At 38.6% G+C, this 70,443-nt stretch overlaps 5 protein-coding genes and 1 long non-coding RNA gene across 12 annotated transcripts; 3 read left to right on the top strand and 3 right to left on the bottom strand.

Annotated features, from left to right (window-relative positions):
- The first annotated feature begins 23,969 nt into the window (after window positions 1–23,969).
- On the top strand, window positions 23,970–26,419 carry LOC124203192. Of its 5 annotated transcripts, none has more exons than XM_046599865.1 (8): window positions 23,970–24,231; window positions 24,413–24,513; window positions 24,571–24,695; window positions 24,756–24,867; window positions 24,928–25,157; window positions 25,232–25,621; window positions 25,696–25,886; window positions 25,950–26,419. In XM_046599865.1, exons 2-8 carry the CDS (start codon window positions 24,426–24,428, stop codon window positions 26,257–26,259), a joined length of 1,446 nt encoding a protein of 481 aa, XP_046455821.1. In that variant the 5' UTR covers window positions 23,970–24,231; window positions 24,413–24,425; the 3' UTR covers window positions 26,260–26,419. The 5 variants fall into 5 exon arrangements, with proteins under 5 accessions (XP_046455821.1, XP_046455824.1, XP_046455820.1 ...); XM_046599868.1 differs by having other exon boundaries at window positions 23,990–24,231; window positions 24,756–24,852; XM_046599867.1 differs by having other exon boundaries at window positions 23,992–24,208.
- LOC124203195 lies at window positions 26,181–27,362 on the bottom strand. The gene is made up of 2 exons (XR_006878459.1): window positions 27,079–27,362; window positions 26,181–26,995 (listed from the first exon to the last, which is right to left on the bottom strand). It is a non-coding gene; the product is annotated as an uncharacterized LOC124203195 (long non-coding RNA).
- A 1,333-nt stretch (window positions 27,363–28,695) lies between these two features.
- LOC124203194 (28S ribosomal protein S18c, mitochondrial-like) lies at window positions 28,696–29,474 on the bottom strand. The gene is made up of 4 exons (XM_046599869.1): window positions 29,322–29,474; window positions 29,174–29,259; window positions 28,955–29,105; window positions 28,696–28,899 (listed from the first exon to the last, which is right to left on the bottom strand). The coding sequence occupies exons 1-4, from the start codon at window positions 29,431–29,433 to the stop codon at window positions 28,748–28,750; spliced, it is 501 nt and encodes a 166-aa protein (XP_046455825.1). The 5' UTR covers window positions 29,434–29,474; the 3' UTR covers window positions 28,696–28,747.
- A 191-nt stretch (window positions 29,475–29,665) lies between these two features.
- LOC124203190 lies at window positions 29,666–34,806 on the top strand. 2 transcript variants are annotated; one of them, XM_046599861.1, is made up of 10 exons: window positions 29,666–29,858; window positions 29,979–30,049; window positions 30,114–30,237; window positions 30,311–30,419; window positions 30,484–32,205; window positions 32,273–32,654; window positions 32,716–32,893; window positions 32,964–33,266; window positions 33,332–33,458; window positions 33,563–34,806. In XM_046599861.1, exons 1-10 carry the CDS (start codon window positions 29,824–29,826, stop codon window positions 33,752–33,754), a joined length of 3,243 nt encoding a protein of 1,080 aa, XP_046455817.1. In that variant the 5' UTR covers window positions 29,666–29,823; the 3' UTR covers window positions 33,755–34,806. The 2 variants fall into 2 exon arrangements, with proteins under 2 accessions (XP_046455817.1, XP_046455816.1); XM_046599860.1 differs by having other exon boundaries at window positions 30,293–30,419.
- LOC124203191 (multiple C2 and transmembrane domain-containing protein-like) lies at window positions 33,912–43,303 on the bottom strand. Of its 2 annotated transcripts, XM_046599863.1 has the most exons (19): window positions 42,989–43,303; window positions 39,575–40,005; window positions 39,253–39,416; window positions 38,920–39,160; window positions 37,238–37,385; window positions 37,011–37,153; window positions 36,852–36,931; window positions 36,675–36,786; window positions 36,455–36,597; window positions 36,202–36,378; window positions 35,929–36,124; window positions 35,646–35,842; window positions 35,352–35,565; window positions 35,131–35,276; window positions 34,872–35,001; window positions 34,710–34,805; window positions 34,530–34,636; window positions 34,245–34,452; window positions 33,912–34,180 (listed from the first exon to the last, which is right to left on the bottom strand). In XM_046599863.1, exons 1-19 carry the CDS (start codon window positions 42,993–42,995, stop codon window positions 34,100–34,102), a joined length of 3,021 nt encoding a protein of 1,006 aa, XP_046455819.1. In that variant the 5' UTR covers window positions 42,996–43,303; the 3' UTR covers window positions 33,912–34,099. The 2 variants fall into 2 exon arrangements, with proteins under 2 accessions (XP_046455819.1, XP_046455818.1); XM_046599862.1 differs by having other exon boundaries at window positions 34,872–35,276; window positions 42,989–43,298.
- A 4,337-nt stretch (window positions 43,304–47,640) lies between these two features.
- On the top strand, window positions 47,641–49,074 carry LOC124202344. The gene is made up of 3 exons (XM_046598680.1): window positions 47,641–47,952; window positions 48,018–48,104; window positions 48,178–49,074. Exons 1-3 carry the CDS (start codon window positions 47,790–47,792, stop codon window positions 48,279–48,281), a joined length of 354 nt encoding a protein of 117 aa, XP_046454636.1. The 5' UTR covers window positions 47,641–47,789; the 3' UTR covers window positions 48,282–49,074.
- Window positions 49,075–70,443: the final 21,369 nt, after the last annotated feature.

The raw sequence follows: 70,443 nt of genomic DNA, 5'->3' as shown, positions 1-70,443 counted from the left end.
GATGGGTACTAAAAATTAAATACGGCATAATATTGTAATATTTTAAATAAGCATGCAAAGAGTGCTGAAAATTTAAGACTGTACACTATAGTTATTAAAGTACTCAATTGTCACTGAAAAATAAATATGGATAATGAAAAAAAATTGTTAACTAAGCATGCAATGCGTACAGGAAATGAAATAGGGAATTTTAGTTTAAAGTTCAAAATTTTTAATTACCGACAAAATGTTAAGTATGCATAGCATGCTGAAAAACTTTTGAAAAGTACTTTTATTTTAAGCATGCAAAATACGATAAGCACCCAGTTTTTTAAGCACCCATTTTTATTTTAAGCACCTTGTAAAACACTAAAACCTTGTAAAATTTTAAGCATTCTTCGCCGTATGAATTTTAAGCCACTTTACGCCGCTGTGAGGACACACAGCTTGAAATGGACTCTTAGTTTAATAGGCAACCAGCGTAGGTGTCTGATGATCGGCTTAGCATGGTCATTTTTGCGGGTACCGACGACCAGTTTAGCGGCAGCATTCTGTAGTCGTTGGAGTCGAGTGATTAGGTTCTTCGGTAGGTTAACGAACAGGGAGTTGGCATAGTCGACATGCGATAAAACCTAGGCGTTAACAAGGCTTTTCGCAGCTGAGGTGGTCAAGAACTTCCAAATTTTGCCAATCGTCCGTAGTTGGAAGAAGCCATTCTTGCACACCTGGCTAATTTGGGCCACCATGGAGAGGGAGCTATCAAGAAAAACACCCAGGTTTTTTAATTGAGTCGGACGGCGGGATGACGGTGTCACTGAGGGTGATAGGAATAGGCGCTATCTTGGTCGCAGCGTGAGAAGAAGATGTGTAGAAAAGAAGGTTCTTACTTGAATTAGGCTTCAATCTATTCCTTGTGAACCAGTCAGTTTGGTTTGGAAATTTCTTATTATTAAGTTCTTGTCATCTAGAGAAACAGTAAATTGGACACGATGGAGCCCGCTCCAGGCTAAAAAACGCGCTTGCTTGTCACATCCATTTATTTCTTCGCTAAATCGGCCTTTGTTCACGGGCTAGTCTAGTGAGAGAGTCGACTTTTTTTCCTGCGATGGTGAGTGGACGGACCTGTATTTTAGGCGGGGTCTCGACTACTGACTTGTCCCGGCCCAGGACGGACGGCTTTCAGCCCTCCGTCCTCATTCCTTATTTTCTTCGCCAATTCGGCCTTTGTTCATGGGCTAATCTATTGAGAAAGGCATTTTTTTTCATCTGGCGATGGAGAGGGGACGAAGCTGTATTTCCGGTAGAGACTCGACCACTGACTCGTCCCGGTCTGGGACGGATGGCTTCCCGCCATCCGTCCACATTCATTTATTTCTTCGCTAAATCGACCTTTGTTCACGGGCTCGTCTAGTAAGAGAGTCGACTTTTTTTCATCCGGTGATGGAGGGTGAACGGAGCTGTATTTCAGGCTGTGTCTCGTCGACTGACTAGTCCCGGCCCAGGACGGACGGCTCCCAGCCCTCCGTCCTCATTCCTTATTTTCTTCGCCAATTCGGCCTTTCTTCACGGGCTAATCTATTGAGAGAGTCGATTTTTTTTCATCCAGCGATGGAGAGTGGACGGAGCTGTATTTCAGACGAAGTCTCAACTACTGACTTGTCCCGGCCCAGGACGGACGGCTTCCAGCCCTCCGTCCACATTCATTTTTTTCTTCGCCAATTCGGCTATTGCACACGATTTGGTATAGTAAAAAAGGCGACTTTTTTTTCGTCGATCGATGGAGAGTGGACGGAGACCAAATTCAGGCGGGGTCTCGTCGACTGACTCGTCCCGGTCTAGGGCGGACGGCTTCCAGCCCTCCGTCCTCATTCATTTTTTTCTTCGCAAATTCGGCTATTGTACACGGGTTGGTATAGTGAAAAAGGCGACTTTTTTTTCGTTGGTCGATGGAGAGTTGACGGAGACCAAATTCAGGTAGAGACTCGACGACTGACTCGTCCCGGTCTAGGGTGGACGGCTTTCAGCCCTCCGTCCTCGTTCCTCATTTTCTTCGCCACATCGGCTATTGTTCACGGGCTAATCTAGTTAGAAAGGCGTTTTTTTCATCCGGCGATGGAGAGTGGACGGAGCTGTATTTCAGGCGGGGTCTCGACTACTGACTCGTCCCGGTCCTCGTTCCACTTTTTCTTTGCCACATCGGCTATTGTTCACGGGCTAATCTAGTGAGAAAGGCGACTTCTTTTCCGTCCGGCGACAGAGAGTGGATTGACCTGTATTTCAGGTAGAGTCTCGCCGCCTAAATTGTCCTGGCCCATGGCGGATGGCTCCCAGTTCTCCGTTTTCATTCCGTTATGTCCTAGCTAAATCGAATTTTGTTCACGAGCAAGTCTAGTGCTTTCGGCGGATTACGGTTCGTGCTAGAGATTTCATCGCTACAACGTTTAATTTTGATACCGTTATCTGTAATGTTTTTTGTTTCGGAAATATGAAAAAAAAAATTAAAACAAAAATTGTGTAACAGCGACAGTTAAAGAATTGCGTGCGTATGACTTTCACCAAACATTTCATATCACCGTTCGCTTCATTAAAACCCTATTTAAATTTGTATTGCAGGAATTGTAGCACTGAACGAGTGTACCACAATCTACAGGATGTAGCGTCTAAAAAATAAAGACGTTCAGAAAGAGAACCTTAGAGCTGCAGAAAGAGGCCGCAGAAACAGAGGTGGCGGAAAATCTCGAAGATGATGAAGAAATGCCGCAGTCTCCCGACCCAGCTTTATTTCAATATGAGTGTAGTTGGGGCTCGATTGTGAGGAAGTACAACGCTCTGACAACTAATCACTATGTTAATTGGCCGAAACCACAAAATTTGGCGGCGGCCATACCTAACATGGCGCGTCAGGTGAAATCAAATTTTTTTTTCTTTTCGGTATTTGGGAAGTTTTTCTTGGATTTGGGAATTTCTTGGATTAAAAAGCATAATTACTTTTTGGTTATGTCGAACGGTAGAGCACATGGCGGACGTCACGCCGAAGCTGGCTGCAGCCGGAAAGCGTGACCCAACAATCCCCAGAGATAGAATTCCAAAGGAGTTCGTTAAATGTTAAGGAAAATAGGCGTTCAAGTGCAAAAAGGGCTGCCATTCGGAAAAGAAATGCAGTCACAGCTCCACCTACCACAAAGAACTGAGAGCCAGAGTGACGGAACATGGTTACGATAAGGAAAGAAGCAAACCGTCACTAAAGAAATTGGTTCACAAACTCAATTGGTAGGTTTTCGTTGGGGAGAATTGAAAAATTTCTGGTTTGAGCCTGTTGATGGTGGATGAAAGGAGTCGGTGGAAGTTAAACGTTAACTTGTGTAAATTTGAATTGTCTGGAATACTTGTGAAAATTAATTTAGTTTTTGGGTGGTTGTTGACCCCGCAGGCAAGCATTGGTCGGCCAGGGGATTGCCGAAGCGGTCCAGGCCAGCTCCTTTCGACCACTTACTGAGTATGAGGAAAACGACGGACCCGTCTGCTCACTCTGTGAGCTCCGTGTCTACAAATTGGTCAAATCTAACCCTGCGACCTGTAGGCAGTGCAAGAATCGCACCGCCATGACATACGGGGAGGTCACCGGAAGCAATTTGGACAGCTACCAGCTTCAGAATCACGCGCCGGCTAGAAGCGCGAAAACGCTTGTCTTCCTGTGCACGTGAAAGTCGGGTCTGTCGAACAAGTTGGCTGACAATCACTTCGAAAAGTTGCATACAGCTGTACAACTTAGCGAAACGTAAGTGATTCTTTTGGTGTTGCTAAAAATATTTTTTATGGGTTTTGGGGAAGATGTATAGGGAAGGGGAGATGGGTCGTTGAAAAGCGTGGAAGCATCTGGGTTGGAAGCATGTCCCGGTCAAGTAGTGGGGTGTGGATGTGTGTTTGTGTTTGTGAGAGTTGAAATGTGTGTATGTGTGTGAGTGTGAGTGTGAGTGTCTGTTTTTGTTTGTGTTTGTGTCTGTCTGGTTTTCTGTGTGCGCGTACAACGTTTTTTTGCCTCTGTCTTTAGTAAAGAACTTTATTTCGGCGACGGGAATTGGCCTGGCTATCCAAAGCCTCTTTTGTTGGTGGGTAAATTCGCGAGCGCAGGTTGTGCCCGTTCGCCCTTGTCAGCGATGAGTCAACCAAACAGCCAGCAACCGCCTGATGTCATGACTCTGAACACGTTGCCAACTTTCATCATCAACGCCTACCGGACGGGCGGAACTGTTCTAATTGCCATGAACCAGCCGGTCGTCAGCCTATGCATTGGTCATCAGGATTTGGTGAGTTTAGTGATTATGTGCACGATGATTTGTTGTTTTGTGTGGTTTTGCCAGTCCGTAGTTGTGGACGAACAGCAAAGCGTGACGTTTTATGCCGAGTTGATAGTTGGGCTAGTTGTGTCTATTCGTTTGCTACTAAAGGGTAAGCCTGCCTTCGCATCCAATTTGGCAAAGAGCCACTGTAAACATTACGTCGGTGACGTTTGCTCAGGTCCTTGTTGCTTCACGGTAATGTGAACGCGGCTCACGTTCGATGTTACTCATGTCGTGTGGTCACTCTTGAGTCCACGCTAATTAATGCTGTTGTTCTCGTTGTTGTTGGATGTACTCGTATGTTGTGGCTGCAGAAGGCGTTCATCACGGAGATGTTTGAGCGAGGCATTCCTCGAGATTCGTTGTTTTTCTTTTGTCGCGGCCTGCAGACTGAGCACAACAAGACGGTAAACTACGCGACCAATGTTTTTGCCACCAACGTTTTGAACGGCATAGTCAATAAAATTCCGCGGTACGGTATTCGACCGCCAGTTTCGGGATACCTATACGCTACCGAAGTAGGTAAATGGACATTTTAAGTTAAAAAAAATTGTAAGGGGGAGGGTGAATAGTATTGTGTTTTGTTGGCTAATGTTAAAAAAAAAACTGTCGGTGTGCACACAGTAGCATGAGTGCGACATTTGCTAATTTTTTAATTTTGCAAAATTAGGCGTTGTGCAGCGAGTCAACAGGCCGCTAGGAACACGCGAGGGGACGACGGATGATGCCGGCAACACGCCCTCCAAATTGGTCTTGAAGGTGGGTGTTTCATTTTTTCCCTCATCCAGGGCAAGATTTCGAATTATTACTGGGCCTAGTTGGTCGAGGGTGTGAAGGGTTGGTGGAAAACTCTGCGATTGCTTTCCCCACGAGTAGGATCAAAGGTTTTTTTTCTCAAACGTTTGCCTCGCGATACCTAGGATGTCCGTGCCGATGAGAACGAGGCTCTATTGTGCAATCATCCGCTTTGCCGAGAAGATGAAATTGGCTCATATTTTGTCGTGCAGTGCGGAGTGTGCACTCGTTGGTTTCACGGAGACTGCGTTGGGCTCTCCCCCTCTTCGGCCGAAAACATCAACGCAAACGACATGGAGTGGATTTGTGTGGATTGAGAGTCACCAGCCGCCCTGGGCAAGCAGTATCTCAGAGAAAAAACGTTTGGATCTGGCTGTAAAGTACTGCGAGAAGTTTGACGACTGCTCAATCTACGCCGACGTCTGCGACAAAGGTATGCGCAAAATTAATGCATAGGTCTATAGTTGTGAACGTCTAGACATGCGTAAGCGGGCATCTAAGTTTATGTCTTATCATGTATACGTCTGCAGTTGGATAGTTTGAATGTTGTCAGCGACTACTTCATTTCTTGCAGTTTCGTTAATTACAATTTTTTTATGGGTTTTGATTCATTGCAGCGCAAGAGCTTCGTGCCTGGGCGACGCTCGCCGACTTTCTCGCACACTTTGCGGGCAGGATCAGTGAGTTGGACATGTGCGGTCTCTACGCTTTGGCACGAGTTGTAAATGTAGAAGAATTTTAGCGGGTGCAATCTGTGGCGAATCTGCAGCGCTCGCAGAAATAAGACGTGGCGATGGCAATTGAGTGGGAAAAGTTTTGCATCCCAGAATTGTCGACGTTCGTCGCCCTTCTGACCGACACAACTGCCCACACTTGTGTCACTCCGACACTGTTGTCGCCACGCCGCGTAGGCGCAATTTCGGGGAGCGATACGGAAGAAGAGAAGGAAAACTTGGAGAAGACACACGAGGAGAAAGACGAGGGAAATGATGAGGAAAATGATGAGGAAAATGATGAAGAAAATGAGGAAGAGGTGATGGCTAAGCAGATCTCACATTTGAGTGCCATGTCCATGTCTGACAGTGGTGAGGATGACGCAAAGCGTAAGGAAGACGTGGTTAGAAGAGGAGTCTCTTCCGCCAGCGGAACAACTGCCCGCTAAAAGGAGGCATCTTTTGTCGTCAGGGGAAGAAGAAAGGGATTCTCACATTTTTAGGTTCAGGGATATTGTCGTTGGCTCGCAACGCGCAACGCTCATTGCGCTCATTTCAAGAAATTTACGACCTTTTTTATTATATTATTAAGAGAGAGAGAGAGAGTCAGAGAGACAGAGAGATTTATGTTCCAACATTTTTTAAAATATAATTTCAGTCACGTGTCCATCGTCATTGTTTTACTTATTATACCGACCAGTCGTTAAAATACAGAATTTTTCTTACTCGATTGCAAGTTTTTATTTTTGTTATTTACTTTTGGTTGGTGTGTGTATGTTTGTCAATTTTGTATGCGGACACGTTTTGTATATCGGCATGGTTCGGTTTAGTAGTCTTTTTCTTTGGCAGAAAAAACTGACATTTTTATTAGGTGGCTCGAGTGAGTTTGGCAAGCTAGCTGATTGTGAAAAAAAAAAGAATGTGTCCGTGTCGGGAGCTCCACATCATACGCAGTTATGTGTCCATCACACTACCGTGTTAGTCTGATGGAAGGAAAAGGTTGCAATGGCAGAACGGGAAGGCCAAGTGTGATGTGATTGAAAAAATATAAATGAAATGCCAATACTCTTAAGGACTGCTCGTACCAAGTTTCGACGTGGGCGGTATTGAGACAAATCTAGCGTACGCCGATGGTTAATGATTGCGAGTGAGCGTTTGTATGTGGTACTACGCCTAGTTAGCTTCTATGTTTGTCATTGTGGAGGAGTGAATGGCTTTGAGTGGATTCCTAGCGGACAGTCTTGCCACAAAATCATTTCTCTTCCGATAATTTCCGCTAGGGGATCATCGGTATAGAAATGATTGAAAATCAAATTTTTGAAGAAAAGATTTGATTTTCGGTTAATTTTAAATCATTTTGTTTTCGATCATTTAGTGACATCTATCAATAGAAGGGAAAAGTTTGTTGGGGTTTTTAGAGATATAGAGGGGTGAAATGTGCGAAATAGCAAAGAGATAAGAAAGACGGGAAAAGGTACAAAAACTCCCACATTTGAAGGGAAAGGGGTCACAAAATGATCGAAAACAAAAATTTCTCAGATATGATTTTTTGGCCTTCTGAACGCGATTAAGATCATTTTAAAAAGATTTCATTTTTGATTAAATTTTCGATCGAAATTTTATCACGATTATTTTTCAATTGCAATTGTGGCAACACTGCTAGCGGAGTGGCAACCTCGTGAAGGATTGGCCAGTTTTCTCTTTGTAGTTTGAAAATAAGGAGAGGAAATCCACAAATAGTGCCGACGTCTCTCTTATTCGAATTTGATTTTATTTGTTTTATTGTTTTGGAGATGAATTCTTTAGCAATCTATTTTTTTTTACTTACGACGAAACAGTGAGGCATTAGTTACGTTTTCCTTGTCGATGCATTGGAAATGTGCCGCGCATTGCGAGGAGTAATGGAAACTACGTCGTAGCGGTGGTGGATGATGCGCTGATTAGAGTCCTTTTTCCGCCGAGCGTTTAGCAAAGTTGAAAAATTTCGCCGCAAGATTGGAAGCAGCCAGCTCATTGGCGACAGGGTATTAGCGTTGATTGGTATGTGAAATCTGTTGAACATGTCATCGGGACCCATTCCAGTAGATGTGGTTTGCCTCAGGGTGGCACTTGCCTACTCCCAACAAGGCGCGCCGGAATACATCGTTTGTCTGCCTTGAAGTTGTCATCTCTCAAGCTCTTGCAAATGTAAACATTGTTTTAATGGCATGTGTTGTGGGTGCTGCTGATCGTGCCAAAAGTGTCTTATTTTAGTAAAAAAAAACTGCTAGTCGTGAACTCTATTTCCGTTACCTTTGCCTGCGCTCCAGCTGCAGAGAATTGCTACGCGTGTATAGTGTTGCCTGCTTTAGTGAAATAAAAAAAAAGAGATGGATCAACGAGCCAACTGTCTTTCTTTCCATCGCCGAATAGTTTAGCGATTTCTATGTGTGTGGGCAAACATCAGCGTTTAGATTTCGGCTCATCATGTTTAAAGATCGCATCCTCGTCCTCAATAACCTAAACTCGGTTCGCACTACAATGATTTGGGAATGAGTTTACCTTTCACGTGTTTACAAAAAGAAATCTAATGAGCTAGTAGTAGCGCCTAACACCGTTGCAGACGAAATGAAGTTCTCGTGTGGCTTCTGTCAACCTTTCTAATTGTCTACGCCGGGTTGCAATAGTTGCAAAACAGAAGCTAGTGTAGCAGTTATAAAAAAAAGTTAAACTAAAGACTCCGCAAAGATTTAAAGCAGGTTAAAATCGTTTGTCTGATTCCATTTGTATTGGTAATTTCAATTGCAGACAACAATCATTTAGACCACGTGTTGCATGGTAAAAATTTTTCTCCTTCAGTGGTCTTCAATATCAATTTCGTAGTCGCCGTTCTCGTCGTCGCTGAGGTACTCTTTTAAGAGTCGGGTTCAAGACGCGTCAGCCTGGTGTTTTGCCAAGGCCCTTTGCCAGCACGGCGTCGACAATCTCGCCTCCCCGACTCCTGCCTGGCAAAGAACAGTACGTACAAAGCAGTTAGCGGCAAATCAAAGGGAGTTTTGACCTTGTCGGGACAACGTTCATTAGATCATAGACATGTTGTAGAGCAATTAACGAGGCGAAGGAAATGGTGTGGGTATTTTTGGGGGGAAGCGGGGGGAAAAATACGTTGATGATATTTAGGTGAGCAAAATGTAATTGCCGTTCGAAACGCAATGCAAAGTGAGACGCAGCACCGGCTGCCGAAAATACGTCATCAACCGCTGTACCTTCCAACTCGCATCTACAGATTGGAAGTTGTAGTCCAATATAGTTTGGCCCCGATGATCCAACTCATAGTCTTCAGAGCGAATCTTGTAATAAGTTCCAAAAGGCGTGTACTTGACCAGCTTCAACCGTCTATATAGTAGAGCGCGTATAGATCTCTTCGGTTGAGCCGCTGGCGGCTCGGTCGGCATATCCTACCGCGAAAACGTACCATGATTAAATAACAACCACATTTAAAAAAAAGGAACATCTTGTCTTGTACGTTGGTGTTCGAAGTTGCACTTACCGAAGGCATGGCGGTCATGATGATTGGCCCGGAAGAAGTCTAGGCATGCGACGCAGTGACAAGTAAAACGTTGCAATGAGTTGAAATTTTCAGACTTCCAAACTCCCGCACAGTAAGTGAGCGACAGAGAGGGAGCAGGAGTGAGGGAAAGTGAGAGTGAGACAGAGAAAAAGAGAAAAAGAGAGAGAGAGGGGACCGCCTCCTGAGGAGGCAGCAGGACGCTAGTGAATTTTTTCTCGGACTCTTTAATTATTTTTCCGATGCTCTGCCGAACGTGGTTGAACCCATTTTGCACCAACACTTTGAGGGCGCCGTTCGCCAAACACTGGTTTGCAAATTGTAAGTTTTTTTATGGTTTTTCTGAGTGACAGCCAGGTTGTTGTGGCGCTGTTTTTTTCCAATTGCAGTTTTCTGATTGCATGGATTTTTTTCTGGATTGAATTTTTTACGTTAATTACTAGTTACGGCCTCGTTAAAAGACTGTGATGTTGTTGTTGTTTCCATTCATGATGTGAGCTGCGGATGCGGGTGCCTCTGACTCGAAGTAGCTTCACCATCGGTGACTGCATGTCAGAGTTCTTCACGGATGAAGAGATTAAGGATCGGGAATGTCTGTGCTGTTCCCATAGAGAAGCCGTGATGAAGAAGACTGTTGTGGTTTGGCCCCGGTAATAGTGTTTTGTTTTTTTGTTTTTTTTGGCTGGCCGCGTCAGCGTCTGCATACGGGAATGTAATTGGTAATTTTTTTTCTGTTGTATTTTAGTGTGCTGATTGTTTGCCTCCAACGATTTTCTAACCACGAGAAATATGAGGCTCCCATTTGCTTTCCAGAAATGTGGCAACCCGTCGAGAGGGAAAAGGATTCTGATCAAGACTACGTTCTGTGAGCCGTCGTGACTCATCTTGGCGAAACGATGGAATCTGGTACATAGTTCCTTGTAATTGTTTTTAATTTTTTGGGGATTTTTTTTAAAGGGGGACATCTGTTGGGTCAAAGGGTGAAGTGAAACTGATGATTAATAAGGTTTTTTCTAGGTTTGTTTTTAAGGTTTGTTTGATTGCCTTGGGTTTTAATTTTTTTTTTATTTTTGTTGGTTGATTAGATCACTATGTCTGTCAATGCAGATGCAGCGATGGAGTTATTAGACTATTCAACGACCAAAGTGTTTGGAGCCTTCTGTGGGACGAGTACTCTGCGGGCGCATATCTCCTTTTTTTACGGAACAGTGATGATGAGAAGCGGGCGAGAGCCATGTAGACAGGGCACGGTGGAACTATTGAACAATTTTTTTTCTTTATTTTTAAGTTTCGGTGCATTTGTGATTCGTCAACGTGCTCCGGTTTTTATTTTTTTGGAGTTTGTCAACTGTTTGCTATGTGAACAAGTGATTTTATTTTCTTGTGTTTTCTGTGATGACAGCACTCGCCACGCTGGAGGGGTTGCATATTTTGTTTCAGTCATCTCACGAAAACAATGGTCGTTTTACTTTTATTTCTCTAATTTTTTTTATCAAATAAGTTTTTCACTGGCGGTTGCGGTAATTGGTTTTTTTTTGCCTGCGAGGCCGTACGTTCACGTGTTTATTTTTTTATGTTTTTTTTCCTTCGTTTGAGTTGCTAGCAAACACGTGGTTTTGTGTGTCTGTTTGCGTGTGAAACAATTTTTTTTTCTTTCTTATTAAATGGATATATATGTTTTGCATATTAAAATTTTTTTCGTGAATTAGTTGTGTTTTTTTTTTATCATTTTGGGTGAATCTATGTAAATGGGTAAGAGGGCCAATGTTTGCTCCATCTAACTAATTCGATTGCAAATTAATAGTTGTAAGACACGTAAAAGTGTGTTTTTTTGGAATTTTTTTTTTTATGTTTCTTGTTTGCAGTCTTTTATGTTTCGCCCTTCGTGGCGTTGTTGCTGTTGTTGATGGTTTTGAAAGCCGTGGATTGCTACAACGTAATGCGGTTTTTTGTTTTACATGTGTTTAAATTATTTTTTGTTTCAATTATTTTTTGAACACTTGTCTGCAGTTGCCAGAAGCCTTCCGTGAGTCTGCAATCCATGATGGTATGGTATTTGTCTCTGGTGCCGTGCAGACTCACCATTGTTGGTTGCATGACGCATTTTTTGGAAGATGAAGTTTGTGGTGATTGGACATGTCAGTATTGTGATTGAAATGTTAGAGTTTTGAAGAAATTGGTGGAGAAATGAACTATGTATGAAAAACATTTTTTTTCTTTTTTTTTCTTTTGTTATAGTGGTAATATTGGCGTAAAGTTGAGAACAAAAAAATTATTCCCGAAAAGTTTTTTTGCGGGGGACGTTATTTACGGATGAAAAAATAGTCGCCTTTATCACTATACCAACCGTGTGCAATAGCCGAATTGGCGAAGAAAACAATGAATGAGGATGGAGGGCTGGAAGCCGTCCGCCCAGGGTCGGGACAAGCCAGTAGTCGACACCCCGCCTGAATTTGGTCTCCGTTCACTCTCCATCGACCGACGAAAAAAAGTCGCTATTTTCACTATACCAACTTGTGTGCAATAACCGATTTGGCGAAGAAAAAAATGAATGAGGACGGAGGGCTAAAAGCCGTCCGCCCTAGACCGGGACGAGTCAGTAGTCGAGTCTCTACCTGAAATACAGCTCCGTCCACTCTCCATCGCCGGATGAAAAAACACGTCTTTCTCAATAGATTAGCCCATGAACAAAGGCCGAATTGGCGAAGAAAATAAATGAATGTTGACGGAGGGCTGGAAGCCGTCCGTCCTGGGCCGGGACAAGTCAGTAGTCGAGACCCCGCCTGAAATACAGCTCCGTCCACTTAAGTAAAAAAGGAAGCAGAGCGCCAGTGGTGTATAGAAACGACACTAATTTTCTGGCCTACGCCAGCTGATAGAGGTTGTAAACCGTAAATGAAGTCTTCTGCAGTGTCTTATTTCAGAAACTCGGGAAACGAATAAATCTGGGAAAATTCGAAAATAATTCATATCATCATGAAAAACTGACAGTAAATTTATAAAAGGGTATAGTATACACGGTTTGAAAATAAAAATTCCTTCTAGAAAATTAATTATATAAAAAGCAATATGAAAAGCCCATTTGCGCCATAAGACAACACGGCCGGCGTCGGAGTGATCCGATACTTTGTGCGCCACTTTTCTAGGCATAAAAAATAGGGGAAAAAATCTGAAAAAAATTCAGACAATAGAAAAAACGTAAAATGACATAAATCCCAAGTTTGGTGAATTTATGTCATTTTTTCGATTTTTGCCACCCGAAAAACCCATATGAAAAATACACGCCGCCTTATGGAACGGCGCGGGGTGATCCCATACTTATGGAGGGGACTGTACGTGAAAGTGGAAAAGTGCAACATTCCTTTTTATGAATATACACCCCAAATAAATAGTTCCTTTGTGGTTGATGATATTTGAATCCTTTATGACCCCTATTTCGACAATTTTTTTTCAAAGTTTTTTGACAAAGTATTCCAATGCTAAGAGTTCCCGTGCTAAGGAGCAAACACGAGAACAAAAACGAGTGGCAGTCAAACGATTAACAAAATATCATACCAACAACAAAATCTGATCACGTCAAGTATAAAAACGATGCTGATGTCCTTTTGTTCATCTTTGAAACGAGCCAACATCTTTCGTTATTACCTAAATCAAGAAAAATGAATTAACTTATGCTTTTTAAGTGATACACTCCTTGAACACATACATATTATTGACCAGGTTGTTAAGGTTATCCAGAAGTTGAAAATTTATCTTTCGTAATATTCCATACGTATTTTGGAGCTGTATGAGCTTTTCATATTGCTAGTATTGGTTAGTAGAATCAACACGTAAAATGTTTATGTTACTGTACGAATCCAATTGTCTAGTGGTTTCCTCAAACAGTAAAATTCAAAGTGGTGGCTAATTTAGCATTATTTGGTTTGATATGACCTAATCGTGTTCCGCATTAACTAACTTCAGCATTCGGCAAAAAAAAATTCGGTTTTTCATCATCACGGATAAAAGCAGAAACTTCCATCGGAATGAATAACGCAAAGCATGTGACCAATGTAAAATCCCTCATCTAAACAAACTTAAGCAAAATTTTCTGGCTAAATATCCTTAAAGGTTTCGAAATTTTTAAGAAAATAGATCTGACTACTCGTTTTTTAAGGTTTTATCAATTCAATACTTTATTATAATCTTATCAACCCAGTACTTAACCAACATCATTACTTATTCATCATCGAAAGGGGCTTACACTGAGTTACAGAAAGGCTGACAGCGTGCGCTTTTTTTCAAATCCTATAGTAAATGGACAAATGATATAAAAATAATTAGTTTATCGAATAGCAACAAATTGAATATAAGATTAGAATAATATTGCTAGCGGTATAATGGAGCCAACTAAATAATTAATGTTGGATTTTTATACGTCAAATTAGGAACGGTTAGCAACACAATTTGTTAGGCAACGACGTGCTTTAAACAGACATTGCAGTTTTAAATGAAATTTACATTTGTTCGTGTCAAGAGCTAGTGAACGAGTGTCGGATGTCAGCTTATTCTCAGCATGGAGTTGAAATGTGAAAATAAAGAAAAGCGATAACTCCAACAACAACCGTGGGCACTCCATTTTTATCACAGACGTGACTACAACTGGCGCAGAGTGCTGTTCGCTTGTTGCTTGTAGCTTGTAGCTTGGTATCGTCATGTTGATATCTAGGGCGAAATGGAGTTTTATTCCACCCGATGTTTTTTCAGCGCACTGGACTTTTTTTCTTGGAAAATAGCCTTTGCTTTTTCTAATGTTGAGTTTACGTCTAATGCTTCAATCTATGAAACAATTGAGGAAAATATTTATTATAAATGCTAGTCAAATCCAATGTTACTCTTTCCAAAAATTCTTTTGACATAATATCAGGATTGGTATTATATATTTTAACAAACCGGAGTCAATCTGAATGGCAATGGATAAGCCCAGCAGAGTTTCCACATAAGCATCCTCTAAACTAAAATGAACGTATTTGCCGTCTTTAATTGATACAGGAGCTTTCGATTTCCTTAATGTTAGACTATTATGTAAAGTGGACCAATCACATCCATCAATTTGAATTATTTATTTCCCTGTGCTGGGTAACAATGAATATTGTGGGATAGCTAGGATCGTAGACCTTAAGTATTTAAGAAGATAGGTTAAGTGTTCTTTCTCCTGCTTTCTGTAGACTGCAAAATGGCTCAAGAGCCTAATTAAAGGCATTTGGCCGTGTGCGTTGTCTTTATTATTATCTTTCGATGAATTGTATCCGTTTTTGTTATCAAAAACACATATTCTGTTTTGTTCAGTTCATAATTTTCAATACCATTTGATTGAACGTCACCAACCATCGGGTCACAATTTTACCCTACCAGTTCTTGTTCAGGAATAAAAAATGACAAATCTCCTTGGCAATTTGTATGATTCTGTTTTGACAAAAAAGTTTATTACGAACCACCAGTCAATCTATTTTAACTAATGTGATTTTAATATATTCTATAGAAGTCTTCTAAAAAATTTATAGAATTCGTACTCAATACTATAATATGTTTGCAGAACCAGAAATAAATGTAGCAAAACCAGTATGATCAGGATCAAATCACGATGAATTAATTGCAGATTTATATCTTTGACAATTATTTCTGTCTAGAAAAAGTATAATATATAAATACTGAACATTCAATTAATTCATACCATCTCTTTATATATAACGCCATATTGACGTCAAATAGTAAATTACCAGATCATTTTGAAACGGTAGGGGTAAGTTTTCGATCGGTCTCAAGTTAAATTTTGCGATGAGAGTGGTGTACATTTTGACGATTTCCTCATACTGGTTTTGGAACGCCTCGTTTACAACCTTCGATAACTCCCTAAGCTTTGTTATGCAAGGTTTTGGGTACGTTGGTTGCAATCTGTAAAGAACTTTAAATTTCATCGTCAGTCAGCATCTTTTTTATAACGTATTTTTAGCCAAAATAGCAAAGAAATATGTAATTTATAGCACCGTTGTTAAAACAAATATATGCACACAGCTGTGTATTAATGCCTACGTTTCCCGAAAATGGAATTTAAAGGCCCATTATTTTTAGTACAATTGTTTTGTAATGATATGAAGAAGTGGGAGAATTCTCGGTGATGACGAGCCGGGAAACAAAACGCCAACTCGGCTATAACCAACGTCATCTAAATTGTACAAGTAAAAGTATTAACAGTTTCGAAAACTAGTTGTTATAAGTCGCTGGTCGCTGTTTGGTGGTTTTATTTACAGTTTCAGTTTTTGAATGAAATTTTGGCATCGTTGTCGTTATTGTAAAAGCTGCATCCTACTATTACCCACCTACCACTCGCGGTACAGCTACCGTTCGTGTTGGTTTAAACGAGTAAACTAGTAAAAATGGTATTTCCAAGTGAGGTGTTAAGTTAAGCTTTGTTATTTGTTCTCATCCTTTCGTTATTTATAACTACGCTGAAAAGCTAATTTTAGAGATTTCATCATTAGTAATAATTGAAGATGGAGCTTTAATTATTTGTAGGTAGTCCTAATTTTAATTGGAATGGGATTAATAGTTTCTGCTTAAAGCTGTCTAATTTTTTTTTCATTTGTTTTTATTCATCACTCTGTATCACCCTTCAACCTTCAATCACATTTCTTGAGATCACTAACTGATGGAATTAAAATAAGGCATATTCCATTGCAATTATTTCATTAAGTTAAGTTGATTGAAATGTGTTATAAAATTTTTCAAAAATTGTAAGTTTACATGTCTTCGTGTTAATGTCTTTGAAACTTTTTAATTCGCTTCACGTTAGGTTTTTCTTTCATTTGTTACTATAACGTTATACGTCGGAGCTGAAAAAAATGTCCTTTAACAGCAGAAAGAGTGGGGCTTATTCCCACAGTGACGAACAAGTAGGCTAAACACAATTTTAAGGTTGTCCTTGCCTGAAAAGCTGCATCCTTATATGTAGTCTTACGCAGCAAAGCGAGAATTGTAAGTGCCATCCAAACTGGTATGGAACCTACTAAAGTATTGGCCTTCCTTTCAATGGGCTACAACAACCCTTACTGTATCGTGTGGTTCTTACAACCGAACCTGGTTTCGACGGAGGCGTGAAAATTTATGCTTTTAAATTACCAGAAACCTAGATGGGCCAGGGCATTCAATATTTTTTTTATTCCCCACCTGGATTCAGCGTGAATGGCTTGGAGCCATGGAATTGGTAGATATTAGCTTAAAAAGCGTTGCTTCTACGAATAACTCTTTGTAGAATTCCAACCGTTGTAGAAACCCAAGCCGGCGCTGTTAATTAATTGTATTGCTATGTTCATACTTAGTTGTAATCCTATTTATATTTATTGCTGTTTACCGAAGCATTAACTCAGATGGAAGTGGCTCAAGTTCAATTCACAGGAGATCAAGGAAACACACCATTATGGCAAAAACGTCTAGCTTTCCAACTCAATGATGATGAAGGGAAAACAGGCGTATCTTAACTTGTGAATTTTTTAGAGGACGAAAATAGCGATTAAATTTATTCTATATCTTACAAAAAATAGTAACTTATATTAAATCTTAACTTATTATCCTTTCGATAAATAGATTTTTGTTTGATTTTAGCCTTTATTATTTACGAACTTAAAGGTAATTGCAGTGATGGGCGCAGGCAACCCCCAATGTCAAACTGATTTGACAAGGTAAAGGTAACAAAAATATATTATGACGTGAAGCAGACCAATTCGTCATTGCTAATTGCCAATCGGAAGACATAATTATTACCGAAAAAAAATGCAGATAAATTTACTGATGTATGGGTATTTGTTTGCTTATTCAAACGTCATATCACCTATTGTTCCACATAAAAGATTTTCAAACATGAACAACGCTCAACCAGATATTTCTTTATTTTGTCAGACAATATTCATTCATGACGCCAGTTTTTTTATTTCTTGGTCATAGAAGAAGGGAGAGATTAGTTTAATACGTAAATGATTCCCCCCAAAACTACTGTGACTTTTAGAGGCCATTTTAGGTGGTATTCATGACATGAGCGAAGAAGGTTTGACTATTAAGTCTGTTATCAAAGATAACATGGGTCACTTAAAAAAATCGTCGACTCCCAGCTTATATTGCCCATTCTCATTCCGGAAGAATTGGTCGTGCTTAATGCCGCTCATAGCGAAATAGAACTATCGGTGTGTCTAGTAGCAAGCTTTAAAAATTATGTCTATACAAACAATTTATTTTGAAATTATAGTGTTTTTTGTGTGCAGATGCAGAATCGTCATCGGACATTGGGGATTATTACCCGCTCTTTCGTATTCATTTGAAACGCTTTTCGCAGCGATTTGATGAATTTAAAAACTGAAATCCGGACGGAAAAATTCTTCTTGGATAAAAAAATCCTCCGTCAAATAGATGAAAATTATTGAAACTCTATTTCAGTCAAGTGACAACTTGAACCATTATATTTCATGATACAGAGAGAAAACTCTAACTACTGCACCATTTTAATAGCACCTTCGACGAGGAAGCGAAACCATGTAAACTTAAAGCCGTCACCAACAACAAAGTTTTAAAAACCCTCGACATTTTAGATTGAAATGTTTCTATATTATCTTTTCAGGATGTCATCACAGTGTGACTCTTTAAAAAAAATCTAATTTTCATCATGTAAGTCAGGCTGTGATCATGCAAGAAAGTTGCTGGGGATCTCCTGTGTTGAGGGTTTTTATTTTTTAAGAAATTTTTTTTATTTGTTTCTCCATCTTAAAAAATATTGTTTAAGCTATTTTTCATGGTGAAGTGTTTCTTCTTGAAGTTTTTATTTGTGTTTGTTTGTTAATGTTGTGGGCAGATTCGTTTGTCATTTGTTTTAGGTTATTTTTGGTTTGTGAAGAATGGAATATGGGAATATGGGAATATCGTTAGCGAGGAGTGTTTGCCCAAATTTCATCAAATTCACTGCGAATCTGGTGAAATAAAAAAAATCGTTTTTACAGCCAAGCAACTTTATCTTTTCACATGTCCCTTGGTTCCTATTCGTTCGTCATTGATTTTGTTATTTACAAGAAACAGAATAAGTTTTTTACTTTACGTTCCTCTCGTTCAGTTAGTATATACAGAGTATGGGATGGATAAAAACATTTTCAGATCTTTGTTCACAATGGCATTGTTCTTTATAAAAGGAAACGAATTGGTTACAATTGCCATCTTTCTCAGGTTTGGTTGAATTTGGTACTACCAAGAAGATCCCATACCACTAAAGTTTGTCACCATACGGTGAGCCCATTCACATCATCACAGTAATCAAACAATAAAACGGTCAGTTCATGTCAAATGGTAACTTAATATGCAATACAAAGTAAAACTGTAAGGAAATAAACTTTCTTTTAAAATAAAGTAAATACTAATATTGACCCGGTAACTTTTGTTCAATTACATTTGTTTACTAGATTTTTCCCCCTTACGGCTGCTACAGCGTCGTTTTCCCTTTCTTCAAACTGCTCCATTATAGAGTGAAGGATACCAGACAGTCTCTTTGCGTCCTGGTACAGCGGAATTTTGGAACAGATGACAAACAGCAACTCCTTGGTGGTTATCTGACGCACATCTCGAAATGTTTTCAATTGCAGCCCTTAGTCCGGAAAAATGACCTTGGACAACGATGACTTCGACACCGTAAGATGCAACATATTTTAAGAAAGCTGCCTAAGAAGTAAACGTTGCTATTTATTACCTATGTTTCACGAATGCTACTCAAACAATCCTTACTAAACACTTGTGGTACAAAAGAAAGCAGCGAAGGTGTAGCATGGCCAAGTAAATTAATTTGTTTTCACGAAAAACATAAACTATAGGCCTACGGTAAAGAAGTGATGTGATCGGTTCGTTCCTGCCTGCAGTCGAGCCACTGATATCCCTATCCTGTCGGTTTCAGCATCTGATCATTGCGAAATGATGCGTTTTACATGTTCCGTGGCTAGCAGTAATAATGGCAAGCCATCTTAAAGAACGATTTCGGTATGTGACCCTCAATATATTCCATAATTTGCAGGTGATAGCAATAGTCACATTGCTTTACTTGTCCGGCTGACATATGTCACCATTTCAATTGTAGGTATAAATTAATCCATGGGAACGCTAGCTCCACTGGAAATACGTGTAATAACCGAGAAAATATAGGTTTCAAAGTCGGAAATGATGCGGTATTTTCCGCGCGTGGTGATGGGCGGATAGAGTTTTATAGCCAATGACGACAGACCACCCTTACAACATTGTTCACGGGTTTCTTTGATATTTTCTAAGTTGTAGACAACGTTGTAGCAGTCGGAACATTTATGCTCAAAAGATTTCTGGTACCATGGATGACTACTGAAGTGAATGTAAACGTTTGATGTCGTGATTTCAAACATCCCTAGCATGCATCATTCCTGACGTGCCTGTTACACAACAGAAAAGTTAGAAGTCGCGATCTTCAATAGTTTTTAGATAGAAACCACATTGGCGGCATTAATAAGCGCTTGGAGGAGCATTTTTGCAACTGATATGTGGTTTCTTATCTTCTGCTGTCTTCAGGTGATAGGGATCTACCAATGAGGCGCCAACTCCAAAAAGTTAAACTTAAAATGTCAAAAGAAATTTTTTGACGTGATCCAAAACATAAATTTAAAAAAATTTTGCTCTTTTCGTCGGCAAAAAGAAGAAAAAAAAATATTTCGGTGAAGTAAAAGGTAAAAAATAAAATTTTTAACCATGCTTGAGGGGAATACGATGCACACCTATCATAATTTTTAAAAGTTCATTAGGCTCATCGCTATACTTTCGTTTATCGATGGTTGTGAAACACAGCGTTTTCAAGCTGTTAAAAAGCTTTGATGTAATTCTAGCCACTCAACTTATTGCCTTGTTAAAAGAAGTCGACACGAATAATTTCAGAACTTTTAATAAACTCGAGTATGAAGAAAAAATAGCTAGTTTTGAATATGCCATTCCCATTGGTGAATTTATTCGTGATCCCATGCTAAAAAACTCATGAAGAACAGTTTGTTTTGTTGATAAATTTGTGAGTGACCCGTTACGATTTAAATTCTCTTTTAGGAAGAAAATTGCGCTTCAAGAAGCAGTTAGGATGTCAAAACGCATTTTTGAAGATTACTCAAAACAGTACACCTTTTCTCGTACGATGGAAAAGCGGAAGAGCTCAATGCGTCGGGAAACTTCGACTAAAAATAAACCTCGTTCTGACAATGTGCCATCAAACGTTGGCGTTGGTCGAACTACGGCTGGAGCAGTAGAATCGGTCACTACGGTTGCAGCAGCAACCACAGAACAGCTCACCAGAAAAGGAAAAACCCTTCACGAATGCGTCATGAAGTGGTTCAGAAACACAAAGCTGTTTGTTGAGAAAAAAATTGCCTATCTTCCAAACGAATTCGAAATTATTGCTGAAAGCAGTTCAATAAAGTATTTGAAGTGCAATTCAATAATTAAGACTGATGTAGATGAAAACGGTTGCTGGGAGATAAATTGCTTCGAAAATTTTCGTTCCCGGTTTTACAACGTTACTAAAGTGGATGTACGAACAGTTGGTGTTGAATAAGAACAAAAAAACTAGAAAATGAGACTTCACAAATAAAGCACTTGTCCCCTTTTGTGTATACTTTTATCGTATGGCGGGTAAAAACTCATGTGAAGTTCTGTATACCAATTTTCACGGCGCCGTACCTTGTCAACGTCCAATCAAATCAAGGCTCTCTCGATACGATGGATCCGTGCCGGAAGGCGTAGTAAACGTCAAGTACTTCAATGATTTTCTCATTCAAAACAATTTGCCTCTCATTGTATCTGTTAGTCAAGAGTGCACCGCAATTGTGTTACAGAGAGATTATGACACCGCCTCTAATTCCGTGATGGTGTTAGTTTGCCAATGGAAACGAACGGACTAAGAAATGATAAAGGCGAAGTAGTCACAGATATTAGGCCTAAATCAATTATTGGCGTGTTTGAAGAGTTCTCTCGAGCAATGCTGGTGCTTGTAGTTATGGCACAAACCCTAATCAACGGCATTCCACCAATCCACATTCTTTCTTTTACGGACAACAAATTCACGGCGGAGGACGTAAAAGCTCGGATGCATTCCATTATAATCATGCACGTTAGCAGCGGAAGGTGTTCTTGCTCCAGTTTGTTCCAGAGACGGAGATGACCACGAAATAAAATTTATGCATGAGACGGAAGAGTCTACCAGTTCCAAAAAGTATGCATTTTCTGTTTTTCTCGATTTAAGTTCGTCTTCTAATTGTTTCATTTTAAAAAATCGTTTGTAAAGGTTTTCCTGTTGGCCAGGAAACGCTCTATTCTCTTCTATTGAAGACATATTTCTATTTTGCTGTTATTAGGATTGGATGTGGCATATCAGTCCAAGATCCCGTTCATTTAGGTATAAAGCAATCAAATGGTTTATTAATAGTAAAGAAGTAATAATAAGAAACTTCAATTATTCCAGTGGCGAAAAAGCGAATGAGATTAATTACAACGGGAAAATTTTTAGCGATTGGTAATTACATTGCTTCTTCCGTTCACTTGCAAAAACCTCATGAATCAAAATGAGAATGGTCGACATCTGCTGAAACCTGAGGATCTCAACGCACAGGATAAGATGATAAGATAATACGATCAGATCGGCAGAGAGATTTCATGTCATCCCTGTGTTTCCCAACTACTTCAACATGTTGAAGGTAATAACTATGAAGACGAATTCTTTAAGAGTAAGTTCAACATTTTTTTGTTATCTGTGTGAATATAAATAGGTTTGGAAGCGACACAGTTGTATCTCACTCGACTTTGGCGCTATTGGATCACCTCCGATAAAGCTTACACACTGGCAGACATTTTTATGACACTAAACGTGTATCTTTGCGCCAAGTTTAACGCCCACGCTCTGGTACTTATAATATTATAATTTAAAGACAAACTTCTACCATTGTTTCAAACCATGGCTGTGTACCGGCCAACCATGTGTAAGCTACTTCAGAGGTAGCTGCTCTTGCACTGCGAACTGCTAAACAATGGTGAACTTCACCGCTCGCGAGTTTTTTCAAATCTCGATGCCGCAAAATTGATGCAACCATCAGCACTACAGCAAATGGAGTGATCATTCGATCTAAACCAACCAGAAATTCCTTTTAATATTGTTTTTCTGTCATAAATAGGTTTGCGAGTATCCGGCAAGTAAAAGTATTGCTTCAATAAGCAGCTAGCTGAGCAACTCATAAGTATTTAAAAAAAATAAAAATAAAAACCCAACCTCGTCGGCCGATTGTGAACCTCTTGACGAGAGCGATTACTCGCATTTGACCGAGCCGAAGATATTTTCAGCAGAGAGTCTCACAGTGGCGGTTTGCTACTTAAAAACGGGTACTGGCTTGTTCAAATCTACTAAAAGAACTATTTGGGTACTTAAGTCGTTGTATCGGGAAAAAAAAGGCTCGAGTACCGAATAGTCACCCTAACTCCAACTCTTCCTTTCTACCTCATCACCCACCTCCCCTCGCCTAATATTCATTCCCACCTCTCGACCACCACCCACTCCCACCACCAACCATCACCACCCACCAGTTAGAGGAGGGGAAAGGGGCAAAATGTCGACTGCTGGACTTTACACAGAGTGGCCAATCTCCTTATCTCTGGTTGTAGGCCTATCTTCGTAATTGCATGTCTCACTACATGTTTGCGCTCATTCCCGGGATCTTCTCAGTAGTACCAAATGCCGAGAAAGATGGCAATTGCAAACATTTTCTTTTTCTTTAATAAACAGCCATGCCATTGCCAAAAAATACATTTTGCAATGTTTTAATCTATCCAAATCAAGTGCTAAATGCTAAGCCAGTAGTTTTTGGACAAAATGCTGAGCCAGTAGATTTTGGACAAACTGCTGAAGTAAGGAGGACGACCCCGTTGACACCCTCCTGAAAAACTGGACTGGGGTGCGCGGTTCTGCTTGTGTGGATCAGCCGCCTGGTCCGGCTCCTGTGGATCAGCCTGCACAAACGGCGCTACCAGGTGGACGTCAGGATGGTCCAGAATCCAGATCTTTTTCTGGATTATTATGATTCCGAAATTTTGTATTATTATTATTATTATGGAATGAAAATAAACTGGGAGCTTCCCAGAATTACTTGTTAGAAGAAAACATAAAAATGTGAAAAACTACTTATTTGATAGATTATTATTTTATTGAAAATTGGTCTCCATAAGAAGTCTGTGCTAATTTTGGGATCTTTTACCACAATCAAGATTTTCGATCTTTTCCATGCCTGGCAACTCAGCATTTCTTCACGTGAATCTCATGAAATGTGGAAATCACATCCTTTTCCTAAGAAAATTGGGAAAAGCATAAATGTATTGCATAAATTTAAAACCTACATTTAACATTTAAGCTACTAGGAAATGTTTTCGTCCTATAATATTTAAATATACAAACTATTTGAAAATGGCGAAAGAGGGCATAAAATAAAGGAGCTCAAAGAAACGTAAACTGGTCATTGGGGAACTCTGGTGGGATTTTGTTGAATTGCTAGCGTGTGCAATGAGTAGTAGGCCCTTTTTGTTTGGTAAAGGGAATTGTTTTGTTATTTGATTTAACCGTCGAGTATTCGTTGATTCAGACTCAGAGTAATGAAATGAGATGACGTGGTTCGACGTTCGCAATCGTTTTATGAAGTGTTAATATTTCACTAAAACTGCTCGCAACCCAAAGCGTTTTATAAACTATAACCATATTTTATATAGAAAACTTGGGAGAGAACTCTGTACGTTCATTTCACACAATCGTGTGAGTAAACTAATACTGTATAAATTTACTTTTTTAAGTTGCAATTTCATAACTTTAAGACGCGCTATGTGATTGTGTGCCAGTAACATTTCAAACGTATTTGTGAATTCCTTTTCGTAAGAAATACAGAAAGTATTTCTTTAGGAATGCCTTACATTTCAATTTTTTATTTTTATTTCAGGTGTATTTTGGAAATGGATCAAGTAACAGTGAAAGGGCAACATGATTTCAGTAGGTCTCGTAGTGGACGGCTACTGATTCCAAGACTTAAAACCTGGACAGGTTCATTTATTCAGTGATAATTATATGTCAATTGTGTTCTAACACTTTAATTAATAGGAGAGAAGGTTACTGTAAGTAACCAAGGTCATGTGGAAGTTACCGAAGGTAAACCAGATTTCACTTCAACATTCAAGTCTGAACGTGCATTTTTGAGGATGGAACCTTCTTTTAACCTTTCCCAAGTAATTTCATTTGTGTAAGTTCTAAGAATGTAACTATCTCATACCTACTTTTCTATTTAGGTTTTAGTTAGAAGTCAAGAAATGAAACAAAGGAAAATGGCAAAATCTTTCAGTGAATATGATTCAGCAAAACAATTACACCCTATAAACTTAAAAGGTGGACAGCCAAAAGGTGTGACAACTGACAAGTGTAAAACATTTTGTCAAGTTCTAAATTCACTGTCGATTATAGTTAAACCAGGAAAAATATTAGAGAGAAATAATGCAGATCGCAATAAAACACCAACCAAAAGGAATTCAATGAGGATCTCTGAAAAATGCAATTTGTTGAGCACTGTTCCATCATTTAAAACAATGCCTCTTACAACAAAAGGAAATCAAAGAAAAAAGGTTCTGGTTACTAAAACTAAAACTCCGTCTCCACGTAAAACCTTAAGAAAGCAACGTTCTCAACGCAACGAAGTATGTTAAAGATGAAACCTTTTTAATCCGTTTTTTGTTGTAGTTATGCCAAATTTTACCTTTTTGTTTAACAGGATGAATTTGAAATTGATATATTTGGTCCTGAATTTCAACCGGTTGTTGTCATGGTCCGACTTTTACCTGAACAAATATTGTCACTCACAGAGAAGAAATGCGAGAAGTTAGCTGAAACTCCAAAAAAAAAAAGTGCAGATCCTAAACGCAAAAAACATCCCGACATTAAAAGAAATGCAAGACAAAAGGCGAAATTAAATCAAGAAAATACTGATCTCTGTTGTAGATTATCTAATCAGCGTCAACCTCGTACCGTAAAAGAAACCCAGCAGCTGTTGAGTTTTTTGAATCGTTCAAAAGATTGCGAGGTATTTGAAGACGAAGCTGCTAGTACTGCAGCTTTCTTCCAAAATTCGCCAAGTCGAACAGATAAGAAGTTACTGAGCGAAGTATAATTAAGTTATGGTTTTTGTCACATTTGTTAAACTGTTACATTCATGGCATGTTTTAACTGTACACACAGGCTGCTGAATTATTGAATGATGATTTTGAGTGTAATGATAATTTAAGCATGAGGACACTATCAGAAAGGGAATCAAGTCCGATGTCGTCAGCTGTGTCACCTATTGGATCCCTTCATGAGATAGATGCCGAGATTTCAGGACGAGAGGATAGCTTGATGAGAGGATCCCCTATACTCGAAAATGCTTCCGAGTAAGTACTAAACAAAAGTTTAAATAATTTCCTGTTCCTTCCGTTAAATTTTTGTCGCAATAGGTTTCGGCGAGCCAAACTTCTGCATAGAACAATAAAAGGCAGGGCAAAGCTATTGAAAAAGGCTCAGAAGAACAATCATTGCCAGGAGGATTTCTCGTCGGATTTAGTAATTGGGACTTCCACTCCGAGCTCATCTCAGTTACTGAAACCACGAATGATACGAGCTTTAGAAAAGGATCTAAAAGAGAAAGCCACATCATCTCGTGAACGGTGGGATTTTTCAACGTATTACCGTGGCAATTTACTTCATGTTTCAATTAATTCAGACTCTGATGAATCTAGTACAGTAGACCCCTTAGACGAGATTTAGCTCGCAATATTCCCCCCTAAACCGCCGTGCGTATTTGTTTCAGGAAAATTAAATACAATTTTTTGGTCGTGGGTTTATTATTGAGATATTTGTTGTGCTCTTGTGCTGTATTTATGCAATTCTGTGGAATGCAATTTCAAAAGATTCGTTTTGCAACATTTTCCTTTTGTTTTTCTACTTCTTAGAGACGTGTCGTCGATGATGTCGATTTCGTTTTGTGTGAAGAAAAACTTTTGAAATACCACCTGATCAGTAACTAGTTTAAGAAACAAGTATCCATAATTAATTTCCCCACGTTGTATGAAAACACTTCTATTAGAAATATTGGTGCTCAGATGATGGTAGTAGAGAAAGATAAGGATACTTCAGTGTGGCTCGACTTGTACTAGTAACTCCACACGCAAGTACACGTCCATCCAACGTGAGCGCCAATGAAAGCTGTGAGCCGCAAACCACTTTGCATATTCGTATGTCATTGTCAAGTAAAGGACGTACAGATTGGGGGGATTCACCCGAGACGCAATCTGATAGTCCAAGCTGGCCAACTCCTAGCTCCTTTTGACCCCACGTCCAGGCAGACGGAAAAGTAAATCCCTTCCCAACGAAACCAGACGATCAAGTTAAAGTTCGATAGATTTTTCTCGATCTGTCGATATTATTCGAAGAAGCGTAGAATTGAGGGATAAACTTGACGATCCATTGAATTTCCATCGTTAGTGACGACTCCATGAGGTTTCTTTTACATTTTACATTTAACGTTTTACATAAATGCAAATGTGTTGATAAATTCGGATCATAAAGTGGGAAAAAAATTATTACCTGCAGGTAACGTTATGGCTTGGCTTATTTGACAGTCTTTTGGTTTGGCTTTTGTGGATGCTGCTAAGTGCGATAATTCATCTGTCGCTACTTTTGCTTCATCGAGAGCCTTTTCGACTTTTCTCTCCATATGAATTTCAAGAAAAATTCTTCTTTGCTGACCAAATTTAGGATTTCTGTCATTTGCTTCGAGGTCATTTGGATCTTTTCATCATTCAGTAATTCAATCACCTTGACAAGCATGTTGTTTAGTTTTTCAAAAGAAAATATATACAAACTGTCAATCAAATACCTTCACGAGATCATCAACTTTGACGACTCTATCACAAACTTGATCAATCTGCCCAAGGAGTTGGACAATTTTGAAGCTTCGTCGAATTCTCCACGGCCTGCTGTCTTCGGATTGAAGCAATTAATTCTCCTATGAAGACAATCTCTTCAACTTCAGTCACTTTTTCTCGCTCTTCTCGTCCTTCTAGGCGATCAAATGGAACGTCCAGTTGATGGATCATGCGGTTAACAGAGAGAAAAAGGCATTGGGCTGGACTAAGCGTTTACGTTCTGGTGCTTGTTGGGTAGCAGAAGACTCCAAGAAGTCCTTCGATTCCTCAATATCTTATTCTTTATATTCAGCTATTTCTTCTTTGAGCTCTGTCAGACCTTCTTTCTCAATTAAGAGCCGCTTGCGCTGTACACCGATGCTTTCGAGTGCGTTTTCCAAGGCGGCGACATCAGCTGAAGTCAATCGGTCATCAGCGGCCGAAGCTGGTGTCAACACCTTAGCTTTATCGAAATAAGGAAACTCGTTAATGTTAGTCACTGGTTAAAACTTTGATCTATAATAATTAAATATTTTTTAAAGGATTTAAAAGAACAAAATCACATTGAATCACTGGAGCTACCTGCTAGCAACTCGGAGGCTGAGGTTAGGGATAGAAGAGCTGCGACTGGAACTGGTTTGACGACAGTTTCTTTGCGCTCGTCCTCGATCACAGTTTCTTGTAATTTGACAGCCAGAATACGCATTTCGTTGTCAATCTTACCACGACGTTGAATGATTGCATCGCACGTTTGCGCAACAACAGACTCTGGAAGCGAGGCGATTGCTACCTTCAGCTGATCAGCGGTAGCATCGCTATCCGGCTGATAGAGAGCACGAGAGAGAAGCATTAATGAAGGAGGAACTTTTTCGTTCAGACTCAGATCAAGTCATTGAAGCAATTGAGACTTGAGACGGATCTCGCTAACTACCGGGCCTGCTTAGATGTCCATCAAGGAAGTTCAGTCATCAGGCTTTCACTGCAGATTAACAACGAAGATGAGAAGAAACGTCGCTGAAGATACACGGAAGTGAAATCTTAAGTTTTTTTTTCTTAAATAAACGTTCGAAAGGAATCCCAAGGATTCGCTGCGGAACTGAAGTGAGGTAAGACAATGCACGAAGCGCAACAGCAGGTGTTGGACAAGGATAGGATAGTGAGGATATGTGTGGCAACTGACAAGGATAGGATAGCTTTACAACTACAAAGTAGCCTATAAATAATGCTTAAAAATAATTATGCACAATTTTCACTCTGAAAAAAATCCTGAGAATGAATTTATAACCCCTCAAAAATGTATAGTTCAAAGTTGTATTAATAATGCTAATAATAATTCAAATTACACTTTTTTAGTAACGGTGTGGTCTGACTGGTCTGTCTGGATCACAAAGCTTAGGATCCTTAAAGTATTCTACTTTTTTCAACATAATAGCCAAGTAGCCTGCATTTTGTGCTTTAATAATTTCACTTTCAACTATTTTTTGCTTTGATTTGCACAAACCTTCAAAACAAAAGGTTTTAAATTAAATGATTTTAAATGTAATGAATAATTTTACCTGTAATATTTCTTTCATAAACTTTTCCTGTAAAGGGAGACAAAAACTGAGATAGCAGGCGTGCATTCTTATAGTCAACATTCACATCATATTTGCACAAGATACAACACCGTTTCTCCTTTTGGTAGGGATTGCTGAGATTTTGAGCAGGCTAAGTAAGAAAAATTTCTCTCAATAATCTTATTTTAAATAACAACAATGACATCATTGGAAATTTACTTGATCATCCTCCTGTTGAAGACTGGCATTGAAGTTTGTAAAGTGCCTCACTGTTAAAAGTGGAAACATAGATGTTCTGTACAAACCTAAAGAGAGAAAAATGTTAAGAGACAAAAATTTTCTAATGAGGATCTTAGAATATGAGTACTTGAAATGTGAAAACATGGTAAAATTTTCTGCATTAATGCCATTTTATTTATTATTTTATTTTCCGGTTGAATTTCACGTGCGTATTCGTCTGCTACTGTGTCATAAGTCATAACTCGTGTCGTAAAAATTTGCTGTTTGCGATTGCCTGTTTTCCATCTAGCATCTAATATCTACTCCATTGTTTAGGAAATATAAATATTGATTGGAGGATTAAGTTATATTAAATTTGATGTGAATAAATTCTGAACATATTCGGAATTTCAGATATTATTATTTTTTATTAATTGAACGGAATTCCCAAAATTTCATCTGGCAACGTTTTTTTAGTTCACTTGTCTAACTGTACCGATTTGAGATTCAATAAAATTGAAGTGCAGTTCAAATTTGAGTAGTCAATTGCTTCTTTGAATTTGACATCTTTGTCGATTAAATTTATTTAACTGTCAAATTAATTGCTACGACTAATCAGTAATTTTCAAATCGCCGGTTCCGAAAGGATTATGGATAATCACAGTCAGTCGCTGTCCAATTCGAGGTGTGAATTCACTTGTATTTTTTTATAAATTTCAACTTCTAATGTAATCAAAATTTTAGAATTCATAAGAACCATTTCATTAATTTCGCCATTTATCTTAAATTTGTTCTTGGTTTTCAGCTGGGAAAACCCGTTTGGTCTCAGTGGAAGTATTGGTCCTTGTAATTTAGAAAGTAGCGAACAATTTGTTGGTAAGCACGAAAGATGTTTACTTTCATACAATTAACTTCATTTTATGTTTGTTTTTTATTCTAGGAGAAGAATTAAAGGCTTTTTTTGACAAAGAAGAAAAAATGTATCAATCAGCTTCATCTGTCAAGTCAGATCAAAGTCACCAAACAGAGAAAAGCAATGCAATGGTTTCAGGAATAACACTAAGGTATTTATTAAGTAGTTTAATTTAGTGTTCTTATTTCGAAAAGATGTTTTAATAGGTCATTCATGGTCGACAGTGGTGATAGTGATCTCATTCATCAGAAACTTACCATGAGTCAATATTTGGCATACAAATCAGAGCCTATGGGTCCAGAGTTGGGAGATTCTGCGTCATTTAGAGAACGAGTATTTGAAAAGCTTTACACTTCTAGCTCAAGCTTTGTAAGCTTAAATTTATTTCAATTTGTAGCCTTATTTCAGTTTTCAAGAGAAGAGTCTTCAGTCATCAAGCAGTGAAAAAAGTGAACCAGGCATAGTAGAGTTTAATCCAGACTTTAGCCAAGAGCCTTCATGGATGAAAAAGAAATCTTTGAGTTCTCTCTCCAGTTCTGAAAATCTAGAATTGCCATCCAAGAGTCCTGATAGCAGTGAAAACTGGTTGATTGGCAATAACAAGTCCGTAAGCCAAATAGGCAGTTTGGTAGATAACAATGAAAAATCGAGTGTGAGCCTTCGTGAGAAAGAACCCAGTATTCAACATGTCGAGGAAAAAAATGTCACACCAGTCGAATTTAAACAACCTGCCCCCTGTTTGACACTGCAAGAAATTGGAGAAACCAGTGAACTTCCTTCTCTTTATTGGAAACCACAAGACGAATCACATATCGATGTGGGGCAGTCTCATATTGAATCAGTGCTCGATCCCGGAGCAATAAGCCATTTTCATTCTTATGTTGCTGGACACGTTGAATCGCTGTCGCTGGGATCCGATAGCAGTCGACGACCAAGTGAAATTGCCGCATCCAGTCAGAGTTCTTCGTCGCCAGCTAGTACGATCCGGGAGAACACCGATTTCCCTCGGTGTGATTCGCTGATTTCAGAACCACAGTTGAGTTCAACCCGTGAAATTACTGACGATTTCATAGATCAAAGCTCGTGTGAAAGGCGCGTGCATTTCTTGCCGGATCCCCAACGTGCAGAAATTAGTCACATATCAATGCCGGCACAAAACCTGCAACTGGGATCGCTTCTAGAAGTATCTTGCAAACCCAATCTGTGTTCCACGGCAATGACACCTGCAGCTAAAGCGTCCGAACATGTGATGCGCATTCTGGAAAATCTAAGTCAACAAGGAAACATCACCTGTGATCACGAGCCAGAGGTTCAGTCAGTGACTTCTCGAGTGAACAAAGCTTGTAATGTAGAAACAACATCACGAAATTTGGATCTGGAATGGGAACGAATTGAACGCGAATTGACACTACATGAAGCAAATGGATTCAGCCCAGAATCCTGGTTAGCTGTATTTTCCGACACTTCTTTGCTGTCAACACCATTGCTGATGAACAAAATCAAGGAGCACGTTCTTCGCCTAAATGGTCGTGGCATGAGCTCAGGACTTTTACCTTCGGAATCGAGCGGCATCGGCGGAAGTGGTTTTGAAATAACCGAAAGTCGAGCTGATAGCGCTTACGGACTTCCCTCGTCTAACAAAAGCACCAACAACTTTGCTCGTCGATCCTTACTCAACAATAATGATATTTCTTCTAGAACTTCGTCTGGGAAATTTAATCCGACAGAATTGAATCAGCAACCCGTGTTCCCTCTTCCTGTACCTCCAACACCTGCTGATATCGATGGGAAACTTATGAAGAATCGACACACATTGGCTGCTGTACCCACACGTAGCTCCGTGAATCGTGAACCTCAGACTCCCGTTGAAAAAATAAGCGAATTCAACGACAAAGATTTCTGTCGCATCACATCGACAGTTATCAAGAAGAATGCTACCCCCGATGTCCCAAAATCTTCTGTTGGCGTCGCTCAGGTCAAAACGAATTTAATCGAATCAGCCCATTCCCTTCATGAGCCGTTAGTCAAAGTGAATAAATCGCAAGTTTATTTTGGAGGGGCCAGAGTTCGACTCACTCAGATCCAAAATGTTGTTGTCCTTAATTCGTCCTTCAAACAGGTATGTTTCAAGATTAGTTATTCATTAGTGAATTATAAAATAAAATGAATTTTTTATTTTCAAACAGGGATTAGAGCTCGATTTGCGTATCAAGGATTCAGACGATTTTCATATGCTGGATGAAAATCGTAGTTTGGTGTCCCGTCGTAAACTCCAATTAGAACCTCGTCAAGAGTGTTGCCTTGATCTTGTGTTTCAACCGAATAGTCTTGGCCCACTAACCACGAAGCTAAATCTTTATCCACGTTGCGAATCGGCCAAAAAAATGAAGTATACTGTAGATCTCTTCGGATACGGCGGATCAAGCCACATTCGACGATTGGCAGATAATACTGCTGAACCAGAAAATACACTAGTGCCTAAATCCAAGGGATCTGTCTGGAACTGCCAACTTGTCTTGGAAAATCGGGGAAATGTTGCAGGATTCGCTTTCATTCAACCGTTGCAAGGTAATTAGAACTTATTTAAAAAGTAACTCCTTGAAATTAATTATTTTAAATTATTCAACAGAAAACGGGAAAGTTCTAGACCCTTATCAATGCATTGTCATGCCCCAGTGTTGCTCTGTGGGTGTCGGAGACATTAAAAGCATGCAAATTTTTATTCATCCGTCAGAAAATAGGAAGGTAACCTCGTTTAAATTACGACTCGTGTGGGGCGACGAGCCACTGCGTGCTCGCTGGATTAGGTAATGAACAATCGCCTAAAGAAATGTATGTTTCATTATTTTTTATTCGTTATTTATTTCTTCCAACTAGATGCATCGCCGATGGAGCTCCCGTGATCCCTACTACTGAGATCAATGAAATCGACTGGACTAGATTGTTACAGCTGGAGGCCAACGACAACCCCTTGAAACCTGCTGTCTGTGAAGGGGATATGGCATTGTTCTTTAACAATGCAACGGCGGAGGAGATCAATGTAATTATCCCAGAACACGAGAAAGACTCACGTTTTGTAACACTAGCCGCAGAGCCTGCCACGGTCCTTGAACCATCGATTCTAAGCGACGCAAAGCTCCCGCAGCATGTCCCGCAGAGACGTCAAACTACTGCTGCCAGGTTTTTATACTTAAAAAAAATAATGGTGCTATTCTGTTAGTTAATTATTCTCGTCTTTCTCCTAGTGGGAAATGCCCATCTGACGTGGTTGTCTCTGCAGCCGTTACTGAGGTGGCGTTTCCTTCCACCAAAGTTGGAGCCGTATCCTCACAAAAGATTCCGCTTCAGAATTGGAGTGGAGACAAACAAGAGGTATTTGAATTTCGTTCATTTGAAATGTTTATTTTTCAGGGCACTTGTATTACGCATCGTAGTATTAACATTTTTTGTTTATTTGTTGTTCTTTTTTCCCAAAGGTTCGAGTGAAGACCATCAGTGGGCCTTTTGTCATGAACCATGCTCGCAACGCAGTCCCAAGAGGTTACTTCACTCGTTTACCCATAGAGTTCCATCCAACAACAAGCGGTTCGCACTCTGGGCGCGTTGTATTGGATGTTGGACAGAATGGGCAAACTTTAACAGTTGCACTCAAGGGGGACGCCTACTAAAATTGTATGATGTGTTTAATTATCTTCCGTTATTCCTTTTTATATTAATAATGCATTTCTTAAGCTTTTTCTTTTACTTCGCAATTAAAAATGGCAATTCACGCTCTTTTTGGCCCATGATCGAGGTCAATAAACTTATTCTGTAATAAGCTTTTGCTTAAATGGGAAACTTGTAATTTATTCCGTCTTAAGGCCACTTTATAGACAGAATTGAACATGCATAAAGAAACATTTTAAAACAACCAACTGGATAAAAGAACGTGACAGGGAAACAGAATGAAATGGTATGAAGATTTGGAACGTCGAAATTGAAAGGAGGGAAAAAACATGGAACGACGTGAAAGCTTATTTTTTCTTTGTGATTTTGCGGTTTGATTTATCACTGTGGTCCGTTGGCAGATCCAACCGCAGTTCACGATAATCCGCCTGCGTTAAAAATGCAATTGTGTGACCAAACATTTCCATAAAACAAAGTCAGTAAAATGTTTACCAGTTGCTCGTTATCGGGAACCCTGCTAAGGAAATCGAGAGCTTCGTTATTAGGAATGCTGTGGGGTCTGAAAAGCTTGCGCGTAAACTTGTTGACACCCCAGCCAAGAATGAGGAATCGTAATGGAACGGTGTATAGTAAAATGCATGACGCAATCAATAAAATTATGGCCAAGTAGGAAAGAAAAGGTACACTAAAGTTGAAGGTGCTAAAAAAAAGAAAGTTTTTTTTTTAAATAATTAAATGTCTGTTAATTTTTTTGCAATTTAAAATTCGGCGACATACTTTCTCACGCTTTCAAATAACGAAGCCAAGTAGCCAATGGAATTCTGGACGGTTAGAGTCGCTTCCTGGATTGTGTGAAGCCGCTCTTTCAAACTCTTTCGTTCTTCCTGAAATACACACACACACACATTATATTGCAATAATAAGTGATCCTGAAAATTAATTCAGAAATTAATTTACCTTATTCTTATCGTCAGCTTCTTCATCGTCGTCATCGCCAGACGCGTTATCACTCTCTTGATATTCGCTAACATAGCCGTGAGTAAATGATCGGATCTGAACGAATAAAAAAAGAAATTAATTCAATCCAAAATAACAAATGATAGAAAAAAAAAAACTAACCAAAAAATTCCGAAGAAAAAATAGAAGTAACATTAAAGGAATAACGTAAGGTTCAAAATGCCATGTGACGACTAAAAACACGGCAAAGCCTATGCAGCTGCGCGTGGTAGATTCCCATTCCCAGATGCTCCTGCATTTGATGAAAGATAAGGAAAACAGAGAAAATTTTAGATGAAATATGGAAAATGGACGATCTGCACACCCCCATGGTAAGCAAATCTCGATTCGCAAAAACGGAAAGTATTGGGAATGAACGGACTCGATATATTTGCCAATCTCGATCAAATCCATGACAACGGCTTTGACTCGCATCACGTTGCGGACAAAGGTGTGTCTACTGAATTTCAATTCCGGCTCGATGTACTTTTTCTCCTTCGGTTGCAAAGTTTGTATGGTGGCACGAAACTACGAATAACCAAATTTAGAATAAATTAATTTTTCAATTCAACAAAACTAATATTTGTTCGGTAAGATTAATACTTCATTCCAGACGACGTTAAGCTCGAGTAAAACTTGCGGATTACTGCCTTTTGCTCTGAAGCGCAATTTGCGATCTTTAAGGGCGTACCACCTTTTTTGACCGTTGCCAATGCGCAATAAAGGTATGGAAACAGCACCCAAAAATTCAAATCGGTGGTCTCGGTCTTCGTCGTAAACAGTGACTTGCAAAACTGAATTGATGTCCTTAACGTTACTAAAAAAAAAATAAAAAATATTTCCAACGCTCTCAGTCTAAGACATAATTTAAAAACAACAATAAAAAAAGGAACTTACAAAGTAAATATCTTGTTCCAAGACGGGTTTAATGTTTTGTACTCTGTTTGAGTTTGTAATCGTGAATTGACTAGTTGAAGTACGCAAAACGGATCAGATTTGCCACCAATATCGGCCGACGCTAACCCAGTTGCACGGAAAACTTTCACGCTCAAGTGTCCCACGTCTCGTAAGTTGTTAAGCGTTCTCCATAGACTCTACATTAGACACGCAACATTAAGAAAATGTGTGAATTAGCAAAAAAAAAACCCATCCATCATAGGCATGATGTAGGATTATTTACATAACGCTGTTTCATGACTTCCACTTCCTTGGCATGTGTGTCAGATTGATGGCTGGACAAATCCGATATTGTTTCTGAGGCAGTGGTTCCGCTGATGGTGATGAGTAGCGAAAGAGATCCAGAACCTCCTTGTTGAAATTCACAGTTCAATGAATGCGTCCGCTCCCCTTCCACGCCTGCCAGATCCAGGACGGCTCTAAAATTCAGACACACACGGGTCGATAACATCGAAAATCGAGGAGCGAAAAAATCCAATTATTTCCATCGATTTACCTTGCGACAGACTCATCCCTCCCTAGAGAACCTTTCCACTCCTTCTCGTGCAAATTGATTTCAAGAATATGTGACTGGTCCTCGTAGAGGTGGAAATCAAACTGCTCCAGCCAAGTGACGCTCGTGTTGGAGGAGTTACGCGTCACTGATTTCGTCTTGTACTTTTCGTTGGCCAACCTGTTGGTTGGGAGAAGCGCAACACAAAATTATTGATGTCCAATTTTTATCCAACACACAGCACACGCAGACTAACCGCAAGCGGAGATAAGGTTTACTCAAAGGCTCGCCATCTTTGTCGGTTAAATGTCGCCCTTCTATGATGAGAATGTTGACGATCGATGACCAGATTTGAACTTTGAGTCTCTTAGCTTGATCAGCAATCTTTGAAGGATGTCTCTGTGGCATAAAAAATCAAGTTAGAGTCAAGTATAACAACTGCATGATCTGACATGTGAAGGAAGTGACATATATACCTGATCGCTGTCATCCTCGGACAGTTTCGGATAGAGGGCTATTGACAAGTCGATGATACCCTGACGTCCGTCCATTTCGTCAGTGAAAAGATCCAACGAGTATAAATTGATTCTATTGGACGTGAGCAAGACTTCATTCTCTGTTATTGTATCAAGTCCATTTTAAAGATAACTCACTTGTTTAGTTCTAATTGGTTCAAATCAAAAGTAGCTGCTCCCAGAAAATCGTCCTGCACTCCCCAATCGTAGTCAAACACCTTTTTGGCCATTCAAATATGAGACGATGTGTTTTTAATTATTGTAAATGTTGAAATAGGAATAGCATTAAATCATTACTCGTATGTGCAAAGGAGTATTGAGATCATCCAAGTGGATATCGAAATCTTCTTCCCAGATCGGATTCAAGTCACGGTGGATGGTTTTCGAGCGATAAATCACTTTGTTACCCAACTTGAACTTGACGTAAGGATCACTCGTACCTGAATTTCAATAATCAATGCAATATTTTTTGTTATCTGTCTTAGACGGCTCTCAGTGTTTCGCTGGCACGACATTTGCCCTACCGCATGAATCTTTGGCGGCCAAGTCGCGCCCCTGCTTTAGGACGACATGGAGACGAAAAGGACCGACAAGCTGGATCGATCCGTGTTGCAGCATCGACGTCAAGGGCGGTAAGGATGATACGGACGTTGCAGGCATTGTCGACACCATCTTGAAAGGGAGGAAAAGAAGTATTAACGTTTGATAAAAATCCTCCATTTCCAGACACAACAACAACAAAACAAGGAAAGGCTTTGCGCCCATTGCGCCAAAATGCGATCCTTCTTTCGGTCGGACAACGTATACATCAAGTCACAAACGACATGAGCTTTCAGGCTTTTGCTGGTGAACTTTGCCGCCGGCCCAGAAGAAATAAATAATAAACGATTTGGTTTTCGCCTTTTTTCTGATGAGCGGTTTTTGTGAATATATTTTTTTTATGGCAGGGGTAAGAATGGTTTTCCCGCTCCCGACGACGGCCAAAATCAATAATGCACAGAGCTAAGAGCAGACTCATTTTCATAAAATTAAGCTTTGCGTTTTCGGTTGAACTTGGGACAAAATGCGAGTCGACAGTCGATCCAGCGTATACTAAGTCCTAATTTAGATAATGTTATGTGCAAACCAAGTCACTCAGTCTCACTGCGTTTAGCAGCACTGTATATATAGCCTGTGTGATGTCTACTTGGGTATCCCGAAAGCAAAAAAAAAGGAAACGATGAATAAAGAAATGGTAATAGTTTTCTAGCTCTCGTCACGCCTTGCATATATATACACACGACGACTCGCTCGAGGGACACTTCACAAAGAGATTTGTAAATATCTTACCGCTAACACGAGCGCAGGTCCTCAAATTGAATTTTTGATCCAACGACTGTGTTAGTCGCATTGAAGCTGAAAATCTATTACTCGCGAATGGCGGCACCTCAAACTACATGACCGAAGATGAAAGGGACGCCATTTCTCTTCACATCTGTGCACCACATTTTTTTGGTTCGCCTTTCCTTATATATATATCGGATCTCTATAGTCTACTACATGTTGTATATTATTGCAATTGTATAGACACCTGGCTGTGAGCTCTCGCTTTTATTTGTTTCGGAAACTATCTGTAACACACACTTGCGCCACTGCTGATTGACGGTCGGGAATGACACAACTACAACTCTTGTCACTGTACGACTACGTCTTTCGAGGGACAATGGATGTTTCACATCATCAAGTGCACAATGGCGAACATCACGTTTCAGTGCTAAACAATTGCCATTAGATGTAAAGAACCAAAATATAAAAAAAAAATACATTTAATTGCTACTGCGCGGAAAATGAAATAAATCAGCTCCACACAGTCTGTAAGGCACCCCGGGACACAACAACTGTTAATTGCATGAATGGAGCTCGAACGACGACAATGTTCGCACGTTTTTCTGAAGAGAAAGCAAAACAGCATGGGATTCCCGAGGCGATAAGACCAAAAACAGCACATCCGATAAAACCCCCCGCCCCAAGCGTTAAAGGCCACCCAATTGTAACCAGGACAAAAGAACTTGCCATAATAGTGAAATGATTTATCTTGATTAAATCAATACAAATACAAAGTCAAAGTTAAGTTGACTATGGACGGGAAGCAAAAGTAAAAATCGATATTTTTCAAACTAAAGCAGCTGACATGACACGAGTTTAAAAAAAAAAGGCAATAACTTACCCCATGTTTAAAGTCTGCTGATGACGGGTGATCCAATGACGAGTGTGGCGTGAAAGTGTGTTTGGAACTAATGGACACTTTTTTGGGCATGGCCAATCTGGGCATAACTGTAGAGGCGGCAGCCACTGCAACCAAAGACAAGCCAGCAGAGGCACACAATTGTGGATGGATATCATCACAATCTTCCTGATCGGCAAGGGGGGCTTTCGTGTTTCGCTGCTGCTCGCATCGTTCACGTTCTCTGTGTCAACAAATTAAAAAAATGGCGAACGAGAGGGCGCTGGGATAAAATCAAATTCCACAAAAAAAGAAGCAAAAACAAAAATGGCTCACTGAAACGTGGGTGACAGTGCGAAGGGTTGATCGACACACAAGGATGGAAAAGTCGTCGCAGAGCTCAAATTGTCCGAGATCGTTTCTTCCCCAGCCAAGACAGACGAGCTGGACTGAAAGACTGGCTGCTGCTTGCTACGACCACTTCGATCAGAAAACTTGAACTGTTCACACAACCAAAGGAAACAGCCAATTTAGATGGCATTGAAAAAAACAAAATGGGTCACGGTAAGCAAATATTCGAACAGAAACGGAACGAGTGAAAGGCAAAGACGAACACACAAAAAAGGGAAACCCATGGACGTCTGGCGCGGGGATTTACCTTGAGGAGACTGAGAAACCCGAAAGACTTGCTGCGACTGCTGGGCAACACATTGCCGGCTGTGTTGGTGTGATGAGGCGACAGACGTGAATCGCTCCCGTTGTCGTCATCGTGATGGAGATGCTTGCTGCTGGGTACTTTGCGTTTCCTCATGAGGGGAGGTGTGAGGAACGCTCGAATAGGTGACGATTTGCGAGCGCTGGTCGACTGTTGGCCCACTGACTGGAGCGTGCGAACTGAAGGTGACAACGAGCTCGAGAGATCGCCGAGCACGTGCAAAGCTGGTTTTTCCGATGGCAACGTCGCATCTAAATGGGCGACCGGTTTTCTGGCGGCGTGATTTTCGTCATTTTCAAACTCGACCATGGACAGTTCGAGAGCCGATAGCGATTGGCTTAGGCGCTGGCGACGGCGACTTCCGGCTTCCGGTTCTGAGACAAGAAATCAAATATCGTTTATTAACGTGAAATTATTGATGTTTAATAATTCATGCATCAGAACATTGCTTTATTAACTCGCATTTGATATCGATTAACTGAATTTTCAGTTTTAAACTTGTCGAGTCCCCAGACGCTTTTTGTTTTTGTTTCTTGTACTCGATCACGCAAAAGAGGCCGTCACGATTGACCTGATCGTTCCACACGAAAGAAGAACGAGAGGTGAACATGAACAACACAAATTGACACCAATCACCAAAGGGTGGAAGAAATCAGTAATCCCATTAGTATTTCCCCTCAGTGATTAATTCGTTAAGAACAGTCTGGTACTGTGTGGTTCTATGTGTCATGATGGTACGTAACATGGGGGGGAGAAGCCCATTCGTCTTGTAGTCGCGTGTTTCTTTCATCGTTACTTCTTCTTGGCCACCTAGCAGTGTAACGGCGGCAATAAATATAGATGTTGGACACAAGGATGTTAATCTTCTTTACTCCAACATTCTTGTTCGTCTATATACTTTATAAGGTATATTATGCTGTGTGTATGAGTATGAAATTGCTTTATTCCAAAATGGATACATATTATACATTGTTTCTCTCCTCGTGTTCGAAACAAAGATTTGTCTTGTTCAACATGAAATCCTTTGCCGTAAAGCTTCTTACGGTTGCTATATCCGTGCTGGTGCTGGTACGATCGACCTAGCTCTCTTTTAATGCGATTCTGGACAGAAGCATTTCCAGATTATTTTTTTAAGATTTTGACCATCGTTTATATGCTTCAATTGATGCTGTCTCAAATGTCAGACAGATATACAGGATAGCCTATTTTCAGAACTGAATGCATGGCATCCATTTTATTGACGGGACCAGACGGGGTACGACGGGGTACGACATATCAAAGAATAAACATGGTATATGGGTTAGATGTAACTTATCGTTATCCACTCAGTAACGCGAACGAATCGTTTGACTACACAACAAAGAAGAAAAAAGTAACGAAAAATAAGTAGAAACAAGAAGGAACAATGCCCAGTGCCCATCGATTTATTTGAGGCGTATCGATCGCCCGGGTTTCTGGCCAAAGTGCTGAGGCAAGAAGGAGGCAAAGACGAGTACCGGAGCAACACAATCACGGTGCATTACAAGTTCAAAGCAATACACAGGAAAGACTTGGAGAAGAGTCAAAAAGATGAGATGAGTTTGATAGAACGATAAGGGGGTGCAAGCAAGAAAAAAATAAAATAAAAAATGGTCGTCGGTTATGCGACAATATTTAGCAGCCTTAAGGCAATCTAGATATAGGAAACTCCCACGATCGCTTAGCCGCCGCTCTTTTCGTACACGAAAAATGACGGGATGTATATATCCGTGTAAAATGCGCAAGCGCAAATGACAAGAATTGTAGGGTTCAGCAACGACAGCATTCGGACTGAAAACTTAGACTGCGGAAAGACTCGCCAAGCGTTCTCGTATCCAGCACGTGTGAGCATTGCAAATCCTGCGAAAAGGACTTCTCACTCAGCCGTGCGTCGAAGGAAACCAGAAATAGCTTGACAATTATAGTTGCTGCTGGTTATATGTAAGCTTGCAACCAATATTAAGATATTTCATCTCAGTATAACGTCATTATTTAGTGTCCATACGTTTAATAATTGCAGAACAAAATGTACTGTAGACTACGCAGTGAAATCGAAATTGAGATCGATTTTTTATTTATTTTTCACTTTTTTAGATTTTTGTATTTTTAAGCAAAAATTCAAACCGTCAACGCATATACGAGCAGAGTCTATGACTAGCCGAACTTGTACATTCAGAATGGAATTCAGCTTGGCTGTCGTCGAAAAGAAAGAAGACCTATATACCGCTTGACTGGAATGGACATCGATAAAACTTCAATGCATAACGCGCTATTCAATCTTGTGTGACTGTTGTAGACGGCTCGATTCAACATCAGTCCAAATCAACTAGATGTCTAGATCTATGACTGCATGTTTTGTAGCTTTCAGCCTATCTGGGGACGCCCCGTAATCGATTATGGCCGAAGTTGTGTAATTCAAACCTGAACTATTTTCAGAGGGATAAGGTTATGAACACGAGAGGTCGATAACTATTCAGCCGAACACATGAAAGCAGAAGATTTAAAAAATTGCCATTTTTAAAACAACTCGCATGTTTTCCGGAAACCTTTCGCTTCAATTCTTAGAGGAGTAAACATAATAAGTTAATACATGTTGTCACACTTTGCTCATGCACGGAACTTTTTGCCAAGATACCAACCGTGTGGATGGATGTCTTGTCAATTAGACAAGGTTTTTCTGCAGCATCTGCTACAGCTGAATATTTCTAATTTAATAATGATCATTCGTAAAAAATGCGAAAAATATTTGCAACGGGATTCCTGGAGGTAATGCATATGTGTCAATGTTGAATGTTCTTCCATACATTATAGAGTAACTGCATTGTTCTCCTGGTACCCTACTGACAGAGAAAAATTCTTCTCTTTTTTCTCTGTCGTAAGTTGACGAGTTGAATTATAAAAACCAAAGGTGGTCTCTCTGAAGTTCAATCTTTTGACAGAATGCGTGGAAAGCGTTGCAGAAAGCAACCAAATAGTTTCACTTGCATTATGAAAACAAAACAGAAATGTTAAAATATTCACTGTTGTCTTGAGTTGGCTGGTTATGTTTATCGATCGACAGACTTTCTTGACAACTTCCCTAAACTCAGATGATTCTTTAGTTCCCGTTGCGTCATCATATCACCACGACGTCGACGCGTATGACATACAATTGGTTAGTTCTTCACTAAAACCTTACAAGTTTTCATCCGTGTCAATTAGAACTAATTCGAGCCGGTTAGAATTTATACAATTCCATATGGTAGCGAAATTAACCGCAATCATAAAAACTTATACACATTTAGAATAGAATAGCTTGAGAATACCAAACTTCCAGAATAGTTCTCCAATTTAGCTTACCTCCCATGATGAATTCATGAATTTAAAATTGGTTGCTGTGGATTTCTAAATTTAGATAGTTCAACTTACAAGTGAGTGTATCTAATTTTTGCCGAGAATTTACAAGTTGACTCACTCATGCACTCGACACAAAACGCAACGGTATCAACAACTGAGCGCGAGAGTTAAACTAAATAAATCAAGTATGTAATAAATAATTACTAATGCTACTTCACTCAATATGCAGGGCAACCGACACTTTATTACTAAAATAAAGAGTGTTGTTGCACATGGGCCAGGGACACGTCTGACCGCAGTCGACGCGGACTATCGACTGGCATATTACACAGTGAAACCCGGGGTGTATAGATCCTGTACGGCAGCACACACTTGAGCTGTCTGACTTTATTTTTCTTTTTTTTGTGTGGCTTGACGGTCGACGTCGCCGGTTACTCCAACCCCCTCTCTAAAAAAATTACATTTTATGTATATAGCCTATAGCGTCTTGGTATTATTATTTTCATCCTTTATTTCTGGAAAGAAAAAACTTCAATATTTCTCCACCAATAAACATCACTTGCACTTCCTGAAAAATTTGTCTCTCTTATTTCACGCACCCCGTGTCCATCCCAATCGCGTGGATAAAAGCAGAATTTTTGTCGTTGGTATCAACATATAAACACATTGTGTAGCGTAGCTGATAATATTTTTTCACAAAAAATTTTGTTTGGTGACAATCTTAAAATAAATCTTATATAACCTTGAAATAAATCATGTGTTTATTTATATTCAGCGTTTCACAGCACGGCTTCACACTTATTTTTCTCATATTTGGTATCAAATTATAATTAGCATTTATCAAAGAGTCCCACGACACTCCATCAGTGTATTTGCACACACATTTTGGCGAAAGAAAAGAAAATCAAAGAAAAAACGTTAATTGTTTATTTCTATTATTTTATTTAGAAAAAGTGAAAAAAAAATTAATCCAAAAAATTAAAACAAAACTGCATACATTTTCATCGCGCTGCTCTTTTCGCTAAGCACAAGGGATAAATTTAGGACGTTGATTGATGACCAAGTTGATGACGAGCCCCAACAAGCCCAATATACTTGCCAATATATTAAGTCACCAAAACAATAATATAATGGCCATATAATAATATAAAATGCAAAATAAACCATAAAAACTTCTTTCTTTCTTTAAAAATATTTTATTTTAATAAAGTTGCCATTTTCGGACCCAGTTTAGTACATTTTCGGCCCCAGGCCGAAATGGTTAAAAAGGCCGAAAAACGACGGAATACCGTTCTCAACTTGCACTAGGAAAAAAAACAAACATTTTGTCATTTTCATTATTATTTTTATTATTCATTGTCAACATATAAAATAGGTTGTCTTAATACTTTGGACTCTCCTTGGTATTCATGCATCCTCATTGATGATGGCCCACAAATAAATTAATTGAATATTTTAGTTTAAACTCAAAGGTCAAAGTTCTCCTCTTTGAAATCAATAATCAATAGGGGAGAGTGGGGTTAAGCGGGACAGTAGCCAGTAGGTAAACCGTACGGGACGGGGGATATCAACCAGAAATTATTATTTAAAAATAAAAACGCAACAAGCATAGAGGAATCAATAATTGCAGAAAAAATAAATAGACAAAAAAATATTGGAGATGAGGAAGCAACACAAGCGAACACAAGTACGGACAGATTTTCAATTACAACTCAAACATAAAAGTTATGAGGGAAATACTTAACGTGTACTAAAAGTATAGGCATTAAAAGTGAGCTACTAAATAATAAAATAATTAAGTTGCTACATTGCATATATCTATATAGCAGTGTTGCAAAAATCAATTCGAAAAACGATTTAAATGAAATCAAATCATTTTTTGAAAATGATTTAAATCAATCAATCATTAAAAAATCGATTTAAATCGTGATTTAAATCGTTTTTAAAAATCTAAATCATTTAAAATTTTTTACCACTTTCTTAAGTAGGTATAATAAGCCTTAAAAAATGCCTCGCGAATTTCAAGAATTTTTTTTGTTATCTTTGCTTCTCAGAAAGAGGCTCTGGCAAAATTTTTCAGAATTTTTTGTAAAAATTCAAAAAACTGCTATTAAATGGAATTTAACTCCAAAGTGAAAATTCTTAAAAAGAAACAAATGTCGAAAAGAAAACGAAATAAATGCTGGTGGTCATGTATAGCTATTTAGCAAAGTCCTCAAGGAAATATATATAGGGGACTTTCCAATTGTTTTTCGCAATTGATTTTCTAAAGTTATTATAGATTGATAGTGTAGAGATGTTGGGTAACTACAGGGCAACAGAGCCTTTTTTAGAAGGCGAAAATGTAAAGAATGGTAATGCGAAAATATGAAAATACAGATAGTTAAAACATAAGAAAAAATGCGATTATTTTTACTTTTTTCGATTTTTCCTTGGAGAAATTTAAAATAATTCCTTTAAAAAAAAATCCGACTAAATTGTACAGTAGGAATGTTTTTGGCTTCGTTTTATTTTTGGATCTGAAAATAACGGATCGATATAATACAGCCACCGCCTGTTTATTGATTAATCAAACTCATATGTCGTACGTGATACCATGGGGAAAGCCTTTAGCAATCACGAAAATACCAAAAGTTTAAACAATAATACCCTAAAATCGATAATTATCTAGTGTGGGAAACAGAAAACTTAATTGGATTCATTATTTTTTTTTCCTAAAAAATAGTACGTGTTTCTTCATACTACTATTTAGAATTCTAAAAGATTCTTGTGATTCTTGCAAATATTTTCATAAGCATTATTTCATAATTTGTCGATTTTTGTTATTGGTGATTTTGTAATTCGTTACAATAATTTATTTTTGTAGTTCTGATTATCACGATTTGATATAATCTACTAAAATCTGTATTTACCACGCACCTTCTTAAAATTACATTTATTGTTGCAGGGGGAAATAGGATAGCATATTACGGCGATATAAAATTTTATAAAATTCTTATACAATTTTGAAATTAGAATGAAGTAATTAATTATAAAAAAAGTAAAAAATCAATTGTATTTTATGAATTGCTTCCAGATTTCACCCCATGATTTCTTTTCCAATGATTTTTCATAGTAGGTTTACGGGCGTGACATCCTAACGATTTTCGATGATTAATTTTATGATTAATGAATTTATGATTCTGTCACGTTATTTTGTTGAAATTGCTTTAATTTGTAATTGCGGTTAAAATGATTTTTAATTAGTTTTTATTTGTGTTAGAATAAAAATTATAATCGACTTCACTCTGATGCTGAGTTGCCGTTGTTCGGCGAGTGAACGATCGCCCCCTTTAACAAATGCCTCCTAGTAGGGTCAACAGGTCAACTATAGAGGCTATTCACCTCGCGGTTTCGCGAGTCAATTGTTTCGATGTCCGTCATTTTGTGCCGTTGTTTTGTGTTGTCTGTATTGGCTGAAAGTGGTTTTTTTTTCAATACAAAGTGGATTTTGTGAATCAATGTGTTATTTAAAAAAAAAATTTTGTGTCAGTTAATTGCTACGTATCTTGGTTAGTATGTGTAGCAATTTATGTCTCCAGATCACATTCCTTGTATAAAAAAAAAATGTTTTCCCCTGTTGTTTATTTTTTTCGCGACCGAATCCACAGAGAATTGGCCCGAGGGAAGAAAGGGGAGAAGAGGAAAGTATGGGTCCCCCCTTTTCATACACTCCTTTTCTCCCTTTTCTTTGATTGACGAAATCCCAATAACCACTCTCTAAGAAATACTATCCGCTTAAAGGAGTCATACGTCTGGATATACAGAAGGCACCACAAGTGTCCGGACACCCGAGAGAACCTTATGGGAAACCGCTGTTTTCGCAAGGCGAAAAAGTGGCCAAATTTTCATTTGTAATGAAAATCTGTCTGTAGGTTCTCTCGGGTGCCAGGAAAAACCCTATTTTTTTGTTGAATTTTAAAATAATGGGAAGGATAGGTTTTTGTCCGAGGCAAAAGTATCCGGACAGTAGAGAGGCCCATATGTAAATGGGCCTACTTTAGGTTCAAATTGTGACTCACTGGGAAAGCTAGAGAAACGCAAACGGTCTTAAAAAAAAGATCTGCGTTTCTTCTATGGCACCCGTGAGTCACGATTTTTTAACAAGCGATCTCCCACTCAACCGGACCGAAATACCCTCTTTCTGGTGGTGGTACTTTTCGGATCGTAATCCGGAAAAGGACTCTAAAAATCCGGACTAGGTCTATTCTGTTCGGAATCGCAAGGCGATTCCAACGGATTAAAGTCAGGATTTTTATCTTTTTCCGTTCACGAGATAATCAGGATTAAAAATAGTAAAAAATCACAAAAACCCAAAGTCTCCCCCTCCGACTACATTGCTTTTAGCCGTATATTCGGTTTCTACAAAAAACGAATTGTAAAAAAATGTAGCCCTTTCATCCTTCTTTCCGAATCCAAAAGGATTTTTAATAATTCTTTAAGATGTCCGAGATATCACGATTTTCGTGATACCCCCATTTCGACACATTTTTCAGGCATTTTATTCGGCGTTGCCGATTGCGTTGGTGATTTAGTGATTGTGCCGTCAATCAGTATAGGGCTGTTCGACATCTTTTTTAACATTTGTTGCCATCGTGGCAACGCAGCAACTCATGTATTTCCTGTCTGCTACGAGTGACTTGTTTATTCTGTGAAATATGAAAAAATGAGTAGGCTATTCAGATTTAAACATTCGCCAAATTTTAAATGATCTAATTGAAAGGTATTCTGCGTAATAAATACTAAAAAAGGTTCTGTGAGTAGAATGTACAAAGTGTCAAATTTTCGTAACCTGAAAAGTGCAAGGGTAAAACTGTATAGTTTACCAAAGGAGGGTGCAAGGCGAGACTTGTGGTTTGAGAGAAAGAATTTCATCAACGACATCAACCTGAAAAATCTGTATGTGTGTTCGGATCACTTTCTTACAGGTATATCTAGGCGGTAATACTAACAATTATTGATTATTATCATACAATTTGAGACATGCTTACAGGAAAGCCGAGTGGGCAATTCCACAAAAAACATGTTGATTGGGCACCCTCTATAAATTTGGGATCAAATCAGACGAAACAATTTCTAGGTATTGCAGCATTCATTTCATGTGTAAAAAAACATTCATATGTTTTAATGAATGAACTATTTTGTCATTACAGTTGGTGATCAGCAAGTACGAAACAATGTTGCTTTTGACAAGGCTGATACACATCCACCTTTGCCTTCATCAACACTACCCGTGATGGGAGAGCAATGGCCATGAACTCTTGAACCCAATCATCTTTTACAGCCTTTTTTTATTCAGAAGACAGCCCCTTGCATGCGCCAAGGGCTTTCAGATGATTTTGATAGCTTTTTGTTTCAACTAGATTCATGAAGATATCTGAGGAAGCAAATTTTGAAACAATTGGACAACAGCCTTAACCAAAACAATATGGACAATCACTGTTAAACATTTTTCACTTTTACAAATAACGTGTTTTGGCCTCAATACTAAGTCCACTGGCATAATTAGACAGTGACATAGTTAAACACTAACACTATAACGAACTAATATATAAAGAAAACACATTATAACTTCTAAACAACCCTTTTCTATCACTATTTTTCAAAAACATTCATATTTCGCAGAACTACACTAGTCACTCGTAGCAGACAGAAAATACATGAGTTGCTGCGTTGCCACGATGGCAACAAATGTTAAAAAAGATGTCGAACAGTCCTATATTAAACGGATTTACACAACATTTCTTAACCATGATAGGTGATTGCATGTGGACAGTGGGGAGGGGGTTTTCAATAGAATTCAACCCACATACAACCCGCTTTTACCCTCCCCCCAGTTTTTTCCACCGAGCCTCCCACCCGCCAAAATTTTTTCCTTATCCCTTTGCTGTCCGTTTCACAGCGAATGCAATCTTTGTAAGAGCAGCTGAATAATTTTGAATTTTCAAATTTTCGTTTTGCTACAATGCATTTTATTTAATTGTAGCACCTTTCGCCATATCCATTTTGTTACTATGTTCGGTAAATAAAATATTTATATGTCACCAAAACTGTCTTCTTTGTAGGCATTTTTCATTCACATCCGACGTTAATTGACGTGCAAAGATAACTTTAGCATACTTAAAAATGATTTCAATATAATCAGCTAAATCGTCGTAAAAAGAATGCATTTCTTCCGTAAACTTCATCTAACGTAGGCATTAACAGGTAAATAGGAGTAGATGTACAACGTACCTAGTACATTCAAAGTAGATGTTATATGAATTTGGGCAGAAATGTATTCTATTTCGTTTAAATTTTTTTTTTATTCTTCTGAAATCTTGTACGATTGACATTTACAGTGAATTCCCGTTAATGAACTGTGTAAGCTGTAATGTTTTCTTGCATTGTTAAACAATCATACACCTGATTGATCTTCGTAAAAAGTAGAAATAAGTAGAATTGAACTTCAATTCATACCTGACTTTTACGCGATGGCTAAGGGAGCACCTGCATAGACCTATTAGAAAAGGTGGAAAATATTGAATGTGAAGATATTCATATAACTCACAGAAAAGGTCCCGTTAAAGTTATTGTCAGTGTATTGGATTTGACAATAATTTAGGATTTGATCATATCTTAAAAGAAGGAATTTCAAATCAAAATCAAATCAAAATTCGAAAAATAAAAAATCGAAAATTTATTCAATTCAATTCATACCTGACTTTTACGCCATGGCTAAGGGAGCACCTGCATTAGACCTCTTAGAAAAGGTGGAAAATATTGAATGTAAAGATGTTCATAGAACTCACAGAAAAGGTACCGTTTAAGTTATTGTCAGTGTATTGGATTTGACGATAATTTAGGCATAGATAAAGAAGACTGGTTTCGCATGTCCTATCCTTTTAGCCCTATCCCTACTGACCCCGAGTTTCTGTTTTGCTTGTCCTGCCCCTAGCGGATAAACTGCTGTACTGCACCGTGGCTACCAAGGGTGTTGCAGACGAAAGTTGTTTTCCTTCTGTCTTGGTAAAATTCTTTGCTGGCGTTTAAAAGTTCTAGGTAATTTTTTCATACAAATTTTTACTTAAAAGTCATTTTGTATTAAATTTTGACGTTTGCCAATTGCAAAAGCAGAGAAATCAATTGAATGATTGCAATGGAATAGATGTAAGCAGAGTGTAGAGAACAAAACGTACACTAGAGGGCAGGACAAGCAAAACAGAATCGGGAAAATCGGAGGAAGGGTAGCAAGAATTCTGGCGACAGTTGGCCATGTTAATTTTCTTATGGACAGCATCAACCAGTGGTCTTTGTCTATGATTTAGGATTTGATCAAATCTTAAAAAAAGGAATTTCAAATAAAAATCAAATAAAAATTCAAGAAATCCAAAAAATTTCAAATGAAATCATGGAAAAGGTGTTCCCTGTCCCATGTCTTGTGGGTTTCCCCAACCGACCAGTAGATGTCCCTCTTCCCCCTCTTCCCCGGCCGAGCCAACCGCGGGCAGTCTAGTTTAGGCGAAGGAGTAAAGGAGTCGGCACTCCATACCTAGACAGGGGAACCATGCTCGGTCCGCTTGGCCGAAAAACGCCCAAAAAATTGTATGAGAAACACCCCCTTTTTCAAGGCTTTAGAGCGAACGCCAGATCCCTCGCTATCTGGTGGGTATGAACTGAAACTGTGATGCTTCTCTTAATGAAACCAAACAATACTGGCAACGCGGTTTGCGCCAAAATTTGTTTAAAAAATCTATGAAATTCGTAATTGTATGAATCAGCGCAATACCTATTAAAAAACAATAAAATTGCCTCCGGCTATGAATAAAAGTGACTTTTATTAAGCCGACTACATTAGATTTCTTTATGTAATTTATTGTGGGCAGTAATTTAATAATCCCGGTTTGTTTCGTTCCAGGCTGTAAATCAGGTCTTAAGAAATGTATTGAGAAAAGAAGATTTTTTTTCGCTCCCAAAGAAGCAATATTAAGAGTAAAGTGGGATTCTGTTATTTCTCGATCAGACACAGTGCTAACTGATAAAAGTAAGGTTTGAGAACTTCACTTCGAAGATGATGCCATAATTAAAGGCGAGATCTTACGTCACTCTGACGGCTCTGAAGAATTCATTCCTAAATTGAGATGGAAATTAAAATCCGATGCCATCCATACCCTGCATCTTGAAAATGGTACGTGTAACGACTATGAGATTACTCTTACCACCCGTAATAACCTTTTTTCAACACAAAAATTATGAAAATGCAAGTTACTTTTATCGCTTTTATGTTATATTTCAAGAGTGCGCGCCGTCTGCCAAAAAAGCAAAATTTTCTCCGTTGGAATCCGTTGAACATCATCAACGTTGAATCGCCTTTTCAAATAGGAAATTGGGAGGCTGTTGCTGATGTTGACGTTGTTCACGATGGACCGATTCCGAGTCAAACGATCCATCTAGATTTCTAACCTATTTATCTGGGAACCCACAACGAAGGATTTTCACAAACATTTCCCACAGCATCGTATTGGGAACAGAGTGAGCCTAAAATTTAGAATTCTGCAGATTCAAGGACTTCATTAGAAACGACGTATTCTGATGCGATGGTTGATAACACAGCCAATTCGCCCATTTATTTTCAGAACAAAGTTGTTGATCGTCTTGATACCGCGTCACTCATTTTTCCATCAACATGGCACCGAGAAACTAGTTTGAATAACATCTACTCAATTTTTTCATTAGCTAGGGATGATAAAACACGATGCTTATCCAAAAATGTATCGACATTGACCTAGAAAAACATGAAGCCACATTTTCAATTTGTGGCGTTTAGCTTAAAAGAGTGAAAAGTATCATATTCCTTCATCAGCTACAGGAACTACTTGATGAGTTCAATAGAGCAAAGCTATGTCAAGGTTTAAAAGTCCTAAATTTACGATCAGTTTTGCAGGCAAGTAAACATGGGTACAACAATGCTGCAACGTGGAGATCAAATTTGTAAGTAATTCAATGTTTTATTTCGACTTATCTTCATATTTAACTAAATAATCAACATTGGTTTGTTACATAGTTGTGATGGCTTAATAGACAGAGGCCCAAGAGGAAAGGGTTCCTATTGACCATTATGCGGGAGGATGAGGGAAATCACATTGCAAGCAAGCAGACGTAGCCATAAAACCAAATATACCAAGAATGTGCGATTTATGTCTCATTAGGAAATGAAGTCGCGCATAAAATCAGACGCCTACAAAAAAAAAATCCTCCGCGAACAAAACGTAAAAAACTCAACAACGGTTAAAGGTATTCACTTCCACATATTTCGCTCCTACCTTTAAGTTTTACGATTGGAGATTAAATGGGACTATTTCCTTCATATTTCAGTAAGAAAAATGGTAGCTACTGTTTTTTTGCAGATAAAATATTGGACATATCTAACGATTCAACGATCACTGCAACGGTTACGGGAATACAGATGAAAACTGCCAAAACATCAGGATTCAGAAATAGCTGTAAGATTTCTTAAGTAAATTACCATGAAATTTTTACCTAAATTATTTTTCATATGATTATCCAATTCGAGGATCTGTAAGCCACGAATAAACGGATGATGACGATTTGAATTGCCTCCGCAGGCGTTCTATGCTCTAATGATGTACTTCGAGAAAATACCCTCTTGAATTATAAAATAAAAATGTGTTAAATATTAACGCATAAAAATTTTAAGAACTTGCCTAGAAAAACACCAAGCATTAAATGTATGTCGTCTACATCTGCTGTATCTAATCGAACTTCCGTACCGATTTTTTCAAAGACACGAACAACATAACCCAGGATCATCGAAAGGAAGTCTTTTCTAAGACCACCACCGTCCACCCCAACTTCTCTACTGAAAGAAACGATGAGAGGTCTTTTCACTTTGAATCTGAAAATAACATTTTCAAATTACTAAAACACACAAAGAGAAAATTAGCAAAAAAACTTACATAAAGAAAGGAAGTTTCGACAAACGAATCGCATCGTCAATGTCTCACCAAATTCCTTCCTATTTGCAAAGGTCATTTCATCGATGGCAGTGAAAAATTTGGATCTATGTGTAAGCATTTTCTTGAGACCATTTGCGTTCAACACAGCAGGCAATTGTTCTTGATGATTAACCTTTTCTGTCTCGATATTAGAATGTTTTCCTACAAATTTCCTTGTATGCTCTTCAATCACCTCAATATTCATGCTGATCTCACCACACTTAGCACAGGATTCCAAATACAACTCATCCATTTCTTGTCCATCCGATTCTTCGCTTTCGAGATCTTTCTCCACTATTGCAATATTTTTCTGCAACGGCGAGAAAAAAATATTCTGAGCACGCAACGCTTTCAACTGTCTCCCATCTACCAATAGGCCAGTTCTTATTAAGTGAAAGGTTTTCCCGTTTTTTTTTATTTCATAATTTTAAACCCCACCACAATTTCTGGGATCACACTAAATTATAACACATTTAGCTATAATTTGTTTTAGAAATTTGAAATAAAACATTTTACCTCAATATTTTCGAATTAACTGTTGGTTTGTCATCTTCTTAAAAAATGACTTCCCTTCCCCAAAGTCCTGCTTTCACCAGCTGATCAACACAAGAAGGCATCTGGACGTTTACGTCACGGGAGACTTTTAGCAAGAAACAAACATTTTTTCTGAAGCCAACATTTTCTATACATAAAAAATCCATTAGGTTACAAACAGCAAACTTTATTTCCAACCTATTCCTTAGATGCTTTTTTTCGGGTTAAAAAATGAAATCCACCCCCGAAAATTCCAACCCTAACCCGACTAGAGAACTTAGACTAATTTAAAATACGCATAACTTTGAAAGGGTTATTGAACCGAATCAAGCCGTAGATCTAAAAAAAAAATTTCTATAATGATTCTAGAAAACAAAAGCAATGACCAACGATAGTCCACAGAGAACGTTTAAGAAGAAAACGATAATGAAATAACACCGTTTGGAAAAAAAAATTCTTCACCTTTGGATTGTCAACGTTTAAATATGACTGTACATTTTGATCTGTCAGCCAATGCATAAGCAGCGTGCGTCTCTATAATTCATGATTATCAATCAAGCGTACGCATCTTTTTGGAAACTGATTTGAAAATGTCTCCGTTGAATATTTACGAAGAGAAAGATTCTAATTTAAACAGAATGAATATAATTGTAGAGCAACTCAATGGAGTTTAAACTGGCCAAAAAGTACTGAACCATTCTGATAATCTCGATCAAATTATTATAGCACTTCACATCGAAAGAGATCACTTGAATATTGAGGAACCATTTTCTGAAATAGCCTGTCCCGTTCAAAACGTAATGCCTGAGCTGGATTTAAATCTTATTCCACAAGCAGAATTGGTCATCAACCAATGCAATGAAAGTGATGAAGATACCGCAAGTGAAGATAACAGCATCAGCATGGATTCAAGCAACGACTCCCGACTGGAAATTCCAACACCATTTGAAGAAGAGGTAAGAAAATATTTATTTGTTTATACTTGTACAACAGTTTAAGTATTAATGAAAAACATATAAATTAGATGGATATGATTTCAGAGTACGTGGATGGCCAAAAATCTGCAAGAATCACGACGTACAATGTGTGGCAACTGATGCGAATAAACAAAGAATCGCCGAAGGCAGCCGTTCTAGTTAGGCAAGAAGAAAAGCCAAGATTTATTGTAGCAAAAATGCATCGCCAGCTAATTGATTTGCGCACAACTAAAGCAAAGCAACTTTTACAGCGAATAATGTACGATCTAAATAACGCTATCGAACAAATGGAAAAGATGGTCGAAGCGTTTTGGAATACAATATCCATATCAACAATGTTGATCAATCAATTCAAAAATATCATCTCAGCCAGCGAAAGAGGAATACGATTTCATGATAAAATGCTTGACTACTCCAATAAAGCAATGAGTGTTGACCTGCGTATATCTCACAATAATCAAAACAATTAAGAATTGTGTTTGCTGATTACTTTTTCTGGTTTTTAAATAAAACAAAACATAAATTGTTACACCTTATTCTTATTTTTCAATCAAAGAAAACATCAATTATAAAACAAGTCTACTGCTTGCCCTTAACTTTTGTTATTTAGTAAAAGTGTCTGGAAGTGTTGAGTCGTCGCTTTGACGTGACAGCAGCCCCATCGTTAAAAACACAAGTGAAAACTTCGCCGTCTATTTCTCGATAAAGAAATGTGCCGTAGCTCAGTTCAGTTTCTAAATTCTTATAATATTTCTCGGCCTGCCTATTTATCTTTTTAACTAATAGCTTCACTGATTAATTGGTGTTATGCAATCTAACAGATAGACCCTACATCAAAGGCGTTTAAAATGGAGAGTATACTCTGTTAATATTTCACTGGCTTCCTCTCCTGACATCGTTTAGGAAGTTTGTTCTTGTTGGCTCAGGTTAGTTTTAGTTCTCAATTTATTTTTTGTTGCACCCACTAGTTTATTTATTAAAACACGCAAATGAAACTTCCTGTGGTTTACTACCTTTCCAAATGTTTCCCTGGCTATCTTACTGATGAAACCAATGAGGCCATTTTGGGGGCTAAGGTCAGTTTCAATATGGTCCACTAGCACAAGGACAAGGACAAGGACAAGAAAACTGTGGTCAGTGATGATAGCAATTTGTGCAAACTGCAATCGACACTTCATCATATAAGACTGTAACTATTTCTGATTGTCAACAATTAAGCCAATGACTAGAATAAATGTAGTGTGTATTTTTATTCAGTAAGCGACGAGTATCAGGGAATCAGCGGACGAGACTGCTTTTTTTCGAGTTCAGGAAGAAGCCAGCCACAATGTGGTCAAGTCTGGTGGTGGAAGTTTGCTTCATCAAGAACGTGCGCTGAATTCGTTGAATAAAAAACAATGTTGATTCGTTCTTGTCAGTAAATACTCAAGAAACCTCGAGCTTTTTATCAAAAGTTCTTTACTCTCAACATAAGCCTAATTATCTTATTGTTTTAAGCAATCTTGTTTTATTCGAATATCTTTATCGCAGCGATGGATGAGTATACAAGAAAGTTACACGTGTTATAAAGAAGTTACATTATTAGTTAACAAGTTTCAATTTCGTTAGGTGACTTTTGTGAGTCTCAAACGTCTGGAGATTTTTCTGTGGCGGTAATAAATATGTCTTCTGATAAATTATTACATTGTAAAGATGGGACACTCCAACAGAACTGAGTTAAAAAGGGTATGTTTAAATTTAATTGGATTGTAGGTAATGACGGTGTAGATCGATTGCGTGTTCCATCGTAATTTCCTTCTCGTTGCATTTCTTGCCTAAGTAGAGCTTCCAGCAGGCTTGGTTGCCTGGACTCTCCGCTTGCTGGGCTGGACACTCCGCTTGTTGGGCTGGGAATGCAGTTATTGAACCACGAGACACCAGGACTAAGACCATGGTCCTCGCCAGCCCAACATAATAAAAGACCATTAGAGCTTCCATTTCGGCTTAATAGCCTAGAATCTTAGTTAACTCATCTAGACTCTCCGCTTCCTGAACTAGACTCTCCCCTTTTTACTGGCCACAACTCTTAGCATGCTCCACTGGACTATAAGCTTGCCGTAATGGGCTCTCATCCCGCTGTCTTTCTTATGCTTGCGCACGTCTTCTCTCGGCATGCTCACGTCGTTGATCAGCTTGCAGGAGAATTTGACCTTGTCGCACTGCAGCCCGTTGAAATCGGCGCTCTAATGGATACTGGAACTCCTGTTCGGGAATTGCCGGAATTTTATGGTTTCGTCTGCATGTAAAAGTCATCTATCAGCACGCACACGCCGTGCTTGAACTTGAGCAAGGCGCGCTTCAGCACGTCCATTATTTCGATCTCTCCGACAGAATCCAACAGGAATTTGTTGGCGTTGGAGATTGCGATATATTTCTTCGTCGGATTTTACCTCAACTCTTACGTCCGATTCTTCATTGTTTTCGTCTTCTTTTTTAGCTCTTGACGTGGTGCGACATTGAATGATTTCCGAATGGCTTCTAAAAATTCCCTCAAGGTGATGCGTTCTTCTCCAAGCATTGTTTTGTATCTGGCTATCTTACGATTAATTAGCCGCTGTTGCCTTCTAGTTCCTCGGCCAATTGGCAATCCAGCTTCAGCTGCCTCAAAGTTACGGTTTTTCGAATCTTTGGCGTCCTTACTTAACTTATTTTTAATTAAACAAAATGAAAAGATCTTATTATACCTATAAGATTCCAAAAATTTAGGTGGGAATGCAAACGACGCTTATTGAACCATCTGTGCCACGATTCCACAAAATTGTTGGTTCGATTTTGTTTCCCGTTGCAGCTAAATCACAGAGGGGTTACCACGCCCAACCAATAGCCAATCCAACAACGGTCAAGTTTGCCAATCATCGGCGGCGTAACTCTTGATTGGCGTAGCAAAAGACGTGCATGAGATAGCCGTATGTTCTGGAATAGGTAATAAAATTGTTTATTAGTATTTTGCATCCATTATAATAACATTAGTTCACATACTTCAAACCCTTCGTAGATTGTATCAGGTGGAAGAAGAGCAAGGGCAATTAAATCCTGGCTAGCCACGCTGTTCAAGATAGGAATTTCCTTCTGGTGCTTGGTAGTTGATTCTGCGAAAGAAAAAAATCGTCTTTTCTTCAAATGGCAGTGTCTTATGACCACCCTTGTTTCAGGCATTGTCCTATGTTTTAGTGCTGGCGTGATCCGATTGACAGATCAGGGTCGCTTCTTCGCCAACGCTACTCGAGTATGGGCCAATTGAGCCAGGAGGATTTCAAATGGATGCAGCAGCGATCTTTCTTCTATTTACCCGCTGGCCGCCGAGTGCGCCGTTGCTGTTGCTGGCGGTCACAATGAGCCACATATTCCTTTTTTCTCGTTCTTCTTCTTTCGTTCTTCTTTTTTCGTTCTCGTTCTCCTTTTTTCACGTTCTCCTTTTTCCACGTTTTTTTCGTTTTTTAACCTTTTTCTCACGTTCTCACGTTTTTTCACGTTCTCCTTTTTTCTCTTCTTTTCTTCTTCTTTCTTCTGTCATCTTTTTCTATTAGCTTTTCTCTTGTTGATGTTCTGTCCAATCTCCGACTCGTTGAGGCTTTTTCTCTGTGGATCCTCTATCGTGGTTATTTCGTCTATCTGAGTCTCTTGGTCGCTCTCTTTCACGAGGATACCAATTGTCTCTATCTCTCTCCTTATCCCGTATCCGTTGCGTAAAAGATCCTTTGTGCACATAGATTCTGTCTCTGTGGCTATCACCAAAAGAATTGGGACTATCAGAACGTAGCCCTGTCCCGTTAGGCGAGTCGCGTGTTCGATCATTGTATCGATCATAATGTAACACGGTACATTAATGTAACATAGCGTTGTAATTTGCCTGCCAGCCATACGTTGAATTCCAACAAGATTCTCTTACAGATACTTTTCATCATCTGTAGCCTAATTATTCCCCCAGTCACCGGGGAAGTAGGGAGACTCGAAAACACAAGCAGATCCAGGTGACGTCATATTTGCGCACACGGGTGCAGGTATCCACATATAATAAAATACAGATGCATGCGTCATTTAAAAGAATCAAATTTTGATTATTAAGTCGTTTCAACATCACGTTTACTTGACAATTAAATAGTGGGCTTTGATGAAGAGCAGTAGAAGAATTCCCTTCGGTCTGTTAAGGGTAGAAGATGGATGAGAATGAAAGTAAGTTGAACAGCGAATTAAATCACTGTATCTAATAGTATGATGAAATGGCATTTAACTCCGTTTTTGCTTAAATTATTGCCAGACTCTAGCTTGCTTGCTTGTGTTTCATGCTATTGTTTATGTTATAAACGCCATCTGTGAACCTGTCGAATAGTAATAAAATGCCAAGACAGTATATTGGAAATTGTTTTGAATTGTATGAGTCGCAACAAATAGCACCGCCAAGTGGACATCGTGTCAAAAGTGGAAAATTGTGTTATTGACAAGAAAAATTATCGTGTCAATAGGTTCCACGCTATTTTGCTATGGTGGTCTGGTGTCCTGCCACTAGAACGACTTAGGCCCCCGACTTCTTTTTCTGTTGGGGGCTTCTGACGCCGGTAGTATTGTAGTTGTAGTTGTAGTATTATTGTAGACCCCACTCAAAATAGTTTGGGTCTAATGACGTTGGGGATCTGGTATCATGGTGGGCTGGCGTGGAGTATGGCCTGGGGAATGGTGTTCAATGACCGCATCCCTATATTACAACGATGATATCTGACGATATATGCGGGTATAGCGACGATTGCCCACTTTCAAAACTGCCGCCCCTGGCGACGATTGCCTCATTTAACAAATGCCCCCTAGCGTTTGCCAAATGTTTTTCCTCTCAACTAATACCCTGAATAATAAATAACAATTGCCCCTATACAACTTTAAAAGCTCCATAAATAGCTTTGTTTTAAAAAATTTTGACCTGTTATCTCAATGAGCGAATTGGTCAGAATATTGAATTATACCAGTCAACTTGTATTACGTTAACACAATTACCCTTTATATACTTTGCTGAAGCTCAAACCATAAGAGTGAAATTCACATATTATTGTCTCGTTATTCAAATGTTACTTAGCCGATTTCCGTTTTTATTTTTTAGTGAAAATGATCCTCTTGGCCTTAACAATAAAGTTAATTTTTTAAAATGTCGTTTTCGCTTCACAACTATCGTAAATGTTAAACATTGATAAATTTCCGTGCTTGTTTTGCGTTTTTTCCTCCGTAGGTCGATCATTGGTTCAGCCTTTAACGAGTCTCCCCCTCTACCAAAACCAATGCCAGTACTTGAGTTTCCGCACTTTTAAAAAAGTATGACTTATTGGTTCATCGCTGCTGTGAAGTGAAAGGAGAATTGAATAGTTGGAGAATTTTAAAGTATTTTTCACCACTATTATTACTATTAAACTTTCCAAAATTGAATCATGTTTTTCACTTAAAGACAAACGCAAAAGAGAAACGATTTCTCAGCAGTTAAATATTCATGTGTTCACTATTTTACCAAACGCGCTTGTTCTTGTATAGAAAAATTCTTCTTGGGGATGATGAAATTTTTATCTTTGGGTTTTTTTTCACGGGTTATCTGTCATTGTCTGTGGTCCCTTTGCAGCTTTGTTTAATATAATTCCCGCGACAAGCATAGCTTCTGGCGATCCAAGAAGGTTGTGTAATAACAATACAAAATAAACCCCCCTTATTCAACCCGTTTGGAAAACACAAAAAACGTATACTTCCTTTGTATTACCCCGCCCAAAAAACATTCGTTGGTGGGTTACGACAATATGACAGGGGAAATTTCATTTTTCATATTTGTAGAAGTGCACGTTAAATATTCATTACATTATTATTATTATTATTTCCGACCCATTGAACAAAAAAAAATTTCCAGTTTTTCCCGGTTTTCTTTTTCAAGACGGATTTGAGCGGGTCAGAACACTATGTAGGCTGGTCGACATGTTGTTGAAAACCACACGGAGTGGATGATTTCCAGGAAACTTTTGGAGAAGTTATTTCTAGGTACGTCTACATGTAAGTTGAAAGCGCCAGCAGTTACCACTAACTTAAATGATACCACTTGAATTAACTCATGGGGAGAAGAAAACTTTTCGAGGAAATCGGCGTGTGATTTTTCTGGTGGTCTTTAAATCAAGATGAGTCGAAGTTTGGTCGAGCGGAAAGAGACACTAAAGTTGAAGCACACGAAAGAGCGGAAGTCGGGTAGCTCTGTCAAAGTAGTTACTTTAATGGAGTTTTTGGGGAGGAGATTCAGGCTGCCTCCGTTATATTTCACGCACTCAATTTCTTGGCTTCTCCGGTTGTTTTGTTTGTTTTTTTTTTTTTTTTTTCAATTCAACCCTGATCTCGTGGAAACATAAAAAAGATGTTACATAACTGTGCACGTCGTTGAAGAGGTTTTGTTTACGAATTTGTTATTGATGACTGGTTGTTGGTCGTTGTTGATGGCGGAAAAAATGTTAGAGGTCGCAGCAAACGTCCGTCAACGAAAACAGAGCTTGAAGTGTGGCCTTTACGAAACAGCAGTTAGCTACATTACGCAGCCTGCAAACACAAGAAAAACATTAAAGTTGTTGTTTGCGTAACCTTTTACATAAAAATAACGAGATTTGCTAACCAAAGACATTAAGGCATTTAACTCTCAATGATCTTAATTGAGGAACTTTGGCGAAAAGGAATAAGAGCCATTGCTATATGGCGGATATAACAAAAATATATAGTTTCCTTTATATTAGCATTTAAAAAGCAAATGAGATCATTTCTGTCCCAAATAAATTGCCAAGAAATCTGTTTATATCCTAAAGACATATCGTGTAACCATGATAACAACTAAGAAAAAATATTAAACACTTGTGTTTCATCTTTGCTACAATTTGTAATTGTTTCTTATTATTTTCTGGAAATTGGTAACCTAGATGATTTTCGTATCCTTCAAATTCAAGACTTGTTCTTTAAATTAGAGATCAGAAAAGTTTCAAATATCATCAACCATAACAAGGCAATTTTTAGAGTTATATTAGGCCTAGGGTATAAATTCATAAAAAGAAATATTACACTATATGGCTTTAGGACTTTTGAAGAAACTGAGTACAAATATACCCACTATCAGCTAAGAGAAGCGATTGGCCGAATTCGTTGTTTTTTAAGCATATACTTTCACGCTATGTGCAAAAACATTCGGATCGTGACTACTGCTGGCTTTGAGGCCCTTACTCTTAACAAATTGTAATCTGTGTCCCAAAATCCCCTAAAAATTGTACAATGACTGTGTCAGTATAGTGTTCAAATAAAAAGTTTTTTTTGTTTATGTCACTTGTACATTAATAGAGTGGTGACCTCTTATATTTACATAGATCTCTTCATGAAGATAGGTCCTTTTATGTGAGTGATATCGACACACCCTACTACACCTATAAGTCTTGCTATCTCAGTAAAGCCTCGTTGAATCTATACATAAACATTATTAATAGAATTTTAATTTTCATTTATAGTTTTCGTTAACTATTACGTCTAAGAGGTTTACAGGAAAGAATATATCACCTGAAGATGTTTAACAAGGAGCATTTGATACATCTCTTACACAGCTTGACACCGATCGCTGACTGATCTACAGCACATTTACCACATTCGATTGGAACGAGCCATTGTAATAAATATCAAGAACTACACGTTAGGTGGTTCAATGGAACTGTGGATCAAGAGATGTAACGAAGATAGAAATCTTAAAGTTCATTTTAACGATGAAGTTACTCCAAGATTGAACTTAGAGAATTAGTATTTTTATATTGCTTGTTCAGGTGGGTGTTTTTTTGATTATTTATATTTAAATCTTGAGGTTAGCATCAAAGATGACCCCAAGATTTCTAACTGACGTTGATGAGATGATAACCTCCTACCCAAGTCAATCATTGATGCCGGAACTGCAGTCTTCTCCGTAGACACAGTCAGTGAGTCAGTCTTCGCCACTCAGGGACAGCTTGTTCTCTACAGTCCAGCCTTGAATGGCTGCAATGCAGCTCGCAAGAAGACAACATGTTTCTTACTGGGAACTACCGTGACACACTAGACGACGCGAAAACCGGAAGATTTTGTAGAGTTGGGTGTCGTCAGAGAAGAAATGGCAATGATACCAAATGTACAGATTAGGTCATGTAGTAGACTGGTGTAAAGGGTGAATACAATTGGGCCAAGTACAGAACCCTGGGAAACACCATAGCGCAGAAGTACATGGGAAGATACATAACCATCTATTAGTACTGCTTGGAGGCGACCAGTGACGTAAGACTCCATCCAATCCAAGGCCATTCCAATAAAATCTTAAACGTCGGAATTGTTGAGAAACAAGGATTTTGTATTGTGTGGTGAGGCTTCTCATATGAAATTCGAGGAATAACATGAATAACACATTTGTAATTGCATAATATGAATAATACATTAAATCGCAAATGAATGAAGAATGCATGAAAGAGTTGAAAATGCAACAATCAAGAAAGAAAAATCAAATTGAAAAGAAAAGTGAGAATCGGAAAATTCAGTGACAGATACGGAGCGACTGTACGCGGGTAATGGCTGACAGATGAGAGAGACGGAAGCTGTTAAACAGCATTAGGTAGACAGAAAAAAGGCAGGCCGAGGCAGAAGTGAAGATTGTGTCTTGTTCGTCATGCTAATAATGTGTTTGAAGATTTTGTACAATATCCGTTTAAAAATATCTTCAACTTCCAGGACATCACCGCAATAAAGAAAATCACCGCAAATAGTTTAAAGCCAATTGTCTCTGTTTTTGGTCCTTGACGTCAGCGATACATCACTGACGCCTATTACGTCAGTTTTTACCTCCAATCAATACTCGGGGATGATTTTGTTCACATGACTTACCGATTTACTGCGTGCTGCCTTTAGCATTATTTAATTTCTACACTAAATGGGGGGAGCCATAGCGACACAATACATTTAGTTTTCATATTTCTTTCATTTCAGAGTACCAATAGTAGTGAAAAAATTGTACAAAGTTTAAATTCCCTTTTGAATTTCAACTAGAAGTTAACAAAGACAACAACATTGAGCCGTTGTGAAGAAGTGACATCGGGAAGCATCCAATTATCCCTGTGTTCACACTGCGTTTTTGCGACTGTTTTGTACCTACTCCTATGGTAACCAATCACTTATTCGTACCTAGACGTAGAGAAAATTGACAAAAAGAAAATGATTTGTGACTTTTGGCTTCCTGATAAACGCACTATCGCGATCGGGAGACAAGTAATCGATGCAAAATCTTTTGACCAGAGGTTTGTCGTGCTCGAAATCAGGTTTTTTCCTAGATTGTGGACGCCAAAGATGTTCATACTGACTGCCATTCAGAAGAAACTAATTTCCCTTTCATATTATAGCTTACTACCGCCTTCCATAAACTTCTTTGGTTACAGTAAATGGGGTAAATCGTCCTTTTGATTTCCTCCTTTTGATCAGTATTACGTGTGTGAAGGTTGAATACTTCAGTACAGTCTTAAGATAAGAAGCTGGCGATAGTGATTCTTCAGATATTGACATGGTTAAAACCTTTGTCCTGCCAGCGTAGGTTTAGTGCTGTACATTTTCAATTATTTCCGAGTATAATTTTTAATAACTTTTTTCAATTCAGTCTGAAGAAATACTGGGGAAAGTACAGAAACAACCCTTCTCCTATATGCTTAATATCACCAGTGGACTATCTTCGACTTCTCATGGCACCGAAAACAGAACTAAACAGAACTAAAAGATTACCTTTCTGACCTAAATTCTGTGAAGAAACGAACTCGCCTTGAAGACGAACTTGAGGACTTCCTTGCTGGACCTCGCGAGCCCTCAAATGCAAGTTATGACAACCTGTCATATTGTAAAGCACACATGACCTGCTACCCTCGTCTCTCCTTCATAGCACGGGAATACCTGGCCATTAGTGCAAGCAGCGCTTCTAGTGAACGTGTATTCAGCGCTGGAAAGGATCTTCTTGGCATATGCAGGTTCAATGTTAGCTTTCACGGGATATTGGAATAGATGCTATTTACGTCGGCCGTAACTAGTAAGGAATGCAGCGGTGAGGGTATAGATGGCAGTTGTTGAAAAAAATTCTCAGTGTCTATAAGAGAGCCAGGGATTAGTTTGAGAGGATGGCTTGTTAATTCTGTTTTATATTTATTCCATAGGTAAGTAATGGATGTGAAAGTGGCCACGTTGGGTCTACCGGGAAAATTCTTAATGCCGCTTCCATGTTTTTATGGATTTTCGGTAAAAAAAAGATCATGGAATCGTTGGGGTGACGGTCGCAGATGGATTCGTCTTCAAGGGGGGTAATGAGGTGAAGGGAAGAATAAATTTTCAGAGATACTACAACTTGTTTGCTTTATGTTTGTTGATTTTTCAGTGAATTCCTTTTGAGAGAGTTCTCTATACGTTGATTGATCAGATAACTGTCTTTTGGCTTCCCTATCATTTACTTCAACATTACAGATAACAGTGTTAAAGCCTTTATCAGCCTTGAAGATATGGATTCAGTGTGGGGTGTTCGTTTCTCCGATTCAGAAATTATTTCATTATTGAACAGAGAAGATGGGACTTTATTAGGGTTGAGAGTTGGGATAGGGATTAACATCATGAACCAAGGATTTGTGTTTGAGGGTCCAAGTATTTTTAATGAAGTGTGAAAGCCAATCTCTCTGGTAAAGGAAAGTGTGGGTTTAAAGAAAAGAGGGGATGTTAATTTATTTGAAAATGCGTGACATCTTCTGAAAGTGAAGGTGATACCGAGTTTGAAGGTTTGAAGATAATTTGTTTGTAAGTCAAATTAACGTTTGTAACGAAGTTGCAGTATGGGAATCGCTGAAAATTAACTTGGGCTTGTTGATTATCCTATGGTATTCCATTTTTCCATTGCAAAGGAGGAATGAATTGCTGTATTTGTTGTTGGGGATTTTTGAGGCATCAGGAGTTGAGAAAGGACTTATTTTCTCTTTATCATGTGATTGGAAAGATGTTTTTGGATGGATAATTTGGTGATGTTAGAGGACGTTGTCGATTGGGAGAACGTGATCTTGTTCTTGATTGAAGATCGTGTCCTAAGTCCCGTATTTCTTATCTAATCCGGTTTACGAAAGTTTGTGGTAAATTACGTTGTTGAGAATTAAGTGTTTGCTTAACCATGGTTTCCAGAAAGGTTTTCTGAGGCTACTTGATAAGTGATGAAGACCTGTTCGGCCCAGAGTTTATGTTAGATATGGGCTGAAATCCCAGTCTTGATTTCTTTGTTATTATGAATTCTAGTTGGATCCACTTTTAATTCTAACATTATGATTTCGTCAATCTCCGGGTAAGGTTTGACAGTGGTCCAAGTTAGCCAGCAACTGCACTCATCTTCGGAGAGATAAAATGGGGCATAGGAATGGTATACGAGGGTCCTTCTAACAGAACACCTTTAAAACTTTGTAAAAAAAAATGAAGAAAAAAAACTTGTAAAAAAAAACATTCTGGGAGTCGTTATCGACTCGTACCTCAGAATGGAGTCATACCTCCAAAGCACCTCTATAAAGGCTGTCCTTTCCACCTCAGCAGAATAAACAAGATACCTCGTTTTTTCGACCCTGCAATAGTTAAATGTGTTTTCAATGCTCTTGTTCTTTCTCGTTTCGACAATTTCTAAGTATCTCTATCTCGGACTCCTGAAGAATCTCCTACAAAAACCTGCAACGCTACAAAACGCGGCTGCTTGCACCATCTTTAACATCCGCAAGCACAATCCCGTATCACCATCACCTGAAATACAATGTGGCCACCTTTATAAGAACGAACGGAATTCAAAGTTGCCTGCCTCTCCTACCAAGACCTAAATGGCTTTGACCCGCATTACCTCTTCTACCTTTTTTTATCTTATTCACTTAGTCACGATCTCAGATCAGACGGAAAAACCTACTTGTCTCCAAACCGTCCAAGCCGATCAAATACCGCTGCTATTTTAGATATTTTTCAAGGAGACAACGGCTGTTTTCTAGGCATATAAGTTGTTTTGTCTTTGCTTACAAAGCTCAAGAAGCAGTTGAATCAAAGAGTCTTTTTAAATGTTGGGTTTGTACGTGATAAAATACTGTCAAGAATGAAGGATAGGTAATAAAAAACTGAAGCCATACGGGGTAGATTATGGTAAGATATTAGCATGGAGATGCTTAATAGGTATCCGTAAATCAAGAATATTTTTATTAAACACAATACTACCATCCTGTGGAGCGCCTCTTTAGTCAGGCTGCACTCATACTTACAGTTAGACGGAACGGATTATCTGATAACTTTCTATCAATTTTTAGTCCTTTAAAAAAAGCTTTAAGAGTATAATATCAATGTAAAAAAATATAAATAACATGGTGTTGATGACGTAACGTTAGACGTTTGACATTTATGCAAAAGTGGCTTATGTTGCCTTTTTTAAGTAGTACGTAAGTTTGTAATTACACCCAGGTAGCACACAGAGCTGTTACAGACTCATGTAACCGATCTGTTTCACATACTTGTGAAACAGATCCGTATCAGGCTTGTTACATCTCTGTTTTACAGGAAATTTGTCTGGAATTGCTCTGTTTTACAGGATTTGGTAAAAGTTTGTTTCACAGATCTGGAACAGATCTGTTATCTTTCTGTAATACATAAATCTGGTTTTTAACTGTACTACAGACCTGTTACAGATCTGTTTTTTACTTGAGAAAATTGTTTCTGATTTAGCTCTGTTTCCCATGTTTGTCACTTGTCTGTTTTTTCTCTGTATTACCGAGTACAATATGTTTCTGTTCTGTGTCTGTACTCCAGGTCTGGTACGGGTCTGTATTTCCCTTGTAAGACATAAGTCAGTAATCATCTGTTCTGAGTCTGTACCCCAGGTATGGTACAGGTCTGTATTTTCTATGTAAAAATTAGTTCAGTGATTATATCTGTTCTGTGTTTGTGCCCCAGGTATGTACGGGTCTTTATTTCCCTTGTAACACCTATAAGTCAGTAATCATCGTATCTGTGTCTGTATCCCAAGTATGGTACATGTTTGGATCCCAATGGAAAACTGAATTAAACGTTTTCTTATATGTGTAATATCACTGCAATACCATGCAGTAAGAAGTTACACTCTAATAGTCAATGCAGCTAATGGCTATGAGTTTAGTTCAGTAGGCCTACTCGAACAACAACAATAGTTGTTTATCCACCGGACGGAGAAGTATTATTATACCTAAATAGGTATAATAAAGACTTGTAATTGGTGTGGGGCCAATCTTGGTCTTGTTACTATCGGAAGTTACCAGTGGTAGTCATATGTAGCAATCAGTTTCGTGAGAGAGACATTTCAGACAGTTTGTTGAATGTACAAGTGTACAACTGTGAAATATAGATCATTATGAAATATATCTACAATATATTATCGAGATATGGTGTAGTGGTTAGCGTACTGGCTTGTGAACTCAGAGGACGATGGTTCGATTCCAGAGGGAGGCAAATCTTTTTTTTCTTGAAAATCTGTTTTTGGTCTGTAAATCGTGATCCCGTTTTACAGATCTGTCACAGACCTGTATGACAGTCTGTAAAAGTGTGCCACTCCAAACAATTTACAGACTCTCAAAAACAGATCTGTAACAGACCTGAAACAGAGTCTGTGTGCTACCTGGGCATATGACTTATACGTATTTCAATACGCCAGTAAAATTTCGTTGACGTTCACATCACTGCAAATACGTCAAAAGGGCTTTCCCTCGAGCTACCCCCACTTTACAATTCCCTCTTTACTGCAGTAAGAAATGCCCCTATGCTCAGCACTTTTCACTCCTATTTAGTGAACTATTAACTGGGATATATCCGTACTAGAACTTTTTTCTGAAACCCCTTATTCTGAACTGTACATATCTGCTTCATTTGGTGACTCTTTGAATGCGCGTTACAAATGAATTAAAATTCAAATTGGCTGTGGCCTAGAGTAGCACGGAATCTCTAATGATGGGTTAGCGGCTTATCAGATGAAAACAAATCTTTGTTTTTGGAAAGATTTTTTGAAAGAGGTTTTCATTCAAGGAAATCAAAGTTCTTAAAAGGACAAGAAAAAAGCGCGAAATTCAAACGGCTAGAAAAAGGAGATTTTTCATTTGAGATATGCTTGCACACAATATTTACTTAATCCATACACTCCTTAAATCACTGAAATCAACGCCAATAGAATTTTGATAAAAAAAATCAAGGTGTATCATTGAACTTTTATTTAGTATGGTAAAGCACAGGTTCCCATCACTTTTCCTAACAATTATTTCGAAGCGTAATCTCTCTTCAAAGTTGAGATAGGCTCCTTCCACATTACGTTTAGGTCAAAATCGTCTGCTAAATTAATGACATTTATGGATCGATTTCCCATTAAAATGACTGAGGGTCCGTTTTAATGTGGGAGGAGACTATCTCAACTCTGAAGAGAGATTACGCTTTGAAATAATAATTTAAAAATTTGAAATACCATAAGGATCAACATGAAAAACTGATTCTAATGATATTTATTTCCACCTGATCCCTTATACATGCTAAGACTCTATTACCCCTGACGTAGTTTCTACTTCTATTCACAAGTTAAATTACGAATGTAAGCAAATCCTTCCAGCCGTTTTCCAGAGTTCTTTCATCGAGACTCACCTGAATTATTGGAATGAATGTAACTAGTTTTGTACATTTGGTTTTCTAATATTCATTTCTTTTTAACTTAATATTTTCTCACTTGCTAAGAAACGATCTTCAGAAGCTGGTTTTGTCGACTAAAACAGCTTCTGTGCTGGTGGTTTTGGCAGCACTGACTCTCTGTCAAAAAATTCTAATCCAGATCCTGAATCAATCTACAACGACGGAGACGAATTTCATGCAAAAATTGCCAACAAAATCCAACCGATGCTGATAACGGTTTACCGTGATGTGATATAGTAACCGAACAAGAAAAAGTGTGCATTGATACGTCTCCCTGGAGGCGCGTCTGACGTCAAGTCTCACTTGTCTCGTCTGCAGTGGACCATGAAATTTAACGTTCATAATAACGTATTCCTGGTACATAATCGTGTTTGACATCAATTTCGATGTCGAATGCGAAACAGTCAAAATGTTGAAGATTCCATAAGGAATCTTCAAAAAGACTATCGCTAATTCCGTATTATCGTTTTTTCATCCGAAAATTATTTCCCTGAAAAAAGAATTGAAAAACAATCTTGATTCAATCGAATCAACCCCCTAATAAACCGGTAGAGTTTACTTTACATAATCCGATGACGGAAGTTTGATTGTGATTGTCGAAAAACTGGAATTTCGGGATGCATACACAGTTAAAGTTGGATAAAAAATTGTATTTTGTAGAGCAATAGTCTTTTCTTGTATTTTTTCTTGATTTTTTTTTTTTTTCGTGAATGGTTAGCTTTTCTTTGTGTCACACACTTTTTTGCAGCCTTTTTTAAATTCTTTTTTTACCATTGCTCCAAACTATGGACAAGGTGGAAACAAGGTGGAACAAACCATGTTCCAAAGGGGAAATGCCTCATGTTGTAATTAAAAATATAAACCCTGATTGTATAACTTTTAGGTAGGATAAAGTATTGGTGATAAAGTCACTTAAAGTCTGAAACCACTAAGGAAAGTCAAATTCTTTTCTAAATTGTTTCACCTCTTTTTTGTAGATAGTCAAGTAAAATTGAACTTACCAGTTCCATTGCTAGGTTGTGGCTCATTACCAGAAAATAAGCAGGTGACTTTTCAAGAAGCATCATTGACTTCATCAAAGGAACCTTAACACAGCGAGGACGGGCTCGCAATTTTTTAAAGACTTCCATGGTCTCATTTTTCACATACG

This window comes from Daphnia pulex, chromosome 9, assembly GCF_021134715.1.
Source record: "Daphnia pulex isolate KAP4 chromosome 9, ASM2113471v1".
Lineage (NCBI taxonomy): Eukaryota > Metazoa > Arthropoda > Branchiopoda > Diplostraca > Daphniidae > Daphnia > Daphnia pulex.
Note: the sequence above shows the minus strand (reverse complement) of the source record. Positions and strands in the feature narration are given on the sequence as shown.

Excerpts from the sequence above, each read along its gene's own strand:
- LOC124203192 (XM_046599864.1), top strand. The coding sequence starts at position 24,426 with ATGGATCAAGTAACAGTGAAAGGGCAACATGATTTCAGTAGGTCTCGT. Across the intron at positions 25,158-25,231 it reads AACGTTCTCAACGCAACGAA|GATGAATTTGAAATTGATAT; the intron begins GTATGTTAAAGA and ends TTTGTTTAACAG. Across the intron at positions 25,887-25,949 it reads ATACTCGAAAATGCTTCCGA|GTTTCGGCGAGCCAAACTTC; the intron begins GTAAGTACTAAA and ends TTGTCGCAATAG.
- LOC124203194 (XM_046599869.1), bottom strand. The coding sequence starts at position 29,433 with ATGACTTATGACACAGTAGCAGACGAATACGCACGTGAAATTCAACCG. Across the intron at positions 29,260-29,321 it reads ACCATGTTTTCACATTTCAA|GTTTGTACAGAACATCTATG; the intron begins GTACTCATATTC and ends TTCTCTCTTTAG. Across the intron at positions 28,900-28,954 it reads TTATGAAAGAAATATTACAG|GTTTGTGCAAATCAAAGCAA; the intron begins GTAAAATTATTC and ends TTTGTTTTGAAG.
- LOC124203190 (XM_046599860.1), top strand. The coding sequence starts at position 29,824 with ATGGATAATCACAGTCAGTCGCTGTCCAATTCGAG. Across the intron at positions 32,655-32,715 it reads TTTCATTCAACCGTTGCAAG|AAAACGGGAAAGTTCTAGAC; the intron begins GTAATTAGAACT and ends ATTATTCAACAG. Across the intron at positions 33,459-33,562 it reads GGAGTGGAGACAAACAAGAG|GTTCGAGTGAAGACCATCAG; the intron begins GTATTTGAATTT and ends TTTTTCCCAAAG.
- LOC124203191 (XM_046599862.1), bottom strand. Across the intron at positions 37,154-37,237 it reads GGCCGCCAAAGATTCATGCG|GTACGAGTGATCCTTACGTC; the intron begins GTAGGGCAAATG and ends ATTGAAATTCAG. Across the intron at positions 36,932-37,010 it reads ATACTCCTTTGCACATACGA|GTGTTTGACTACGATTGGGG; the intron begins GTAATGATTTAA and ends ATGGCCAAAAAG.
- LOC124202344 (XM_046598680.1), top strand. The coding sequence starts at position 47,790 with ATGTACAAAGTGTCAAATTTTCGTAACCTGAAAAGTGCAAGGGTAAAA. Across the intron at positions 47,953-48,017 it reads TTCGGATCACTTTCTTACAG|GAAAGCCGAGTGGGCAATTC; the intron begins GTATATCTAGGC and ends ACATGCTTACAG. Across the intron at positions 48,105-48,177 it reads TCAGACGAAACAATTTCTAG|TTGGTGATCAGCAAGTACGA; the intron begins GTATTGCAGCAT and ends TTGTCATTACAG.